The following is a 72089-nucleotide window of genomic DNA, read 5'->3' on the forward strand; positions in this document are numbered from 1 at the left end:
ACTCCTGGCCACCCCTCTGCTCATGGGTCACACTCCTGGTCTTTTAAAGAGAGAGCGCACGCTAGACCCCTGACCCAGCCAATGAGCACCAACCTTTATAAAGAGACCCTCCTCCATCACGTTCGTTCAGAGCAATAAGGTCCATTTTCTTCTGAATGTCTGTAAAGGAGTTTCATTTTTTTTATTGGCCCAGCTTGAATATTTGACCAGTTTTTTTGACCATTGCACCTACGACCACTTACAAATGAACTGTTCTTGCCTTGATCTGTGCACTGTTTAACTACAATTCTTGCCTTCAGTCTTAGTGATACATCCTTGCAAGGGCGTTGGGCTACATTCAGACAACGGACGTGAAAAATATCCATTTTTCATGGCCTTCTTGCACCCAGGAGGCGCCACTTTCATAAAATTTCAATAAATCCCTCATAAAATTTGAATGTACAGAGGAATTTGTGAAAACGAACAAAAATAGAACATGGCCTATATTTTATATGTATTTTATTACACTTGTTTTAAAATGGATGTTACACGGCCATTAACCACTGTCATGTGAATGTAGCCTTAGGCCCCGTTCACACGGAGCAAGAGGGGGAGGATTTTGGCGCGGAATCCACGTCATAATCCGCCCCTCACAATGGTGGTCTATGTAGACCGCTATTGTTCTTTTTTCCACTAGTGGCAACATGCGGAAAAAAGAAACAAGCTGCCCTTTTTTCAGGCGGCTGAATCAGCCGTGTTTTCCGCCTTGCGACAGCACCTTCTGGACTAGGCCCTTTCATTTGGGCCTAATCTGGAGCGGAAAGCCGCGATGAAGATGCCGTGTACTGCACTGGCATCCTGTCGCGGCGGTCACGACGGCATATGCACGTGCGTAATCACGTGTGAACTAGCCCTTAGTCTTTTACCCCTGGTTTAGGTCTAAGCTAAATAAGTTTAGAACCCAGTTTGTCCTCCTGTTGTCCTTATTACAACCTGTCACCCACCTCCCATTAAAGTCTCCAAGATGTTGATCCCATTCTGAGACGTTTAGTAACCAAACTATGTGACTTTCAGGAGGTCTTTTTGTCTTCAAATGTACGCACACAACACAACATAGGGCATAAAAATAGATTTTATTACATGCTCTGTTAGAGGGATTACATATTTTAACAATTCACCCATTCAGTCTTATAGAACCTTAAATACAGCAATGTGCTGAAAAACCATTCAACAGCTGCTCAACCTAAAAGAAGAATAAAAACCTAATACTTATTGAAGACCCTCATTCAAGAAGGTTGGATCCCAAACGCACATCCTCACACCACAGAAAGAGACACACAGGAATGTACGTCATTCTTTATTTTCCTTTGCCGACGTTTGTGCAGAAGTGTTAGTTAAAAACAGGATGGCTGACAGTGGAGCAGCCACGTTACGTGATGTATGATTCAGTAGGAGTGTTTCCCCTGAGGTCTACTTTGTAACAGTCTTACAGAATCTTGTAGATCACTCACTACCTGAGAGGTAGCATGAAAAAAAGGTCTGAAGATGATAGCTACATATCTCAAATTCAAAAACAAGTGTTATAAAGAGTAAAAAATAGCTCTTTAGCTATAGGCCTTGAAAATATGCGTTTAAAATAGCCAAAAAAGGCACTGCATGGTTTTCCATTCATTACCTCTTAGGAAAGTCCCTGCTCGGTGACCAAATACTGGCATAAGGAGGCGATGGCCATCTTATAGCTGGGTAGTGCCAATGGAATTATAAATAAGGACTAGAATGTTTCTCATACCCTGGCTATAATAAGACATTGCCTTTGTAGTGTATGGTCAATAACAGGTATAAGTTACCAAGCACCACTCTCCACAGGCTCGATACATACAATGATCAAACCATTAATAGAGACCAAACAGTAAAGCTATTCAGACCAATCCCCCCACCCACCATGGCAGCAGATGGACAAACATCTTTGATTCAAGTCAGTTATTAGAAAAAAAAAAATATTACATAGAATCTCAGAGTGGCTAAAAACATCAATCATAAAAAAATTCCTTTGGCTTTGATATTTTTTTGATCCATCAAATAAATGGGGAGGGGTTTGGGTTGAAGCACAGAGGCCGCTATTATGACAGTGTAACCAATGATAAGTAGCCCTATGTTTATCCTACTGCCCATCATCTGCACAGTGCTTTGCTATATAACAATACCCTGTACATCACTGGCATTTACATATAGGAGGGATATGCTCCATAGCACCTGGACATCAAGGCTTTCATTATTAATCATACATATTCCATATGGATCTGCATCTGGAGAAATGTTGGAATAGTCATGATAACAAAACATATTCCCAAAGTGAGAGACGGACTGTAGATGGCACTAAATGCCAGTGAGTGCCAGTAGTTACCAAGTCAAGTGCATTCAGCTAAAATATGCACATAACAGAGATTGGCAAGTAGAGAATTCTGGAATCCGTGAAAAAGTTATGATGGCGTTCCATTTAAGCAGCCTGATTCCTAATGTGTGCCAAGTTATTCAGCTATCTAAAGTACCTGTGTGTGCCCTTTCAGTTATCAGCATCTTGGCACTACATCCTCCTTGTTCATGTTACAGCCTGACATATTAAAGGATATGAAAGCTAAAACAGTAGTGGAGAACCGAAAACCATAGGTACACGGTACCATTATTAAAAAAGGACACTGTCTTCTACTAGTGCACCAAAGTAATGGCAATAATAGATCCCTGCATTCACTGCTAACATGCCACTGGGCATGCAAGCCATTAGGAGTGTAAGCCACAGCCTGTTTGCTTGTTAAGGGCAGAAGAATTTCCCTTGAAATTCTTATTCTGCTTATGAATATCAGTTTTTGTTCCTCTTCCTCTGAGGCCAAAGGCACAGTGAGTGAGAAATTTGAAAAGACAAAAATAAAAGAATATTTAAGATATAAAACGTCTCCTGAAAAACAAAGTCAAGACAAAGAGTCTTAAGGTGCCCTCAGTTGTCCAAGACTTGCATAAATGTCCTCAGAGTCACTGAGCTCCTCAAAGATCGGGATGAGGCTTAAGAGTTCTGTGTCTCCCATGTCATCAAACCACGATTGCACGGGTACCTGCAAACAAAGACAAACAGTATTGAATGAAGTGAGGTAGAAGTCCCATTGGATTAAGTATGGCATGCACCCCATATACTATTATCCAAAGCACAGGCAAACCCCCCCCCCCATCATCTGACATTTTTTTCAGCGCTTGCAAATGGAAACAAACACTGCAGGCAATATGATTTATCTTCACCGTACATACGGCAACACTAGACTGCAGCGCTTCAGAGCTCTGCAAAACCTCTTTTTGCTGGCTCTATGTATAACCTGTTGCGATGTATGCAACTTAGTAAGGATGCGATATCTTATGACTCCAATGTGTGTTATTCCCTAAATTACCTCCCTAATTTTGTCCAAATTTGTATGCATATCTACATATGTCAGGAAGCCAGGTGGTTGACCTACGAAAGGATGGGTAGAAAAGGCCTTAAAGGGATTCTACCATTATAAACTTTTTATTTTCTTCCTAACATGTCGGAATAGCCTTAAGAAAGGCTATTCGTCTCCTACCTTTAGATGTCTTTTGCGCCCCGCCGTTTGGTTAAAGTCCCGTTTTCTGTAGGTATGCAAATTAGTTCTCTCGCAGCACTGGTGGCAGGCGTCAGTGTTGTTTGAGCGCTGGGGCCCGCCTCCAGTGCTGCGAGAGAACTCATTTGCATACCGGTGGAAAACGAGATTTTAACCGAACGGTGGGGCGGAGAAGACATCTAAAGGTAGGAGACGAATAGCCTTTCTTAAGGCTATTCCGACGTGTAAGGGTAAGATTTTAATGGTAGAATCCCTTTAAATGAAGCAAGTTTTTTTTTTTTTTTATAGAAACACATGCAAGGCACCAGCATCCATATAGCAGGGAGAAGGTTTAATCAATGCTCTAAAGCAGCGTTAGACATCTGGTATTGTTAATGGTTTCCTAGCAACTCGGCCTTATTACCTCTCTATACAATCTGTCAGCAATATTATTGTGTGCAATAATTAAAGAGGGAGCTTAGAAAATAAGAGACTTTGCTCTAATAATCACAAGTGGAAAACCACTACATCTGCAGTTCTGTGGCCAGACAATGTTATGGGTCTATATACTGAAGGCTTAATATATAAAGACATAAAGCAGAAGGGGGAAAAAAAAAATCAATAGTCTGGATACTGAAACTGCTTACAGAGTTCTAATAGCAGCAACAAATGTAATACAAGTCTTTCAGAGGATCCAAGAATAACGCCTCTTCCAAGAACGCATTAAGATGACATTTGCTGTAACACTTACAGCATTTTCTGGATGGAAGATGTAAGATGCAGGAGAGTTGTCTAAAATGATAGTCTTCTTAAGATCTCTCCCCAAACGGCTCAAGTCTTTGACATAGCAGCCCTGGTGGAATACGCAAGCTTCCCTGAAGAGACGGGCTCGGAAGACTCCTTCCTTGTCCAAAAGGTCAGTAACTGGATCGGCATACTGGGAGTAAAAGAAAAGACAAGATTATTTGTATAATATAATACTACATTATCCATATCTGTCCAATACTAGGTCTAGAAACAAAACAGTGCTGTTGATACATAGATCAATGTTTCATAGCTGATATAGTTAAGAAATAAATAATAATAAAAAAAAAGCACAAAATCTAGCCGGGAGAAAGGAAAGGATGTGGTAGAAGTGAAGGGGTAGATCTATATTTTACAATACTCATACTAATTGTGCTTTCTGCTGTTCACCTAATTTAAGGTTACATGTACGTGAATGTGTACATGTATAAGTCCACGAGAAAATGGCTCGTTCCCATTAATTTAGGTGTATGGCGCCATAAGGAAAGGCCACTGTGCTAGCTGTTAAAAAGACAGCGAGCACACTGACAAAGCACTAAAACTCTTTAGTTTGAGGCCATTATATGGCACCATTTAGTATACAAGGGCCTGTACCTCCATATGCGACCACTTTCACAGGGAGGCAAATGGATCAGATGTAAAGCAGGCAGAAAGACCATTGTGGTATGTATGAAGCCATTTTTCCCCTTAGTGCTGTTCATTTCTCTATTATCGTAGAAGCGTCTCCTTACCTTGGCAAGACTAGCAGTAAATAGTACACATTCATAGAGCTCTCCCATTCTTTCCAGAAACTCATCCACATAAGGCCTCTTCAGAACGTACACCTAGGGAGGAATAAAATGGACACCAGAGTCAAGTAGAGTCTCTTTAGCAGTATTGCAGAGTGTCTTTCTCCCAGTAGAAAACATGGCTAATGCAGGATAATTGTAATATATATAAATAGGGATTATTATAGATGTATAAGTATAACAAATTACAGAAACTAAGTCAATTGTGGCTATATTAGACAACCCCTTCTTCAGATGTAGTTTTACTCTCAGTCTTAAGCAGAATATTAGCTGCTTCCTGAAACAAGTAATCAAGAGTAGGCCGCGCGGTGAGGAAACAGCCTATCCTGGATTACTTGAACCGGGCTACAGCCATGACTTTCTGATGTCTTCAATCTTTTCTTCTCAAAGCTGATAGGTAAATGACAATGAATAAAACAAAACCGCCTGCCCTCTCACCTGATGGGTGGTCCCCTCAATCTCCACGGGAACGATAAAATCTGCATTGCTGATCGGCTACATGAACAAACAAAAAGAGGAACCATTTAAGGCAAAAGAAAGAACAGCATTCCTTCCAAGAGCCCTCAGTACAGATACAGACAATCTCTTAATAACCAGTGGCGCAACTAAAGTCTTGTGGGCCCAGGTGCAATCTTTTGTCTGGGGGTCCCTACCTCATCCCTACAGCGAATTCTTGATAGTGATGGTTACGGGTGCTAAGGAGTTTAATCAGCCTTAGTGTGGTTAGGGTGATCTGTGGATCTCCTTGGTTTATGGGCCAGATGGAAGCTGCAATCTCAATACTGATGCCAGTCCTTATGGGCCCCCTAAGGCTCCTGGGAGCCCCAGTGCGACTGCACCCCCTCAAGTTATGCCCCTGGTCACAAAGTGATGATTGTACAAAGATGAGCGGCACTATGCAAGTTCCTATGGGAAGTTTTTCTTCTGCCTTAATCCATTTTGTTTTTTATTTTTGCATTTTATAGCAATGATGGGTAGGCAGGAATCTGCCCTTTACTCTTCAACAAGAGATTGTGGGTTCCATGTACTATAAAAACCTATTCTGCCAGCATCTTCAGGTCTTAATATCGTCACAGAACATAGATCACACCTCTGCCTTGTAAAAGTACAATACCCATTTAAAGGGGGCCTTCCAGGGTTGACAATTGATGACCTAGCCTTAGGAGATATAGGTTATAAACTGAAGATCTGTGGGGGTCCGACACCCAGGTTCCGCGGCTGATCAGCTGTTTGAAGAGGCTTTAGCGTTCAGATGAACACTGCAGCCTTTCCGCTACTTACCAGGCACAAGGGTACACATTTCTATAGCGGATGTTCTTGGGATTGCACGTCAGTCCATTTACTTGTATCAGACTGAGATGCAAACAGGACATATTATCAATAAACGTGCCACTGCTGCTTCATGTGGGTGTCAGACCCCCAGTGACCATCAATGGTAAAGTATAGGTAATCCATTAATAAGTTAGAAAAACCTTTTAATTAATCATTTTTAATATCACATAACCTATATAGAACAAAAACCTTACCTTAAAAGAGCTATGAACCAGCGTTTCATCTAAGTCTATAACCATGCATATTTTTCCCTTATCTTTCGGCGTTACCTCAGGTAGTAAAGAGGTACCTGGAATCTGAGGGTAAAAAAGATGCATTATGTTAATTCTTTAGGGCAATATAAAAATCTCTCAAGGCAATACATGAAAAACAGACCAATTTGACACCAATAATCTACAGTAAATAGGGAAGGGAAAAATCAAGACTAATAATTGTCTTGACACAACCTGCTAAAGGTCTTTGCTCCCGTCCCACCTGCAGAAACATGCATCAAAAAATTGGTCAACAATGAGTGCCTATATATATTATAGTGTAGCAATAATATAAGAAACGGAAGAAAATACTAAAAATAATATATAAATGCATATATTTTATGAAAAATACATACATTTTATTGGATTTAAATCTGCAATTTTTTCAATAATACTGCCCATTTTCATGCATGTTTCACTGAAAAGGTGCATGGTACTAAACAAACTAGTAGGACTGACAAATCCTAAGGGTTTCCCAATAGGCAACTATTAGGGTAAGCTCACTCTATCTTTCTGTCACACAGGGAAGTAAAAAAAAAAAAAAATCTATTAGGCAGTCCTAATTTATCTTTCGGGGTTAAAATAGTTTGACAAATACAGGAAGACAGCACTGCAATTATCATCGGTCTTCAATTTATCTACCTGGAAAGGATGAAAGAGTGAGCAGAGCTAGCCGGGATTAGATCCTGCGACCTGCAGGTCACACAGATGCTTCCAGGCAGGAGTCTCAGCTGGCTGAGCACCCTCTTCGGTCCCACTGGCTGAAGCATTAAAAGTGCAGGTGGAAGAAGCTTATTGGTGAAGCTGCATTTCACAAATTAATTTCTTGAGATTTTATGAACTATGCACAGAAAATGAAAAATGAGAACAAAAATCTGGGGACAGGACTGGAGGGTTAAAAGAAATGGAATAGCCTAAAATAAGTAACTTCACACTAGCATGAGACTGATTCACTGTGGTCATGTTAAGATGCAACAAAACAACTTTTAGGGCACTGTGTGACTGACTTGCCTTAAGAAGGCCTTTCCTCACCTCTAACAAGTTCAGCTCTTTAAATCATCTAATAGCTGCTGCTCTACTCATTCCAGCACAGGTGGAATTCTATTCTGTAGCCCTTACTGTACCTGAACAATCAATGCTGTTAGTTTTGGTGCCTGATATGCTATTTAGTCTCTGTACTGTCAGGTGGGCGGGGTCAGGCAGGAGCAGACAAGGGTGTGATTCTGAGCTCTGGCACTGGCTGCCTCTGATTGGAGCTCTGAGTCACACCCCCTGCCTGACACCGCCCTTCTGACATTACAGAGCTTAAATAGCACATCAGGCATCAAAACTACCTGTGCTTGTTGTTCAGGAATGGTGGACACTAGAGAGAAAATGCCATGTATGCTGGAATCAGTGGAGCAGCGACTATTAACAGATGCTAAGAACCTGAATTGGTGGAAGGTCCTTTATAAAGGAGGACATGCCTTGTGAAAAATCAGAACAAGTGTGGTGGTGGTGGAGATGTGCTGAGGACAATATGGCATCTTTTATACTGAATAAAACATGTTCATCTGCCAGCTGATCTGGTGGACATTCACGCAGATCGACCATTGACACTGAGCATTTCTACAAATGCATGTTCTCCATAATTGGCCTATGTAATAACATAGTACGTTACCTAATGATGCTTATACATATATAGATAGAAACATGGTTTGACAGGTAACTCACTAGAGAGGTAAAACTTAATTTAATATAACAAATAGCATTTCTAAGAGGCTTGCATTGCTGAAATCCTTCTTAATAGGACACGTCAGTCACTGTGCCTCATGACTACTTAAATGTTGTCCCATAAGTGAATAAGACTTTGATCTGTGAGATGACACAAAGCAATGTTTTTAATTGGACTTCGATAAAAAAAAAAAAAAAAAATGCTACTGCGCATTGCTGTAATAATAGTTATGGCACCCCCTGGTGGTTTGGGTTTTTCGTCTCTCTCTCTCAGCACCTAATGTGTTCCGTGTTGGTGAGAAGATCTCATACAGTGACTTTTAATGGCTGACCTGTGCAATAGCTATAATCATATATAACAATATAAGAGGACCCAGATGACGGGACTGAGCTTCTGAACATGTGTCCAGTGCCAGTGGTCACATGAACTAGAAGTTCTACACCAGGGAGACTGTAACATATTTGCTCCAGCAATTTCTAGATACAAGAGTGTATTTTTTTTTTATTTTTAACAATCCAATTGTGTAAAAGTGTAAAAGTAATATTCACTTGTGGACAATGCTTTTAAAGATGTATGAAAAAGATCCAAGTGCCAAAAATGATACGTACCTGGTAAAACTGATACTGAAGACACTGGAGTAACTCCGACTGAAAGAAAGGTGCAAACATCACAAGTAAGCCAACTTTATCATTACAAGATACACATAGGGCAGACATGATATTTATTCCATGAGTGTGCCATACCCTGACAATCCATCTCCTATTTCATATACATTGCCTCTTTCTGTAGTGTTACCATTTACAGCTCCATTAACCGACTGCTGGACGTACCTTTGGGGTAGTTTGTGTCTCCTCCTTTTGGGTGGGAGCTTCACCGATGCCTCCTGGTCGATTGACATTCTGTGCACTGAGGCAACAGAAAAGAGTCTTAAATATGCTCCGACTTTTAGGCTTCTTTGGTGAGGACCTGGAGACTAGCCCTGGGGGAAGAAAGAGATAAATAATTCAGCAATATTTTCAAAAAGGATTTCATTTCAAGTAACTTTATTCCTTTTTTGAACACTAGGGGGCATTTGTGTCAGGTTATGGAAAACGACCACTGTAAATTTGTTTACCATGTCCCTTTACTGACCAAATATATGGATACGCCCCATTTTTCCAACTGTAAATTGCTGGTATACAATTACAACAACCATGAGGTGGCCTAATAGGTCTAATAGGTATACTACTGATAAGTCTACAATGTTCAAGAGGAAAAGGCAGAAATGTGTCTCACATCTATAAATCTACATTAAATGCGATTTATTATCTTACCTCTAATTCCATTTAATGTGCCACACATGTAAATATAAGTCCATTATTAGTGTTTTATGGTTTCATCATAATATAAAAAGGGACAATAGTAAATACAACAAAACCATTCAGTACCAGCACATTACCACTAGAGGGCAGTCAGAGCAAGGAATAGAGAAGAGACCAAACCCATAAAGCAGACATCATTTACAAGCCTTGTTAGTGCACATGAAAGAGACTCTACCGAGCAGTAATACATGCCATTACTAGAAGAGAAAAGCATTACAAATGTGTCAAGCTTTATTGTTTATAGACACAGCAATAAGTGTTACAACTGATCCACAGGCCCACTGTCATAAAGAGAATATTGGTTACAATCACAGATAAACACCAAACATTAATATGAAGCAACCTGAGAGTAACGGGAAGTCAGTAGCAAAGTCCTGGCCATCCTATTATAATTTATAGTCAGTGGCTAGTCTTAAAGGTACCGATTCTGATGGTTTCTAAAGAGAAATGGGGCCTTCTTTTAGATCACCAAGATGTCTACCAAAACATTTTAAATGTTAAAAGAACTTAAAAAACCCCACAAGAAAACAAAAAGACCTGTCACTAAAACTTAAAATAAATAAAATAAATATAATAATAATAATATATATATATATATATATATATATATATATATATATATATATTTATTTATTTTTGAAACATGGTGCCTGCTAAAGTTTAGGCAACCATAGTAATTGGTGAATACGTGCACCAGCACATTCCAATAGATCCCTGGCATGTATATATATATATATATATATATATATATATATATATATATATATATATATATATATATACACTCACCGGCCACTTTATTAGGTACACCATGCTAGTAACGGGTTGGACCCCCTTTTGCCTTTAGAACTGCCTCAATTCTTCGTGGCATAGATTCAACAAGGTGCTGGAAGCATTCCTCAGAGATTTTGGTCCATATTGACATGATGGCATCACACAGTTGCCGCAGATTTGTCGGCTGCACATCCATGATGCGAATCTCCCGTTCCACCACATCCCAAAGATGCTCTATTGGATTGAGATCTGGTGACTGTGGAGGCCATTGGAGTACAGTGAACTCATTGTCATGTTCAAGAAACCAGTCTGAGATGATTCCAGCTTTATGACATGGCGCATTATCCTGCTGAAAGTAGCCATCAGATGTTGGGTACATTGTGGTCATAAAGGGATGGACATGGTCAGCAACAATACTCAGGTAGGCTTTGGTGTTGCAACGATGCTCAATTGGTACCAAGGGGCCCAAAGAGTGCCAAGAAAATATTCCCCACACCATGACACCACCACCACCAGCCTGAACCGTTGATACAAGGCAGGATGGATCCATGCTTTCATGTTGTTGACGCCAAATTCTGACCCTACCATCCGAATGTCGCAGCAGAAATCGAGACTCATCAGACCAGGCAACGTTTTTCCAATCTTCAATTGTCCAATTTCAATGAGCTTGTGCAAATTGTAGCCTCAGTTTCCTGTTCTTAGCTGAAAGGAGTGGCACCCGGTGTGGTCTTCTGCTGCTGTAGCCCATCTGCCTCAAAGTTCGACATACTGTGCGTTCAGAGATGCTCTTCTGGCTACCTTGGTTGTAACGGGTGGCTATTTGAGTCACTGTTGCCTTTCTATCAGCTCGAACCAGTCTGGCCATTCTCCTCTGACCTCTGGCATCAACAACGCATTTCCGCCCACAGAACTGCCGCTCACTGGATGTTTTTTCTTTTTCGGATCATTCTCTGTAAACCCTAGAGATGGTTGTGCATGAAAATCCCAGTAGATCAGCAGTTTCTGAAATACTCAGACCAGCCCTTCTGGCACCAACAACCATGCCACGTTCAAAGGCACTCAAATCACCTTTCTTCCCCATACTGATGCTCGGTTTGAACTGCAGGAGATTGTCTTGACCATGTCTACATGCCTAAATGCACTGAGTTGCCGCCATGTGATTGGCTGATTAGCAATTAAGTGTTAACGAGCAGTTGGACAGGTGTACCTAATAAAGTGGCCGGTGAGTGTGTATGTATATATATATATATATATATATATATATATATATATATTTATAGGACTGGCCAGAAACCACTTTGCTGCAGGGACCCTTTCCTGGCGTTTAGCTGAACAGAAGCTTTATAATGGAAAATACATCACACAAAGAAAATCAGAAGATCGGATTTCAGGAAATGCCTGGAGGTGAAAGCGATTTTTCGCCTTGAAAACAGTCAATCGAAAGTTCATATCACAGAATTCCAGGCATCAAAACTGTCTTAATGTGAGGAGTCAGAACTCATAAGAAAGTTACTGGAATACCTCCAAGACTGTTCATGGCTGATCCCAGATAATGTCTACCTTTTAACCTTAAAAAAAAATTGCTTCCTTGTGCTTACTTCCCTGATTAGCTTCAGGGTTTTCATGATAAAGTCCTGTATGAAGCATTAACTCCTAACCACGAGCGCTATAGTCTCAGCGCCGCCCTCCTGTATAATAATACACACACATGAAAATAAAATGATCAGAATATGCAAAAGCAGCAAGGTCTGGCCAGTGGGGTCACCCCCAGAACACTGGGGTATAGGGTTACATGGTCAATACCATCTGGGAGGAGGAGCTGCCGACCTGCCAGACAGTAAACACTTACAGCAGGTGTGAAGTTACCCAGACTGTTTCCGCTGCAGACCTATATGGACCTAAAAGGCAGCAATTACAACAGCCGTTCTATGGAAATACTTTTTATGGCTTCCATGAAACACAAGGAACAGTTCTCGGTCCTGATGAGTTCGTTTTATGTCCGGCAGATAAAATAAGTAGACATTTAGTGTAGCTGTAAACAGTTATCATATGTATTGAGCAATGCCTAGAAAACAAGAGGGGGCATTCACACGGAGTAAAGTGGCGCTGATTCTGCTGCGAGTTATCAGAATCAGCGCCACTTTACTCCGTGTGAATGCCCCATAGGGTCCATTCGCACGGAGGAAAATAGTGAGGAATTTGGTGTGGAATTTTCCACACTGAAAAAAAAGCCTCCCATTGATCTCAATGGGTTCTGCTAGCGGAATTTTCCTCTTGTTTTTTTTTTTCCTCTGCACCAAAAAACTGTACTATTGAGGCCAAAAAATGTATAAAACAGTTTATGCCAGTTTTCTGGAGTAGGGCTTCAGTTTGCATCGGCAACCATTTCAGTATAAAAACAGCGGAAACCATTATAATCTATGGGGTAGCTACAGGAACATGTCCTTAAGTGGCATAATGGGTATGCCATAGTTACAGCTAGCAGAAAAAGGAGCCCATTGAGGTCAAACCCACACCAAATATCTCACTATTTTCTTATGTGTGAATGCACCCATAATATATAACACTACACTGCCAAGAGCACTGGACACTACATAGGATATGGAGTCAGCTTCTTCTAGGCCAGTACACTGTATTGTTCCAGGACCGGAAATTGTTGAGAACACTTGTCTCAAGTGTTGGACCCCAACCGATCTGATACAGATGACTCATTCTAAGGATAAGGTATCAATATCATAAAGCTTGGGAACCTTTTTTGCAAAACCAACTTGCGTTCAACAATAACAAGAGAAGCAGGAAACGCCTCCCAGACCTTATTCTTCACACTTATGGTTTAAAACTGGAGATGACATAACAAACCCATCCAAGTAAAATGTTATAAAGAGGCTGGATACTGAGATCACTGTCATAGAAATAGATGGCCTCCATTAAATGAGTAACAAAGACAGAAAATTCTGGGAGTAGGAGCTTCAGAACTGACTCATGATGTGTGATCCTATATATATATCTCCATTGTAGTAGTCTCTAATTATAGGCCCACGGCTTCCGTCTCTGGGAGTTCCTACAAGTTCTTTTGAATTGTCTTCCTTTAGGCCAATAATGACTTCCTGCCGTGCTTCAGATATGTTCTTCACTTCATGCATATACCCATCTTATTCACCAGCGCCCGCAGGAGACATTTATTTCTACTATAATCAAGAGACCATAGTATTATAATCACTGAGAGGCAAAAGCAAAGAGCCTAAGGATGTAGCAGTGCCCATTCTGTAAAGCGCTGCGGAAGATAACGGTGCTATACAAATAAACTAAATAAATAAATTCTGCCTCTAATAATGCTGTATACTCGTATAATAAAATACATCTTACAACTTTCTATATACCTTGTCTTTCAATTCAGTGTAATTTTCAAGACAGCAGCATGCAGTCTGTAAATAGGAACTGTTTTAGTTACTGAAAACCTGCCGCACATATAGACTCACGTCATTACAATGAATCTGAGATCTCCCAATCAGCCTTCGCACTATAACAGGGTTTTTTATTTTCCAATCACTGTCAACAAGAATTTACTAGCAAATATTTAAGATTTACTAAGCTATTATGTGCCATAATCCTTGTTCATGTGTGCCCTAAACAGCACGCGCTATAAAGTTTTAGACACCTTTTTCTCCCTGTTTGACAAAGGATTGTGTTTTGGTGGGAGAGGACCGTGGCTCAAATGCAACAAAATACATCCCAATTTTAACACAAGGTGAGCCAACCAATACGTTGAGTAAAGTTAGACAAAAGTGTCTAAAAATGCACCAAATGTATCATCCAGCACCTGTATGGCGACACTGGCTGGTCTATATATTATACAGGATTAGTAAATTTGCTCCTTTACCCTCTTGTTGTTAATATAAGTAAATAGCTCAGTAGGATTACATGCAGTCCTATGTAAAATCATAGGTGTTAGTTACACTATAGTTACATAGGTGTTAGTTACACTATAACTCCTTGTGCATGTAGATACAACAGACTGACTATTGCTTAGATAATCTATAGCCAAAATTAGTCTTGATAACATCTTGGCATAGCTTACCAGCCTAGTATATAACCTGCAATAGCCATTATTAAAGGGTTTTTTTCAGCGATTTAAAAATAAAAAAAAAATAAAAAAAAATTGACCCATTGCATTTCTACCCCTTCCCCCACCAGTCTTAGTGCAACTGGCTGCAGCCATAATGTCCTCTATTTACTTACACACAACTAAGGCTGCTGCAGTCATTTAAGGGTTATTTCATGGGACCACCTCCTCCCCGTCCTGACCTATACAGCTGAAACCTATGGGAACAGCCAAGTGGTGCTGCTCTACACTGTTCCCATAACTCCATAAAGGAGAATTCTTCTCCCACCACCCTAAAAATAGATTTGCATCAGCCCCCACTTACATAAAGGACAATGGAAGCTACGGAAACAGCGTAGTACAAATAGATATGCTCCACTGTTTCTGTAGCCCTTATCCTTGTCTATGAGAGTTATGGAAATGCGATAGAGCAGCACTGCCCGGCAGTTCCCAGGAGTCAGGACCAGTCATTGCCATCTTGGCAGTGATATGATACCTTTAGTGGTTGGATTAACACAATTAAACTGCGCCCATATTATACGTCCCATGATATGTAGTATGATGCTGCTAGTCTAGCTCAGTAAACCCACAGCCTGGTACAATACGGACTTCTTAATGCCATGTGAAACCAGCCATAATGGCCACCGTGGCTACTCACATGATTATATGGAGGACACTGTCACAGTAGCCAAGTAAACAAAGACCAGCAGAGAGTATTGTCCCTGGAATGGTGGGGGATTTAAGCAAGCAAGTCTATTGTTATTTTAAGACGTTTTTAATTTTTTATTAATTTTTTTTTTACTCTAAAAAGACTCTACATAATAAGAACCATTTCCCTGCAGCAGAACAAGACTCTTCAAGCAGGTATGGAATGTTCTCGGCTAGCACGCAGGTTATACATGATACAGCCATGCGCAGAGAGCAGCTGCTACACCGTACATTATGTCCTGCTCAATTTCAATTACTGATCTACAGGGTATTGCAACAGGAGGCCGGACCCTCCGAGCGCATCTGTTTAACACTTTAGCTGACAGAAATGCTAAATGGGCCCAGCGTCTCTCCATACACACTAAGCAGCTGCACACAACAAACTTCTCGTGGTTATGTGTAAGGTGCTCAGCCACACATATACTAGAAGATTAAAAAAATGCACACAAGTTGTTTCAGCCATGTGTAAACTGCGTCTTGTAAATCTCCATTCACTTTCATTGTGCTATATTTTGATGAAGATTTGTGGTGCACACCAAAAGTCTGTAACACCCCTGTGCATCACCTACAGCTTCAAACACTTGTGTATATGGTAATGGATGTGCTTGGAATTACTGTTGTAGCTGTAGGAAAATGCAGAAAAAAAAAGAAGAAACAGATTAAGTACAAATAAAATACATCACCAGTGATAGGCAATGGATATCTTCTGCCAATATTGCATGCTGTTTGTTATATTCTATATGGACAGCAGTTTATAGCCATGCCATGGGTGGTAGTTCTCTTCACGGCACACAAAGACAAGGGACAAACCTAAAGCTGGCCATGCACATAAGATGGCTGTCAGCCAACAAACACCTTGTTTGTCTCTTAAATACATATACACACTCAGCTCGGCCGAGAGGTGCGAGTGTCCTCAACAGCAAGATGGGAAAAAAGGATTGGACATGTTAAAATCAAGCTACCCTATCCTTATATCTCTCTGCATCTGCTTTGAGGACTCCATATATATTAGATAGTTGGCTGGCCCCACTGAAATTGATGGGTGCAGCCTATACACACAATGTGTACAGCCCTCCATATGAGGCTCGCGTGGGGTCCACTGGGTTGGTGTCCATCACAAGATGGATCCAGCACTTTCATCAATCTGCCCTATGATGGAGTACAATGATTAAAATATGTCATGGAGATGTGAACAGAGCTTAAAAGCTATATGACAATTTATGTTGTGAGCTGTATCATCTGGAGCCTCAGAAATCTTGAGAATTTGATAATCTCCAGTAATGCGACATTCCTCGACAAGTCATCAATAATCACATTTTGTAAATCTTCATACAACTGAATCATAACCCTTTCCCTTCCAAATGAAGTATCTTTATACAGTTGTCGGTGCGGCCTATACTTTCGGCAAACCATCCTACACTTATTGCAGCCATTAAAAGAATCAGATTTATTTCATAAGTCCATTTATTTCCCATCTGCCCACATGCGGATCCATACTAGTGACAGGGCTTTGTTAAAGTGAAGATTATGGATGGTGATAAAATATTTTTATCTGCCAAGCCGTCTAAACCACCACGAAGCACATAAACCGGTGAGTCACTTATTTATATACCATCATAACGCTGCTTCAAATTCACGGGAATGTTCCCATCTCCCTATTTATGAGGACACACAGGTATTTATTACCATGCACTGGAATACCAATATGTGATGTTAGCATTTATTCTGGTTCCTTTCACGCTATATCGGAGCACCACATACTGTATATTAGATAATGGCTGGAGTACTCGGCTTCTTATAGCCACAACTTAATTACGCCCCCTTTGTTCTCCTAAAATTAATATTTCTTTAGCAAACAGAAATGCAGTAACTTCTTTGTCACATCATTGTTAAAAATGGCCACTGTACTGCTTCCTACAGCAACACGTATCGGCATTGAAGGCCACGTCTCCATCACTAGTAAATAACAATTTCTGCTCATTATGCTGGCATGAAACTGGGTATATCATCTCCATATAGGCTCCATCTGGAAATCTGTGTCCGTTCTTAACAAGAGTGGGCTATACCGAGGTGGTTAAGCCAGTTCAAGTCTATCACGAAAATAGTTATAAAGAAGGTGATGGAAACTCCAAACACAACAGTCTAAAAGTTAGATAGACTGTCTAGTCTAAGTTTGCACTTTAACGTATTATATAACGTTGTCAGCGGTGAGGAAGCCTCCCTTCTCCTCTCACAGTACAGCGCTATAGGCGCTGCTGTGAGGAAGGGCGTTCCTGACTGACTGTACCGGCACCGATAGTTCTTCACCCAGGGCACAGATCGTGAAAGCTGACAGTGCGCTGAATTCAACGCAGTGTCGGGCTTTCTAGCAGTATATAAAACTGCATGTGCCCCAAGTGATGAGAGGTCCTCTTTAAAATATACCAGATTTATCAAAGTGTGTAATGCGGTTTGATAAACCTGTTGCATTTTTAGGGGGAGTTCACACAGTTCACGCAATCTGGCACGTATGCGCGCTCAAAAAGATCCCATTGATTTCAATGGGCGTTACGATCGTATACAGCGCGTAATTTTGCTCCATGTGAATTCCCCTTTATACTGTCCTTGGCTTAATTATTACCAGGAAAACGCACAAAAAATGTAACACATTTTCTGGCGCATTGTGTCATACCTTACACACATCCTCCTTTACGTACAAGTCAAAATGGTCTATCCAGTGTCTATAACTCTTGATAAATGTGGTGTATTGTATGTTATACATTATTTCTGGTGCAAATTATGCCAACATTCTGGCACATATTCCTTAGTTAATGACACATAAGACATACTGATCGGGACTTTAGATTGTAAGCCCTACTTGGCACTGCGTTGACAATATCTGTAAAGTGGTGCAGAATAGGAAAAATAAAATATATAGTAATTCTCCCTTGGAATTTCTATAACCGTTCTTTAAAACTAGCACGTTCATAAAATGAAAATCAGTATATGTCTCTGCATAGTCGGTATGTAAAAAAAAATGGAAAAAGACAAAAACAGTATAAACAGCAAAGCCTCTATACTAGGTTATAGTCACCAGTGTACATATCATTTAGTATTGACCTATGGCTGGCAATGCTTTCATGTACTATGCAGGAGGCAGATGGTGCTTCAATCTGTCTTGAGGATCCTATGTCATAGAGAAAAGAGGCAGGGGGCACTTCTCAAGCTGCACTCTAGGGAGACCACCCTGAGAGAGAGGGGACCCTCAAATGACATGTGCCAAAGATCAACCCGAGGTGAAGGAATACATTTCCTGTCAGTGGCTAGGTAAAAGACTGAGTTATTTCAGGGTACTGGGAGTTGTGCTGAGGCGGTAATAACAATAAATTAGCCTCATAATAAAACAATGCCATTAGTGGGATTTTATAGCTAAAGAACAGGGACTGGAAAGCCTTTGTACAAAATGTACACAGCCCTGAGAGATCCATTACAAAGCACAAATGAACAACTATTCAAGATGAAAAAAATCCCTCATTATATGAAACGAAGACACGAGCCTGTGAAAAGGAAAAGCGCATTAGGAACAGACGGGCTAAACAAGGCAGAGCTCGGCACCGGGCACAACTTGTGGTAGAGATATTACAAGGCGACAGCACAAAATAGTCTACTGCTGTGTTAGGTAGAAAAACCTGGGAGGGTTAATATTTTTGTCTTTGACACTTTTCTTGGCTAACCTGAACCACTACATTTACAAAACTGACCCCAGATCTCTGACCCACTAAAATGTGCCCATACATTGTAGACTGCTGTCCCTGACTCCTCTTTACTACACGTACATAGCAGTGCCATGGCAAGCATGTACTACTAAATAAGGGTTGAATGGTGCAGGCTGAAGTTGGGCGCCATTGGCGGCGGCTTATCTCACCAGAGTAAAGGATGAGGCTTTGGTGTTGGTGGAATTCTGGATCCCCCCTCCCCCCAAACATGACAGATGTTCGGTTTGTTTCACAGATTTTGCTGACATTCATCTAATATGTATGGCCAACTTTAGCCACCACCTCTACTCCCCTTCATTCTGTTATAAAAACCTCATTTTTATTCCCTGGGCTCATTATAATTATGCATCACCTCAATATATAAGGCCCAGTTCATATCTGCACATGGGTTTCCGTTCAGGAAAGACTATAATGGGGTCCATGTGGTTTCTGCACAAAAAATGTGGAGAGAAAAGTGCTACTTGCAGGACTTTTCTCTCTGCATTTTTCATGCGGGGAAAACTGAAAGGCCCGAACACATTTGTGAACTGTGCCTAACATGTTGGTGCAACTTCAGGTGACCAAATACCTTCAATACCTGCCGGCTATGCCTATGTCCTCCCAATTCTCCCCTGCACATGTATTCTGGATTTGGCCGAGAGTGCGTGTTTTCAATCAAGGAAGGGGAGTAAGTCATTACTAGACACCTCTAGCGGTGTGAAGACAAATGATCAGGCATGTTCATATTCAACATGCCCTATTGTTCTTTCACGTGACCCAAGGTGTTACCTCTATAATAAGTTTTCCACACAGAAGTATTTAGCATTAGGAGGAGAACCATAGAGATCATTTAGATGAGGCAGGCAAGAGAATATTTATTATTAATTTCTTACGTCACCATTTAGGAGCTGCCGTTGCTCAGCAATACATTGTACGCATACACCTCCGTAAAACCATCCAGGCTCTGGAAAACCCCTGGTCTTGGCTTTTTCATCCTGCGCCGTGATTGAATGTGGGGAATTCCATAGAAGTAAGCAGGCATCAGCTTGATACATAAACACGCACATTTACCATGTCAGAGAGTGAGCTGCCCTTTGTGTTTTGCACAATGTAAAATCTCTTTCACTTCAAACACCTGGGACATATTTGTGAGCGTACACACAGTACAATGCTAAAGTTTTACGTAGGTGTGGAAGTAATGCTGCAAAGTAAGAATTCTTTCAAAAATAGAAGTGTCATTCAAGGAACGCAAACAAGTGAATAAACAAGAGAGGAACCTAAATCCCGTCAATATTTGGTGTGACTGCAGTTGGCCTTCCATTAATTCTTCTCAGGACACTTGTATATAGTTTTTGAAGGACGTCAGCAGGGAAGTGGCTCTAAACATCTTGTATATCCAAGCTACGATCTCATGTGGATATAGACTTGCCAAAATCCTTCTCTCTCTAATAAAATAAAATACACCCTTATGTTACGCGACCATTTGGTAAATATAAGTTTTATTTCCTTCCATATGGTACAACACACTTCTGACTTCATTGGAGTCCAGGGTTCAAATCCTGCCAGGACATATCAAAAATCAAACATGCCCTAGTTGAAGCTATAGATTTATCTAGTTTATGGCACCAGGACACCAAATTTGATAGCTCTTATTTCTCCCCTTAGATAGAATTTTATGCTATTATTATTTCCTCCATAGGTTGATGGAGGAAAACAAAACACCATCTACCTGTATACCTTTATTCACATCTAGAGATTGCTAGAAAGTAAAGAACTTTTTACAGGCAGCCATAGTTAGGTCTTCTAGCCTGCAAACTTCTTCACTGAAAACAGAGCAGCTGAAACTTCCACCAGCAGAGGACACTGTCTACAACGTACAAGTATCGCCGCACTCTCCGATAACACTGTACAAGTATATAGTCACATAGACTGATGGCAGACATAGAAAACCTTTATACAATAACTACTGCATTTCAGATTACACACTGAATCTATAGAGAGTAAATATGGCACCAGACAGCAAGAGAGAGTCTTCTCATCTGCACGGCTACATATATACCTCCAGGTCAACCAAAAATTATGAAATAAAACCCAAACTGTAATAGGTGAAGACTATTCATACTGTTAAAGGCATAAAGACCAATGAAGACAGAAGAGACTGTATTGTCAACATAATGGGGACTAAATGACTCTTCAGAGGAAGGTGGAAAGAGGAACCTTATAATCTGTGTAGCATTAAGTGCAGAAAGTATGGCATAGACAGACAATAGCTGGTAATAAAGCGTTTCTGGCAGTCATATTGGTACATTTTAGCATCAATGGTCTCTTTACAATTGTTAAATGTGGAATTCAGAAGCTAGTCAATTTAGTTAATCTATATCTTCATGAAGGAAAATTGAAGGTGTATTCCAGGTCTGATTCAATATTAAATTCAGAACTACTCAGTTTTTGCCCTCTGCGGTCCAGATTTACTATTGTGGTTATGACAAGACATGGACGTAAGAGTAACATCTCTTGGGCTCTTTCTAGGAAAAAGTAAGCCATAATTGTATCAAAGTAAGCAAACTAAAAATTGGTATAAACATAGACTAGACAGTCTACAGATGCACCAGATTTATTGTCCAGCATCAGTCACTGTGATAAATCTGGCACATGTTCAGACTGTCTAAGGCTACGTGCACATCTGTGTTGGAGTCTCTGTCGCGTTGTGCGTTAAAAACTGGCAGGTGAAAAAGTGCTGCAAGTCCAAGTTTTTTATCCAGTGGTTTCCGTATAAAAGGACACTCACTCAAGGGATCCCATTGTAGTTAATGGGATCCATTGGACTCTGTATGTGACCACTTTTGTAGCAGTCTGCCTATCAGTTGTTCTGGTCCTCCAATGGATAGGCTGATGCTAGTATGAACATAGCAGAAGTTTAAACTGTCTAAGGCCTGGTTCACATCTGTGCATTGGTTTCTGTTCAGGGAATCCTCTCATGGAAACCTAATCCACATAAAAAAGCGGTTACCTTAGGAAAACCGTGGACCCCATAGACTGTAATGGAGTTTGTGTTGGTTTCCATCCGGTTTCTGCACGAAAAATGCGGAGAGAAAAGTGCGGCTTGCAGATGTAAACCGAGCCTAAATATTAGTAAATGTGGCCCTCTCTCTTTATGAGCAGTCTCTTCATCATGAAAGTGTGTTGCCAAAGGAGATGATGTCTTTATGTGGTCAAATCTGCTCACAAGGCAAGGGGTTGTGGTCTACAGTCAGCAGAAGCCCCTAAATTGGTTAGAGAGTGGATTATAAAGATTTGATCTGAGTATGGATGTTTATGTGAGTGACAGCTAGTGTATGGCCAGCAAGTACTGCATCTGACAGCTTGCAGCAAGCACTGCTATCCTGGGTTTGAATCCAGCCAAGGACAACATCTGCAAGGAGTTTGTATGTTTTCCCCGTGTTGGTGTGGGTTTTCTCTGCATATTCCGATTTCCTCCCACACTCCAGACATACTGATAGAAGATTTAGATTGTGAGCCCAATATGGAACTGTGCTGACAATATCTGTAAAGCGCCGTGGAATAGGATGGCGCTATAGAGGTAAAAAAAAAACAAAACAAAACAAAACACACTGGGCAGACTGGAGTGTGGTCTTAGTTTCATTGGCGACTGAAGAGGAGCCAGTTTGCGGTGGGACAATGTGCTCTTACATGGACACTATGAAGAGTTTCATACAACTAGGTCCCGCTCTATAGTGCAGGCAAAATGAAGAGCAGCTGCCATAGAAACCGGATTCCAGCTTTTATATCTCCAGAGCAGTTTAGGAAATTAAAGAATTGCTGCATTCTTTACATATTCTAGACAGATTGTTCGGCATTTCTAACAAGTCATATGGAAATAATAATGATGGGCTGTATCTTCATTGCTACCAGCCAGACATACACGTTTACCTCATAAAACATGGAACAAAAGACAACTTCAGACTTTAGATGCCAAGCTTCAGAGTGGTAAGAAGCAGGTGCCCACTGTAGATGCCATTGGGGGCTGGTTCTCTCATTTTGGCACAGCTGGTATTTTTTCTCTAGCCCCGACTGTCCCCGAGCAATCCTTGCTGTTAGATTCAGCACAAGTGTTCTCGGTACATAACACATAACAGTAAACCTATGGCAAACTCCTTACAGCTATACCCCACATGGGATAATCGTTGTAAAACTCCACTTCCTGTTTTTCACATCAAGAATTAAGTGAAACTGAACGTGAATGTCACATGATAAATCCCAACAGGAATGAATAGGAACGCAGCAGTTACAAGACTGACCCAGTATATCAATATGTATACACTCTTATGGCTTTACCTGTCTCACAAATGGTATGCCGTGGCTTTAAGGTGGTGGCTTGTTAGCCCCTAGTAACAAAAGCCTTATACACACCCTACTGTTAGGACTGTCAACAGTGCTGTGTGTGATGTAAACAGTCCTTTATACTCTTGTATAGGACTATGCTAACCCGCTACTGGAGCCTCTGACAGCACTTCAGTCACATTTGATGGCAAAGTCACGGCAGAGCCCTGGCAGACTGCTTATAAGTCAATGAGGTCTACTGGGCACTGTTGGGATCCATGATGCACATGAAACAGGGCCCAAAAATAATCTCCCCAAGCATTTTTTCTTTATTAGGCTGCATTCACACTGAGTAAACGCTAGCTTATTCTGAACATAAAACACGTTCAGAATAAGCGGCGTCTAAAGCAGCTCCATTCATCTCTATGGGAGCCGGCATACGAGCGCTCCCCATAGAAATAAATGGGCTGCTTCTTTCACTCCGAGCAGTCCCATTGAAGTGAATGGGAAGTGCCGGCGTATACGGCAAGCTCTGCTCATGCCGGAGCGTACACGCTGGCACTCCCCATTCACTTCAATGGGACTGCTCGGAGTGAAAGAAGCAGCCCATTCATTTCTATGGGGAGCGCTCGTATGCCGGCTCCCATAGAGATGAATGGAGCTGCTTTAGACGCCGCTTATTCTGAACGTGTTTTACGTTCAGAATAAGCTAGCGTTTACTCAGTGTGAATGCAGCCTTAGATAAATATGTAGCATATTTTCACCTTTGGTGGTATTAGTCTCATTATTCTATATGGGCATGCGCATATGGTGGAAGTAACAAACAGAACGATTCTATTCAGAGTAGGATACAACAATGAGGACACGCACAGCTACTGGCCTTAGGCTCCATTTATATCCTCCAGTCAACAGATATTGTCAACTTATGATAAGAGACAATATCTATTGACCACACATATATGTCAAGAGAGCATTTTTTTGTCCCAGTTTTCAATACAAGTGGACCCCACATACTTTTGTCAGCGTGCTTTAAATGTGCATACTAGCATAGTGTCTGTATGTAATGTGTATGTAATGTAATTCAGCATAACCTGAGCGGTACAGTTCCACCAGTATGAATCATCTCTATAAAAGCTATATCTGACGTACACTACCTGTGAAAGAATGGCTCATTCTAAAGTGCTCAGGTTGGTACTTTAATAGGAGGCCAACGTAGTTTGTAGAATTATGTTCCACTACTGGCATTGAGTGGCAATATTGAAAAGTGGAGACATCTAAATACCACAGCAATTGAGCCAAAAAGTGTCACTATGTAGTGTTACCGAGTGGGGTTTTGGAGTGCTGAGGCGCACAACGCATAAAAGTCGCCACCGCTCTGCTCACTACCAAACCACCTCTGGTTTAACAGCAGCACAAAAACCGTGCCCCGGAAGCTTCATGGTATGGGTTTCCATGGCCGAGCAGCTGTATACAAGCCTTATATCACCAAGCACTCAGGCGGAGAGGTATAAAGCACGTTATCGCAGGACTCTGGTATGGAAGAGCTTTCCTAGAAGCGCAGAAGCCGTTTCAGTTACATATTAATGCCTAGGAATTTGGACTGGGATGTCATAAAAGCACTTGTAGGTGTAAAAACATTAGAATATACCTTTGTATAGATAAAAGTAGGTGAAAATAAATAATACCTTTGTCTATGTAGTGCATAGGATATACATATAGTAAAACTTTTAGGGCAGGAAACCAACAAAAATTTTTGCATCTTTCCTTTATTTGTAAATTTTGTCAGAACCAAGCAGAAGGATAACAGAATCTCTAGACTTTTGTATCCATATAGAGAATCCCTTCAAGTAGATTTATCTAGTAGTAAATACCTTCTCCGCAGACACACATAAAAGGGTGCAAAGGCTAAACTTTCTAATGCAATTGAAAACCCAAGGAAAAAAAAATTAACAACTAAAGATAACACATTGATAACTAAAATACTAGAACGACTGACAAGAAGCTGCTTTCTAGAAACAGTTCTCAGGCACAGCCAGAACATAGACGCCAGTGAGCCTTGCACAGAGCGTCAAATGTCTCCGGTTACTAGATCACGATGTTAACCCATTACATAACAGCAGAGGATGTTGTGTGTCTAAAGCAAGTAGAAATCCTCAAGTAAAGAAAAAAAATTGTGAAAATAAAGCAAAATACTTGTTATGCTGTATAACTGTGTCCTTATTCTACAGATAAATGTCATAGATATGAAGCACACAACTGTATAAAGAACTGTGTTGTGCCATATTCAATCTAGAGTTTTAGGGTAAGGCGCTATATATAACAGAGACCTATAGGGTTAAAATTGTCGTGGGCATGGACCCTAAGACCCCGCAGAATCTGCTGTTTTTGGCATTCTAGGCATCATAACTTTTATTTTTATGCTGACGTAGGTGTTCACTGTATTCTATCTAGAAGATCAGTTGCATAGACCCGCTATATACGGACACTAAACAAAAGGGTATACAGTATGTTTATATAGGGTAGGATATCATTTTTTTATTGAGAAAAAAATGACAGAAAACAGCCCCTGAACCCTATGTAAGCAGATGGTTCTTGCATGTTTTTTTTTAACTTTTCCTGATTGTTTTCTATTTTGAAGGAAAAGAAAATTCCATCCGTTCCATTCCGTTTTCAGCTGAACATCTAAAAACTCCACATAACAGATTTAGTGTGCATGTTGTTACCATGTGCATATTATGATCATATGTAAGAATAACTGGTGGCCCACATTTACTATTGTTGCTGGCCTGTATACTAAAAGTGGGCACATTTTTAGTGCAAAATGTTGCATCTTGTTTTAGACAATTATCAAACCAATGGCAAAAGTCTCTAACACACTAAAATCCTTTGAAATATGTGGCAAGTGGGCGTGGCTTAGCAGACAATTTGCGCAAGATTGTATGAAAATAAGCCAATCTGAAGGTGGTTATAACACAAGACAGAAGACTCTAAAGCAGTGTCAGATTTTTATGCAGGAGCCCCCGTTACGTTTGGCTCAATTTTTAGGCTGGCTAAAGTTAGTTACACAGTGGGAGGATTAAACAAGATAAATAAACCTGCCCCATTGTGTTCTACTGATTGTTTATATTTCCATCACTACCAGTAGATTAGCCATTGTAGTCACAATCACACAAGTGTTTGGATACATGTATACCCAAGTATGACCTAATAATAGGCTGTATACCTCTTCATTGGGCACTGGCTGCCCATACAACAGGAGTATCAATCACATCACAGGGGTGCCCTTTCAGGCTACCAAAAACTCCCATTTGTCCAAGTCTTTAGCCAATATCACCAATAGGCTAGCAATAGATGATAGGTTTCCCTGATCCTCGCTGTTAGAGGAGCACAGTTGTGTGTCACCGCCGTTCTCCCAATCCTAAATGTGTGCACAGTAGCTGTAGCTATGTACAACATAACTCTATGGCATTAGTTTGGCAGAATAGGGTAGCTGGGATCAAAAGATGAAAAAGAATACACTACTTTTAAGGTTATTTCCATTAAGTCTCCTAAGTGGCTTGCAATATATTCATGTCTATTGGTAGATCTCAGATTTTCAAATGCACAGTGAAATATATGGTAAATTGTTCAGGGGCACTGTGGAAATCCAATGATATATGACCTTTAGACCTATATGTACTTGGTGACAGGTCCTCTTTAAATTTGATATACACTTGAGGTTTTAGTTCAACCCAGAACTATCTCAGCCAACTTCCCTATACACCTACAAACTCAACTTGGCCAAGTAGCGCATGTGTACTGAATAGGAGAGGGAAGAACGTCCCAGGAAAATCTGGTAGTGGGTTATCTCCCTGTGAATAAGAGGATCTCTCCCAGCTTTAGGCCCGGTTTACACCGGCATTCAGGTTTCTAAACCTATCTGCATACAACATTGGTTACCTTAGGAAACCAGCAGACTCCATAGACTATAATGGCGTCTGTGTGGTTGGCATGAAAAATGCGGAGAGAAAAGTGCTGCTTGCAGGACTTTTTTCTGTGCATATTTCATATGGATAGGGGAACAGAATGGCCCGAACGCAGATGTGAACCAGGCCTTAGATGGTTAGCAGAATCTGCCATAAGTGGAGGGTATAAACCAACATACATTTCATATTTGTGATATTTTTTTTTAGGCTAGACCAGGGGTTGGGAACGTACGGCTCTCCAGCTGTTGCAAAACTACAACTCCCAGCATGCATACTTCTTGGAACAGCCATGGAAGTGAATAGAGCATGCTGGGAGTTGTAGTTTCACAGCAGCTGGAGAGCCGAAGGTTCCCTACCCCTGGGCTAGACAGTCTATAGATGTGGATTTGTCATACACAATCGCCACCGTGATAATTCAGGCACATTTTTAAACCTTAGGCAGTCTTAGTAAATCTGCCCCAATGTATAGCATACTTGTATCTGTCTTTCTCATTTTGGGATTATAATACAGGTATGGTAAAACACTAGGTGTAGTGGTGAATACATGTGCGGACATGAATTACACTATGTGAGGATTGCGGAGTATCTTCACACAGTGAATAGCTCATTCCTTTGCTAATAGTTGGCCTATCCTGACTTATAAGACACTTTTCCGGCTGATGCTATGACATGATCATTATTATTAGTACTAGATGTTTTTTGACTTGACAAGGCTACCATCTTGTGGATGTCAAACTTCTATTAAAACTACAAGTTCTGGCATTGCAAGCCAGTCTGGACATCCACAGGATGCAGAACATTTTTCCAGATGTTCCTCAAATTCAGTATATTTTCTTAAATCCGTCCACCCCTTAAAAAGACACGGCCCCTCTAGGCTTATGTGTAAACTAGCTATAGTTATCCAAGTGGGTGGGATCTTTTTTTTTTTTTTTTTTGTATTTACTCTGAGAAATACATAAGGTTCCCACCCACTTGGAGAAGAGCTAGTTTACATATAAGTTTCCAGGGGCTGTATATTTTGAACGGGCGGACGGACAAAAATGTATAAGTAAATGCCAAATTATAGAGAGGCACAGCGGTAATCCAATGACATACGACATTTAGCATTTTGTATTTGGTGACAGGTTCACTTTAAATACAGGGCTGTGGAGTAACCAGAGTCCAACTCCGACATAAGTGACAGGAATAACAAAAAACTGAAGATTAGTAATCTGTCCCATTGTTATTTTCCAGTGACTATCAGCAATATTTGCTATTTGGGGCTGTGTTATCTTAAAGCTGGAATCACACATGCAGTTTTGGGGCAGTTTTTAATGTTTTCTCAGCCAAAGGCAGGACTGGAATCAAATGGAGTTGGGTATAAAAGGAAGGACTTCCATTTCTTTCTGCTGGATCCACTCCTGGAACTGCACCAAAAATTGTAAATGTATTCTCAGTTTCTGGGATCAGTATATGTTCTCTTCTGCCAACAGTCTGTGCTATAGAGGAGGATATAAAACTGAATATTATTCTTTTAAATGTAGTTTTTTGTTCTGCGTAGGTTTTTCTTCACAGGCAAATATATACGACATCATGGAACGGTGTATGTGTGTGTGTGTGTGTGTGTGTGTGTGTGGGGGGGATAGAGATCTTACAAAAAATAAAAACCCAAAAAACAGCTTCCATACCTATAAATACAATAAGTAATGATGATCCGTTGATAAGTATATAAATGTGAGACTACCTATAATGAAAGTACACCTATTGATTTGTAAAGTACTACAGAATATGTTGGCGCTATATAAATAAGGTTAATTATTATTAGCCTACAATTAATTAAAATAATTTTATATCATTTCACTTAAAGTGGTCATTTACTTTCAAAGGCTGTAGACTGAATGTGCTTTCAGCTATTCTTAACAAATTCCTCATAAACATGAATGTTTGGTTCGGCCAAGCATGCAGGTTTCCAATACGAAGAGGGTAATAAGACAGTTCTGGTGGCAGCTTATCTTTCCTGTGAATAAATGGATGGGAAACTCTACAATCCTTCTTCCCCATGGTGTGTGAATGGTCCCAGCTAAGGAGTCCAGAGGGCAATGAATGACCGAGGCTGCTGCTGTAGGAGTACATACAATGATAGCTCCCTGCCATTGTGCAGGACTGCCCACTGGAGTTATACACCCAGAGGGTGACCAATACATTTTAAAGTAGTAGTTGTTTTTACACAACACTATATATATCAATCTACTCTGCTCTTCCTTCTCTATACCATCCTGCCCTCCACACCAGAAAGCAAGTACGAGACAGATCTCCTTCAAACTAGTCCCATAAATTTATATCAAATGCTGGGCAGAGCTAATAGTTTCCGCTAAGGCCCAAGTAGACTCCCCGAACGGAAATCCAGGTTAGATTTCCATTCAGGGAGTCTACTTGGGGATGCTCTGAACAGAAAACTATTCACATAAAAAAGCGGGTCCGTGTGGTTTCCGCACGAAAAATGCGGAGAGAAAAGTGCTGCTTGTAGGACTTATCGCTCCACATACTTCACATGAATAGGGGAACGGAATGGCCCGAACGCAGATGTGAATCGGGCCTAAGAGTCCATATGGATGAGCTACACCGCTATTTTGCCACAATTTTTGAACAATGTGGCATATGCTGAATAAACAAACTAGCTGCCATCATGCCATAAATCACACAAAAGTTTCTCAGTTCCACTTAAGCAGGAACACACCTGAGCGAAAAGAGAATGGAAATGTGCAATCTATTCTGTAGTTATTTCCTCTGAAACACAAGTACCCATTACTGATTATTATTTTCTTCTACATCAGTAAGATAGGTCTAGAGATATTTGACGGCTTAAAGAAAGAGGAAGTTAATTATATATATATATATATATATATATATATATATATATATATATATACACATATACACACACACAAAAACATCATGTCATACAGGAAGTTAAGAACGTGAAAAGATTGTTCTATGGTTGGATTAAACATGTGAACAGATTGATAGGTATCCAGATAGATATGGAATGTGGATCTAAGCCTTTCCTGCCAAAGTTAGTTTTTATACACGTCCCCTGCATTACCAAGAAATTTGGGATTATAGGCTCCGCCTCTGCCCCAGCTCTTTTCCAATAGGAATTGAGAAGAGGGAAACACCGTAACAGGTGCCCCCCCCCCATCATATGGTGCTAGGTGTACATTTGGGGTGATCGATCAATGTGATGCCTGGCTCTAGCCCCCACCCCAAATATGACATCCATGATTGTCTGTTATTCTATCTATTACGACAGGAAGAAAAATAGCTGCAGCTCCAATGTCAGGTCTAAAAGAATAAAACTAATTTAGAAAATTTACAAAGTATTTAAAGCATAAAAATATTTCCTGAGCAGCTAAAGCAGCAAGTTACTATAAACTGCTATACGTTACAGAAGCCCGGATAGGGGTCCTACAATATTCACATGCTTTTCAATAAGATTTAGTAAAACTCCCGCTCTAGAAGGGGAACTTTCTGGCTGTTGTGCCACCTGTCAGAGCCTGTTGTCACCCATGTCTAAAGTCTGCAAGTTCATTTACACATAAAAACAACACATTTGTAAAAACAACAACAATCAATGGCAAGCAAATGGGACAAAGTGCGGAACCTGTTGTCTCAGATGGTTAATGGCCCTGCATTAGACAAGCTGCACCTGATAAGTGCACATCAAAGGGACAGCGCAAGCATCAATCTGTCCACAACACTGCCTCCTTGGCTCACATAGGTTACTCATTTACACAGTAACCCTTTCACTGCCAGGCAAGGTCCAGTTCACCGCCATACACATCCTGCAGCTGTATAACCAACATATGACTGGGATGTGCTCTGCGACTAGTGCTTGTATATAGACAGCCATCACATGGCACTGACAAACTAAACAGATGCAAGGAATCCATTTTGAGTTTAGCGCAGACCCCTTTTTCCTCCATTGCAACTACATCTGGACAAATCTGATCAGATCACCAAGGGCACCGATAAAGTGATTGATCATGGATCCCATTCCGTACAGGTTATAGCTAAGCAGCGGGATCACAACATGACCACAAAAGAGGCGTGGGACGCAGATACCTGTACGATTCTGGGAAATGGCTGTTTGTTTTGGTTAAAATAGAACAGAGATGACTTCTTCTTTGTATAAAAACACAGGAGGAGCGAAGTTATTACCTCCATACCCACGAAAACACGACTACATAGGAGCTGTTGTTATGACAGAAGCCATCAAGTGCTATCGGTCTCCACAGAATAGCGTTACTCCTGCGTGTCCTATGTTATGCTTGTGTATATGGGTTAAACATAAATATGTTTTAATAGAAGTCTTGAATATTCGGGATAAACATAAAAAACCCATAAATAATAATAATAAATAAATAAATAAACTCACGTTATCAAAACATGAGTAAAAGGGATCAACACACGAACCACACCAGGTACACAACGCAACCATCTCTAGTAATCCAATGTTATAATACCTGTCAATGGACCAATTACCAGAAGTGGCAACGTAAACAGTCGACGCTAAAACTATAGGAAAACCCCAAATAATACCTGCAAAAAGCGTCAATCCCCAGCAGCAGATAGAACAAGGGTGAAAATGCAACTAAATGGCAGCAATGACAGGTTAGTAATAAATGATCAGCAGGCTGCAAGAGGAAAAGCATTATTTAAAATGTGCACAGATCACACCCCTACATTTAGGGAGGGGTCTCCACTTGTTTTCCTCTTGTATAAAATCAGACCTGGGCACAGTCATGACACATACAATGTAGCAAAATAATAATAATAAGACTATAAAAGATATGGCTACAAGATGAGAGACGAGCAGGAAGAACATAACAGGAGGCTACAGCCATGTCACATAAACAAGTGGTCATCGATCCAGATCGCTCTAGATCGCCTGCAATGCTTGGCCAGACAGCATTACCTTGTTTTGGATGCACCAGAGGCTCTTCTCTCTGCACTTGGGTGATGATACAGCTGCTTTCCATCTAATACTTGCACGGATCCAGTGCTGATCTTGTCTTCCCAGATCTGATCTGCAGATCTCCACCCCAGCGATCTCCCCCTGCAAATCCCTGACTCTCTCACTCTCACTATACAATCCTATCCTGCTTAAGGAGCTCTCGGCTAGGACTGGCAGCGCAGAATAAAGCCCTATACATAACCTATAGCGGCACATACATACACAGGCAGGTCCCAGCCCAAATATCAGAATTGGTTCAACATGGAGAATCCAGACTAAGAGAAGCAAAACAACAGAGGAAATAGGACATGCTGTTTCAAGGTCCCCCCAATACTATAGATAAACAACCTCCCCCGATCTGCCTCTTCTGCGACGCAATCGTCTTTGGAGCTGCACCCCGGGAACGTAACTTGGCTTACAATTAAAAGCTAAGCTCGTCAGAGCGGGCAAAATAAAAGATTTCGTGGAAATTAAGCTTTGTTTTCCTAGAGCAGGGCAGTGTGATCGGGGAGACTTGAAACTGCCGGCGTCTACCATTGGCTGCCTGCTCTGTGGGCAGTATTAAAAGGGCGGGCTTTTACTATGCAGTGTTTATCTAACTACATTCCAGTGCATAAGCCCTGTGCAGCTAATGGCTGAGGGACTAAATCAGCTCCAACCTGCTCGCAGTGCACTCCACGCCTATTCCTCATGGTGCTTGGAGTGAACTGCACTGGATAGAGCTAAAGGATGCATATGGATGAGATCCAGCCCTAGTAGTAGTGGGAGCAGCCTGAGGAGAATGGCACCTCAGTATAAGAGCAGCCTGAGGAGAATGGCACCTCAGCATAGGAGCAGCCTGAGGAGAATGGCACCTCAGCATAGGAGCAGCCTGAGGAGAATGGCACCTCAGCATAGGTGCAGCCTGAGGAGAATGGCACCTCAGCATAGGAGCAGTCTGAGGAGAATGGCACCTCAGTATAAGAGCAGCCTGAGGAGAATGGCACCTCAGCATAGGTGCAGCCTGAGGAGAATGGCACCTCAGCATAGGAGCAGCCTGAGGAGAATGGCACCTCAGTATAAGAGCAGCCTGAGGAGAATGGCACCTCAGCATAGGAGCAGCCTGAGGAGAATGGCACCTCAGCATAGGAGCAACCTGAGGAGAATGGCACCTCAGTATAAGAGCAGCCTGAGGAGAATGGCACCTCAGCATAGGAGCAGCCTGAGGAGAATGGCAACTCAGCATAGGAGCAACCTGAGGAGAATGGCACCTCAGCATAGGTGCAGCCTGAGGAGAATGGCGCCTCAGTATAAGAGCAGCCTGAGGAGAATGGCACCTCAGTATAAGAGCAGCCTGAGGAGAATGGCACCTCAGTATAGGAGCAACCTGAGGAGAATGGCACCTCAGCATAGGAGCAGCCTGAGGAGAATGGCGCCTCAGTATAAGAGCAGCCTGAGGAGAATGGCACCTCAGTATAAGAGCAGCCTGAGGAGAATGGCACCTCAGTATAGGAGCAACCTGAGGAGAATGGCACCTCAGCATAGGAGCAGCCTGAGGAGAATGGCACCTCAGTATAAGAGCAGCCTGAGGAGAATGGCACCTCAGCATAGGTGCAGCCTGAGGAGAATGGCACCTCAGTATAAGAGCAGCCTGAGGAGAATGGCACCTCAGTATAAGAGCAGCCTGAGGAGCATGGCACCTCAGCATAGGGGCAGCCTGAGGAGAATGGCACCTCAGTATAGGAGCAGCCTCAGGAGAATGGCACCTCAGCATAGGAGCAGCCTGAGGAGAATGGCACCTCAGCATAGGTGCAGCCTGAGGAGAATGGCACCTCAGTATAAGAGCAGCCTGAGGAGAATGGCACCTCAGTATAAGAGCAGCCTGAGGAGAATGGCACCTCAATATAGGAGCAGCCTGAGGAGAATGGCACCTCAGTATAGGAGCAGGCTGAGGAGAACGGCACCTCAGCATAGGAGCAGCCTGAGGAGAATGGCACCTCAGTATAGGTACAGCCTGAGGAGAATGGCACCTCAGTATAGGAGCAGCCTGAGGAGAATGGCACCTCAGTATAAGAGCAGCCTGAGGAGAATGGCACCTCAGCATAGGAGCAGCCTGAGGAGAATGGCGCCTCAGTATAAGAGCAGCCTGAGGAGAATGGCACCTCAGCATAGGAGCAGTCTGAGGAGAATGGCGCCTCAGTATAAGAGCAGGCTGAGGAGAATGGCACCTCAGTATAGGAGCAGCCTGAGGAGAATGGCACCTCAGCATAGGAGCAGCCTGAGGAGAATGGCGCCTCAGTATAAGAGCAGGCTGAGGAGAATGGCACCTCAGTATAAGAGCAGCCTGAGGAGCATGGCACCTCAGCATAGGAGCAGCCTGAGGAGAATGGCGCCTCAGTATAAGAGCAGCCTGAGGAGCATGGCACCTCAGCATAGGAGCAGCCTGAGGAGAATGGCGCCTCAGTATAAGAGCAGGCTGAGGAGAATGGCACCTCAGTATAGGAGCAGCCTGAGGAGAATGGCACCTCAGCATAGGAGCAGCCTGAGGAGAATGGCACCTCAGCATAGGAGCAGCCTGAGGAGAATGGCACCTCAGTATAGGAGCAGCCTGAGGAGAATGGCACCACATAGCTTCTCAGTCAACAATGAAAGGCTATGGTGACCAGTAATGTAAAAACACTCCCACATCAGTGTGTACATGGCGCAGAAATACAATAGAATATGGACCAGTATCAGTGGTTGATATGTGCCAGTTTATCAAATATTCTGGACTATCGGAAAACATAACACAGTGATACAATTTTACAGTATATTTTCTGGAAAACTGCAGCAGAAAGGAAACGCGTCAGATGGTGTGTTTTTTTTTTTCTACCACAGATGTTAGGTTTACACCTGCTTTTGGGTGTCAAGCGGAACCCCCAAATGGAAACCTAATCCACTTAAAAAAGCGATTACTGTCAGAAACCTGCGGGCCACGTAGGCTATAATTGGGTCCACTGGGTTTATTCCAAAAAGGGGAGAAAGAGAGAAAAGCGTGGCTTGTATGATTTTTCTCTCCGCTTTTTTAAAATGTAATGGAGAATGGAATCCCCCAGCGGAGACCGGGCGCAGGTTGACTCTCTAAAATGCAAAGATTGCCGAGTCTCATTGTGAATCATAGTGAGCTACTACCGTCACTTACCATTGTCAAACACTGACCACAATGTAAGTCACAAAGTCACAGTGTAGCCCTAGCCTCATCATTGGATACATTTTTTTATGACTAACACGTAGGAATAGCCTTAAGAAAGGCAATTCTTTTCCTACATTTAGATGTCTTCTCCACGCCACCGTTTGGTAGAAATCCGGGTTTTCTTCGGTATGCAAATGAGTTCTCTCGCAGCACTGAGGGCGGTCCGCAGCGTTCAAACAGCACTGGGGTGTCCCCAATGCTGCGAGAGAAGTCTTCAGCGACGCCTCTATCTTCTTCTGAAATGCCCTCTCCGTGTCTTCTTCCATCCTGGGTTTCAATCTTCTAGGCATGCGCAGTTAGCTCTGCCATTGGACAGAGGCGACTGCGCATGCTCATGGCCAAAAGAAAATGGCCTCTTACACAGTAAGCTCTGTAAGCGGCCATTTTCTTGTGGCATGCGCAGTCGGCTTGGCCATCAGGCTTCTGGCAGAGCCGACTGCGTATGCCTGCGGCCACAAGAAAATGTCCGCTTACACAAAATGGCTGCTTACACAGCTTACTGTGTAAGCGGCCATTTTCTTGTGGCCACGGGCATTCCCATGCGAATCCCATGCCCACTTTCTGGAAAAAAATCGCAGCATGGACATGCTGCAATTTCCAAAACCGCTGGGGTTTTGAAAATCACAGCATGTCAATTATATCTACGGAAATGCCGGCGGCTTTCCCATAGATATAATTGTAACAGAAAGTCAGTGGAGGAAAACTCCATGAACTTCCTGTTCCCCAAAGTGCTGTGGGAACAACCGCAATGCATTCATGCCACGGTTGTTCCCACAGTGGTTTAGCGCAGCGGTTCCAGTCCGTGGGGCCTTAGCCTAAAGGGGTTTTAGAATGGAGGCCAGGGAAGGTGGAAAATAACATACCTATTCCCGGTGCTCTGGTGTCTGCCACCGTGGTTCGGCTCTCCTGCTCTGGGGTCTTGTTTTGGCAGAAAGCCACGCTGCATGTCGGCTGAGATTGTCACAGATGACGTTGCAAGTGACATCCTGGTTCCTTTATGTAGTCCACTATGGCTACAGATTGGCCTCAGTGGCCACGTGTGACGGTGTCTTCCTCTAATGCAATACCCTGGATCAGCCAAACTGGACTGTGGTGGGAGGCACTGGGAACAGGTGAGTATGTTTTTTTTGATTTTTCACTTTCCCCAGCTTCTGGCCAAAAAAATGGGTTGTCCTGGACTAACCATTTAAATTTAGGATGGCGTTAGCCATCCCTCTTCAATGCACTGTTGCATCATGGTGGATTGCATTTCTCCAAATCTCATCCACATTCTGTGAAAATAACCTGTAGCACAAATTTCCTTGATCTGTGAGTCTTTAACCCACAGTACGTCAATTGCAGCTGCAGGTTTTACCAGTGCCTTTCAACCTATGGAGTGAAACACTGTGCCAGATAGGGCTCAGAATCTACATTCCTTATATCAATATGTCTTTGGAGTGTGGAAGGAAACCAGAGTACCTGGTGGAAATCTACACAAAATGGGGAGAACATACAAACTCCTTGCAGATGTCCTTGCCTGGATTCAAACCCTGGACTCTGGGGCTGCAAGGCATTAAAGGGATTCTACCACTAATCCAACATTTTTTCTAATTACCACGGCTGAATAGCCTTAAGAAAGGCTATTCGTCTCTTACCTTTAGACGTGGTCTCCGCGGTGCCGTTCCTTAGAAATACTGGTTTTAACCGGTATGCAAATGAGTTTTCCGCAGCAATGAGGGCGGGCCCCAGCGCTCAAACGGCAATGGGGTGTCCCCACTGCTGCCCAAGAGATCACTCCAGCGACGCCTCCATCTTCAGCTGCAACCCCGCCTCTTCTGTCTCGGTCCAACCTCCTACGCCTGTGCAGTACGCTCCTGTATTGAACTACAAGAGCAAGAGCGGCCTCCCAAAAATGCTAAAGACTGAGTACAAATCCCTGTACTAGTGAACTGTGGTGGTTGAAGCTGTCTGACCCCATCAGTAAAACACATATCCTCTATCACAGGGCTAGGGAACCTTTGGCTCTCCAGCTGCTGTGAAACTACAACTCCCATCATGCTCCATTCACTTCCATGGGAGTTCCCAGAACAGCAGAGCCAGTATGCATGCTGGGAGTTGTAGTTTTGCAACAGCTGGAGAGCCGTACGTTCCCTACCCCTGCTCTATCATGTGTACAGGAGATAAGTGTTTTAAGTGTTCCTGGTGGGAAAACCCTTCTTATGGTTAGAGATGAGTGAACACTATTCGAAACAGCCGTTTCGAATAGCACGCTCCCATAGAAATGAATGGACGTAGCCGCTTCCATTCATTCCTATGGGAGCGTGCTATTCGAAACGGCTGTTTCGAATAGTGTTCGCTCATCTCTACTTATGATATGTACATACAGGGGCCCAGACATACAATTATTGTTACAACTAGTCAATGATGTAAATGGAGCACATCTTTGGTGCAATTTGGGCCATCCTGGCACATCTAGTTTGTGCTAAATTTTTTTGATTTGCTAGACATATCGGTGAGGATTTACAGAATGTGTAAGATTCTTTCGTATTTTCAGACAGTCTGTCTAAGTTTGTACTGTCTATTAGTAAATCTGGGCCAGTGTGTCTAAAACTGCATCAAACCATATTGGAAAAATGCTTGTGGTGTTAATAGTTTTTTAGGTTTTTGAGTTTACTGTACACATGAAACATGTTGAATAAATGTGTTTTACAATGAAAAAAAATAAATAAAAAATGCAGCCGCCCAGTGTCAGACTGATGTGCCTATGGGCAACCATTAAAATTTGTTCTTGGGGACCACTGTACAACTATAACATACAAATATTATCTAGCACGTTTGCAAATTTCTAAACTGTCACCAACATAAATGTATTGTATGATTGTTTCTTTCCTGAGGTCCTGTCATCTCTTGCTGACTGGCTCTTTTCTTGGATTAGGGCCCTCTTTGCATCGTGAGCTGGCACAGCAGCAGACCTCATGCAGAAGCAAGACACTGTAAGATGGTTTGTCACTGGGGCCCCTGAAGTGTGTTTGAGAAGATGGGGCCCAGAGAAGAAGAATACTGTTTGGCCTGACACCTAGTTGTCATCTACAGCATATAAAAACAAACTGGGTTGTCCATTAAATAATGTACCCAGCATATTATACAGTCATACGGCCTGACTGAGATGCTGTGCAATGAGTATCTCTATAAAATACAGTGAATGCACTGTGCCATGCCAGGGTGAGCTGATGGGCCCAACTAGCCCAGGGACCCACCTGGGAATTCACCTGATCATCTGTCGACCTGTCAGAGTCTGCATGTGCACCCAATTTATCTATGAAGCGGTTTAGATTAAGTTTTAATTGTACAGTGGCTTGTGAAAGTATTCATACCCCTTGAAGTTTTGCACATTTTGTCTCCTTACAACCACAATCTTAAATGTATTTTATTGAGATTTTAAGTGATAGACAACACAAAGTAGCAAATAATTGTGACGTGGAAGGAAAATGATGCATGGCTTTCAAAATTTTTATCAAATAAAAATTCGAAAAGTGTGAGAGCAAAAGTATTCATCCCTCTATATCAACACTTTATAGAGCCAGGTTTCGCTGCAATTACCGTTGCAAGACTTTTGGGGTCTGTCTCTACCAGTTTTGCACATCTACAAACTGAGATTTTTGCCCATTTTTCTTCGTAAAATAGCTCAAGCTCAGCCAGATTGGATGGAGAGCGTCTGTGAACAGCAATTTTTATGTCTTGTCACAGATACTCAATGGGATTTAGAACAATTTTAACACATGAATATTCTTTGATCTGAACCATTCCACTGTAGCTCTGGCTGTAAGTTTAGGATCATTGTCTTGCTGGAAGGTGAATCCCCTTCCCAGTCTCATGTCCTTTGCTGCTTTCAACAGGTTTTCTTCCAGGATTGCTCTGTATTTAGATCCATCCATTAACTCCTACCAGCCTCCTTGTCCCTGCTGAAGAAAAGCATCCCCACAGCATGATGTTGCCACCACTATGTTTCACAGTGAGGATGGTGTATTCAGGGTGATTCAGTGTTACTTTTCTGCCACACAGTTTGCATTTAGGCAAAAAATTCTCCTTTGGTCTCATCTGACCAGAGCACATTCTTCCACGTTTGCTGTGTCCCCTACATGGCTTGTGGCAAACTAGACAGCACTTCTTATGTCTTTCTTTCAACAATGATTTTCTTCTTGCCACTCTTCCATAAAGGCCAGATTTGTGGAGTGCACGACTTATAGTTGTCCTTTGGATTGTGGATTTCTGCAGCTCCTTCAGAGTGACCATGGGCCTCTTTGGCTGCTTCTCTGACCAGTGCTCTCCTTGCTTTGTTAGTTTAGGTGGATGCCATGTCTTTTTAGGTTTGCAATTGTACAATACTTTTTCCATTTTTGGATGATGGAATGAACAGTGCTCCTTGGGATGCTCAAAGCTTGGGATATGTTTTTCTAACCTAACTTTGCTTTAAACTTCTCCACAACTTTTTCTCTGACCGATCTGGTGAGTTTCTTGGTCACCATGATGCGCTTTGTTCACTAGTGTTCTCTAACAAACCACTGAGGCCTTCACAGGACAGGTGTATTTATACTGAAACTAAATTACACACAGCTGGACTCTATTAACTCATTAACCCCTTCCCGACATGCGCCGTAATAGTACGGCGCACGTCGGGTCTGTAACTATGGTGACCGCCCGGGAGCCGGGCGACCGCCATAGCCGCCGCGTATCTACTGCTTTAAGCAGTAGACAACCGGCTCTGATGCCTCCGATCGGTCCCCGGACCGATCAGAGGCATTAACCCCTCCGGCGCCACGGTCAAATCGCATGGGCGCCGCCATTTTGCCGGTGATCGCCGGCTCCTGGAGCATGCTCCAGGGCCGACGTCATGTTGGCATGACAACCGGGAGCCTTTACAAGGCTCCCAGGCCTGTCTGCAAATTCTCTCTTTTGCAGGCTGGTCTATGCAGCCTGCAAAAGAAAGGATGATTTTTTTGCAATGCATTAGCATTGTAATGCATTGCATTAGTGATCAGACCCCCTGGGGTTCAACAACCCTAGGGGGTCTAATAAATGCAAAAAAAAAAAAAAAAAGTATTAAAAGTTCAAATCACCCCCCTTTCCCTAGAACACATATAAAAGTAGTTAAAAACTGTGAAACACATACATGTTAGGTATCCCCGCGTCCGAAATCGCCCGCTCTACAAATCTATAAAAATATTTTTCCTGTTCGGTAAATGCCGTAGCGGGAAAAATAGTCAAAAGTGCCAAACCGCCGTTTTTTCACTGTTTTGATTCTGATAAAAATTTGAATAAAAAGTGATCAAAGCAATAACATTTCCCGAAAATGGTAGAACTAAAAAGTACACGCGGCCCCGCAAATAAAGACGCCCTATGCATCCCCGTACACTTACGTATAAAAAAGTTACGGCCGTCGGCATATGGCGACTTTTAGAAAAAAAATTTTAAACACATTTTTGGATTTTTTTTAAGGGGTCAAAATGTAAATAAAACCATATAAATTTGGTATCCCTGGAACCGTACCGAAACACAAAATACAGGGAACATGTCATTTTGGCTGCACAGTGAACGCCGTAAAACCAAAGCCCGTAAGAAAGTCGCAGAAATGCATTTTTTCTTCAAATCCACCATTCTGAAATTTTTACCTGCTTCCCAGTACATTATATAGAATAAATAATGGTGGCATCATGAAGAAAAATTTGTCCCGCAAAAATTAAGACCTCATATGGCTCTGAGAGCGGAGAAATAAAAAAGTTATAGGGTTTAGAAGGAGGGGAGTCAAAAACGAAAATCAAAAATTGCCATCGGCGGGAAAGGGTTAAGTGACTTCTGAAGACAGTTGTGTGCACTGGATTTTATTTAGGGGGATCAGAGTACAGGGGGGCTGAATACTTTTTCATGTCACACTTTTCAGATTTTTATTTGATTACAATTTTAAAAATTATGTGTCATTTTCGTTCCACTTCACCATTATGTGCTACTTTATGTTCATTATCCCTTAAAGAGGACCTTTGACCATTTTTCCCAAAGGCAGTGTTATATACTGCCGGAAAGCTGACAGTGCGCTGAGTTCAGCGCACTGTCGGCTTTCCCGATCTGTGCCCGGTGTGAAGAGCTTACGGTCCGGTACCGTAGCTCTTCTATGGTCAGAAGGGCGTTTCTGACCATTACCCAGGAACGTCCTTATGCCTCGCGGCGCCTATCGCGCTGTGCTGTGGAGCCGGGAGGAACACCCCCTCCCTCTCCTGATAATACTCGTCTATAGACGAGCTGTGTGAGCAGAGGGAGGGGGCGTTCCTCCCGGCTCCACAGTACAGCGCGATTGGTGCCGCGAGGCAGAAGGATGTTCCTGGCTAATAGTCAGAAACGCCCTTCTGACCATAGAAGGAGCTACAGTACCGGACCGTAAGCTCTTCACACCGGGCACAGATAGGGAAAGCCGACAGTGCGCTGAACTCAGCGCACTGTCAGCTTTCCGGCAGTATATAACACTGCCTTTGGGAAAAATGGTGAAAGGTCCTCTTTAAAATCTCAAGAAAATATATTTAAGTTCCTGGTTGTAAGGTGACAAAATGTGAAAAAGTTCAACCGGTATGATTATTTTTGCAAGCCATTGTAACGTGCATGTACCCTAGGTCAAAAACTGTTGCTGTCTTCTAATATTTTAATCTGAGGCATGTCCTCATTGGTTCACTATGCTCAATTTTCTGCTTCTTGGGAAATCAGGCCATGTTTGCCCCATATGGCGAATGTATCCATAGCCTGGAAGGGACCCACTGTATGCCAAAAGAGTGTCCTTTTGGCTTACTGTTTTTCAATATTGAAAAGCTTAGTTGTCTATGTTTTTGAATGTAAAAGAATTCCACAAATAAGTAGTGCTACACAGTGACTTGTGGTCATATGGCATAAGGGTGCAATATCTCGCTGCCACTTCGTAGCTGATAATAGTAAAAATGGTTGTGTTGTGATCCTTAAGTTACTACCACACAACAATTACCAGAAATCCAAACCTGCTGGATTCAGCGCACTACATTCACCATTACGAAATGCTATTTTGGCAGTAGGACTTTATGATCTTAACTTATGTTGCCACAAATTATTGTGCAGCACTGTCCTAAAGAGTAGGTTGCTTATGTCAAGGCTGTACATGTGAGATATACAGTAGTAGATTTTTATCATATACACCCCGAATGTAATCAAAAGTACGTATTATATGACTACATGTTGCATTCTGTTTCAACAACTGGACCCCGTACAGTTCATGAGAAGTAAACCTAAGTCACCATAGGAGTCTGTGGCAAAGTAAAGTTCACTTCATTGAAACCATATGAATAGACACATTGCAATAAATATGTTCTCAAAACGGCTGTATGACTAATAATGCAAAATGGCATGTGTGAATAAGCCCTAAAATGTGACCTTATTACAGCAGTCTTAATGAGGACTTACGGTATACACTAAAGCCTGTCCTAAATTGAAGTGATGGATTGTCAGACATTTTTTGAGTGATGCCTGCAAAGGTTTACAGTCTGCAAGGGGAAGATAAAGAGGATGAGGGCAGAAGCTGCAAATATAATTCTGTAACAGAGATAGGTTATTTTAGGTTGTGCACTTTTTTGAACACCAAAGTATTCAAGTTACTTTTATATAAAAGAGGAGAGCCTTTTGTGTTACGGTAGTGAGTTCTTGAGTATGGGGGATGCACAGGAGAAATCTTGAAGACCATAATGGGAAAAGCAATTAAGAAGAGAGCAAGATGAAGTGCAAAGAATGGTCTTGTGAGGACTTGAGATTACATGAGAGAAAGTATCAGGCAGTTAGAGTAGAGATGTGTGGAGAGGACTGCTTGTAGACTTGTTTTTGTCCATTTTGTAGATGATTCCTGTATAAACATATGGAATTCTGGCCAATGAATGATGCAGATAAGAACAGTTATCACATCTTGTGCATTCAATGTATGGTTTTACACTTAAAGGGGTTGTTCAGGATAATATATATTTTTTTTAATTAGGCCGGGCGAGGTGGAAAAAAATAAATAGAAAAACCATACTTGCTTGTCCCTAGTGCTCTGGTGCCTCCTAGCACGGTCCCGTCCTGTTGTTCAGATGTTTTCTTTTGACGGAACTCCCCGCCACATGTGACCACTGAGGCCACTACCTGTGACGTTCTTGGGGCCTTTCCTTAGGTCCTTCCTTTAATAAACTATCACTTTATCATGATTATACAATTTAAAAAAAAAAATATCTACATATCTAAAAGGGATTTTAGTTCTTTAGTTGTCAGTTCAGCCAATCCTTTTACTGGCTACCCGTTGTCCAGCGAATACAGTTCAAGTTATTAACGTTGATATTCAAAACTATCCACAACCTGTCCCCTTCATATATCTCTGACCTAATCTCCCCGCTATCTGCCCACACGTAACCTCAGATCCTCCAAAGACGACTTACTCTACTCTGCTCTTATCTGCTCCTCACACAACCATCTCCAAGATTTCTCCCGTGCATCCCTCATAGTCTGGAACTCCTTACCAAGACAAATAAGACTGACCCCTACAGTCACAGGCTTCAAGAAGACCCTGAAGACTCACCTATGCAGGAAGGCCTACCACCCCCAATAACACTACTGTCACCACACCACCATCTGAACAGTCTCTCCCCTCACCTTCTGTCTCTACCCCCCCTTCCCTCATAGATTGTAAGCCCTTGCGGGCAGGGCCCTCTATCCCACTATGCCAGTTGATCACTGTTAGTATTATATCTGTTTGGAATATTTTGTGGACCATATGTAAAACTTCAAATGTAAAGCACCACGGAAATAATGGTGCCATATAAATAAATAATAATAATGATAGTTTCATTGTGGGTCACTTTTAAGAGTACATAGAAATTCGCTCGACCAGGCTGTCATTTTAACATCTTAATTCTGCTAACATGATAATTTAAAAAAAAAAAATGATGTCCTTGTCATAAAAACAACAAAAATGTCACTGAACTCGGCACCCAGTTCCTACATTTAGAAATAGACTCTGTTTTATTTCCTATAAAAAAGTTAAACAAAGAGGGAAGTAACAAAAATACAAAAACAAAATTTCACGTTTCCCATTTTTATTCATCTTGCATATAATTAATGACCTATCTTGAATTCCAATTTTATTGCCATAGCATGTAGAATGGGAGATTGAAACAAAAAAATAAAAATAATTCTTGTTCTCCATTTCTGTCTAGGCAGTCCTGTCTCATCTGCTGTTTTATGTAAACACAGAGTATTTGTACCTAGTCACTCTTCACCTATGTACAGATGCCACATACAGATGTTGCCAAGTTTAACTTGACTGCTAACACAGTAAGTAAATAATTGCTAATCACTTTAAGGCTAAACGAGCCTCAATGAAAAAGCACTGCTGAAAAGACTGCAGGGCAAACTCATGGCATATTTTTTTTGCACCACTTTTCACAGAAAGTCCACAGAGTTTTCTTCCACAGACTTTCTGGCCCTATTATACCTGTATGGAAAACACCAGCGTTTCCATAGGTATAATTAATATGCTGCAGTTTTACAAAAATGCTAGCATTTCTGAAATTGCAGCATTTTCGTTGCAAATATTTTTCTGCTATGTGTGGATGGGATTAGCCAGTAACTCATCCACAGTACCCCTGGGTGCTGTAAATTGCTGCATTAGATAGAAGTAGGTTGATGGTTGAACGGCTGCTGAACAAATTGTGTGGTAAACAATAACTATATAGATGCACCGGTTGGGTTCCTGCTGTTGTACAGTGCCTGTGATCTGATGCAACCATGGTGTTTGAGGGTTCACTTTGTTACGCAGACTCCGAACAGCTACCATGATCTCATTGCTTTGGCAGCTATGGAGCCTTTAGAAAGCTCCCAGATTTCCTATAGGAATATTAGCATTTTATACAACATACAATCTAACGATTATAGGTTGGAGAGCTAAAGAAACTAACAAAAAAAACCAAAAAAAACATCACATGTAAAAAAATAAACAAAAATAAACACAACACCTAAGATATCCCTGTATCTTTTTTTTAACTGTTTTTTTTTTTTTAACTATTTATAGGTATCCCTGTATCTGATATTGCCCAAACTATAAAAATATAAATCTCATACATTGAATGGCAATGTTTTTTTTTTAAGGTTCCCTTTCCCCAAAAAATAAATAAAAAGTGATCAAAATATCACACACTCCCAATGTTATTTTATGTATGAAAACATAACTTGACCCACAAAACAGATACTTTATACAGATGCATGTGGAAATGTAAAACTTTTTTTTACTGTCTCTGTCTCTGTGTGGCAAACGAATTTTGAACTTTTGTACTGGTATTAAAAGATTAAATAGATTCCATTATGAATTTTTTACATTATGAAGTACAATTTGTCCCTTAAAAAATAAGCCCACATATGTGAATGGAAAGCTGAAAAAATTACAGCTTTTGGAACATGTGGAGTAAAAAATAGGGATGCAAAATCTAAAACTTTTTATGGTAGAAAAGGGTTAATGACCATTGGTTCTGAGGGGTCAAGTTGTGGACTTCCTAGTACAGGGGCAAACAACCTTCGGGACTTCAGCTGTTGTGAGACTACTACTACTTCCAGTATGCATATTTGCTTTGCTTTCTGGAACATGCTGGGACTTGTAGTGTTACAGCAACTGGAGTACTGAACATTACTGACCCCAGTCCTAAAAAATGTCAGCATTTTTAAATTTATTTGGTGGGCATGGGATTTCAGGGTGGATTGTGCAAGAGTGTTAGATGGGGGGTCACAGAGAGGGATGTTGTAGTAGTCTAGGTGGTGTATCATAAGGAAATGTACAAGCAATTTGTTGATTCGAGGAAGATTCAAGAAATGTTTGAGAAGTGGAAGGAGATGGTAAAGGTATGGATGTGTAGCCTGAAGGAGAGGGCAGTTTATACTGTGGTGGTGTACTTGAAAAATTAGGTTCTGATAAGGATTGGTTGAATGAAATTACATAAAGATATCTTCTTCTTTAGAGTTGGAAGGGACCACAAAGGGCCATCGAGTCCAATCCTGCAATACAGGTTTCTCTAAATCATCCCAGCTAAATGTTTGTCCATCTTCCGCTTGAAGGTTTCCATTGATGGAGAGCGCACCACTTCTCGTGGCAGCCTATTCCACTCATTCACCACCCTCACTGTCAACATTTTGTTTCCTAATATGTAATCTAAATCTGCTTCCTATTAATTTCATCCCAATACTTCTCGTGTTTCCCTTCTAAAGAAAATAGGGTAGATCCCTCTGCACTATGACTACCTTTCAAATATTTATAGACCGCTATTAGATCCCATCTCAACCTTCTTTTCTGCAAACCAAAAAATCCTAATTCTTTTTACCGCTTCTCATAGGACATGGTTTGCAGACCTTCCACCATCATAGTTGCTCTTCTCTGGACTTGCTCCAATAAAGCAATGTCCTTCTTAAACTGAGGCGCCAAAAACTGAACACAGTACTCCAGGTGGGGTGTAACCATGGCAGAGTACAGTGGAATAATTACCTCTTTTGATCTAGATTCAATGTTTGCTTTAATACAACCCAGAATTTTATTAGCCTTCTTGGCCACAGCACCACATTGTTGACTCATATTAAATTTATTATCCACCAATATGCTCAAGTCCTTTTCCCCTGCGCTATCACCTAGTTCAAGTCCATGAAAATGGTAAAATTGAGATAGGCTTTATTATCCAAAAAAACTTATAATTCCATGTACTTTTTATTAGAGAAAATCTGTCCACACATATTAGAACAGAGATTCTCAACCTTTTGTAAATCATGAGCCAGTGTCCAAGATGTGTACTGTATGTATTATTCTGACATTATAAATAATTTTAATGGACAAAAAAGTGTTTTATTTCATTGTTTTAAACAGAACCTTATATGCCAGACCTGTAGGCCATTATTAGCCCCCAGATGCCAAAGAAATTCCTCTCTGCTCCTTGATGGACCATCCAACAGGAGTGGAAGTTTCTCAGGCTACCAAAGCACATTATGTATAGAGTAGGCTGAGAAACTAGTGACCATATGGCAAAAATAAATGGGGGAGGGGGGATCGGAGGAAATGCACCACAAAGAACAAAAGCCACCAGGTATTGTAATCAAGTTATATATTGTAACCAAGTGGAAGGTTATATGTAAACTAGCTCTGTATCTCCAGGTGGACGATAACCTTTTTTATTACTTTAAGTCACTTGAAAAATCAAGGCTGGTTTGCATATAAGTTTCCAGAGGCCATATTTGGGGAACATAGGATATCAAATGTTGTATGGCATGCAGCATTTTGTAGTTGGTAACAAGTGCTCTTTAAATATATGAACAAACTAGCCTCTGCCCGCGACTTCGTCTGCGGGTTGTTGGAATGGATGATCCGCCTATATTCAGCAAATTGCTGCCGTCGATGTTTTGCCTGCTCTAGCGTTTTGCCAGCTTTCAAGCTGTCCTGCTGCTGAACTTGTTCCTCGCATCGTGCCTGTGATTGTTCCAGCATCTCAGCAGCTCGCTGGGACACCATATAATGAGCGTGTTGTTGGTGTTGATGATCCACCTGCTTCAGCGTTTCAACAGCTGTCAAGCTGGCCTGTCGCTGAACGCGTTCCTTGCGCTTTGCCCGGATTGTTCCAGCATCTCAGCAGATCGCTGGGACGCCATATAATGAGCGTGTTGTTGGTGTTGATGATCCACATGCTCCGGCGTTTCGGCAACTCTCGAGCTGGCCTGCAGCTGAACTCGTTCCTCGCGCTGTGCCCATGATTGTTGCAGCATCTCAGCAGCTCGCTGGGAAGCCATATAATGAGCGTGTTGTCATTGATGATCCACCTGCTTAAGCGTTTCGGCAGCTCTCAAGTTGGTCTGGCACTGAAGTTGTTCTTCACACCGTGCCTGTAATTGTTCCGGTATCTCAGCAGCTCGCTGCGACGCCATATAATGCATGTGTTGTTGGCATCGATGATCCCCCTCAGCTCCGCTTGAGGATAACTCTGTTGACTTCTGGCTATATTCATAGCTCTCATTGTTTGCGACAAATTAGATTTTCTTTTTCCCGGCATATTTAAAATTGACAAACTGCCAATTTGGATTAAAGTTGTTTCCCCATGTCAGTTTGTCTGCACTGCCTGGAGCAGATCAGATAATATGCAAATGCAGGTACACAAACCACTGAGGGTTAGTGTGTGTTTACACAAAAAGATAACAGACCTGGTTGAGATAAGCTGCTGCAGGAGCAGTGTAATATAGTATGTGAACATAAATTCATAACAGTCGTGAAGCCATGTCATTTACTGGGATAAAAAGTAGCCTATATTTTAATCAAGGTTACAATCTATCTATGTGCCGAATTTCATTCAAATCCGTTCTGCCGTTTTTGAGTAACAAACATCCAAACACACAAACTTTAATTTATAATATTAGTAGGATTAGTAGGACGTGACTTTTAGCCTCATGTCATCTGGCAATTAAATGGTTAAAAGTCTGGTATCAAATTCTAGTAATGCTATGACCTCCTTGGTCTCACTTATCTTAATATCAGCTAGGAATCAACAAGCGGGCATGAGATCCACGTGTGGCTCCAGAGCCAATGGTTGGGGAGCACTGTGTTAGAATAAGAAGGACCTGTGATGCTTATATCCTTATATCTTGGTGACTAATCAGTGGTCCGATTGGAAGTATAATTAGCGAGTCTACTGGAATAATATGGGAGAGATTCTTTTCTTGACTTATATGTACTTTTCTATTTCCCAAGCACTCTTACTCACACCCTTACCCCCTTCACAAATGAAGGGGGTAAGAGTTATTATGATTATTGGATTTTTATTGCACTTTTTTATTTAACTTCTTCTGCCTCTGATGGTCATGAGAACTTTGTTATATTTATTCCTATTCCCCTCGCTTTGTTTTCTTGAAAATTAAAATTAAAACATTGAATTATAGAATAAGGAGCTCCCACATTGTACTGTCCTCTTTTATTCCCTTTCTAAATGTATGAATATATTAAAACATGGAATACCTTGGAAGAATGTAATAATACGCTCGGAAGATTCATAAGTTTGAACATTCCGATCTCAGAGAATTCAATAGGCATGCCAGTTGTCACACCCCACCGATCTGAAATTTATGGGCTACCCTTATAAGAGGACATCAATGTGCTTTGTTCAGAAAATCCCTATTTGTGAATCACTACACAACCTTGGGCGCAAATAGCAACAATCAATAGGTGGAATGTAACTGAAGAGTGTGTGCTTTTCAATCCTCTAGTGGTATCTTTCTGCAGTACAGTATATTGCTTTGTTGCAATCAACCCATGTCAAGAAGTTCTTCTCCTTTGATCACGATCTGAAGGTAGCTTCATGTTTGCTTTTCTTCTATCAAGTCATTCTCTGACTGCAACCCCAGCCACGTGATGTTGACTTCTACCCATAAAGTCATCAAGACCTCTATCTAAACCTGGCTGGTTAGGCTAAAGGGGTTTTCCCACCAAAACCAATGGGGGCCTGACTGCTGTGATCCTCACTGATCAGAACAGGGAACTCATTCCCCATTCTGAATAGAGGTAAGGTTGGGCAATGTGTGTACCATTTCATTGATTTCAATGGAAGTTTCAGAGATAATAGAAGTACAGCCCTCGTCTATCTCTGGTGCTCTCATTGAATAAAGCATTGCACCTACTGCCCAACCACTGCTTCATTAAGATCAGGGGATAAAGGTCATCCAGTCTCCCACTTATCTGCAACTTATCACCTATCCTATAGATAGGGGATCACCTGCTTTGGTGGAAAAAAAAACATATAATGTTACTAAGTGTAAATCTTAGTTCCTTTGCTACCTATAACTATTAATCTTTCGCCATTATACCGGCTTTCCTGATTTCTGTCTTCCACGGGCTATGTAGGGAAGGTGAAAACACTCACCAACTATATAACACATCAGTCAGCACTCATTTTCATCAGCTTTTACATAGGCAGATGCACATTACACAGGAGAAGAGAGATCTTTAGAAAGACAGCAGGTTTGTGGCTGAAGAGTTGACAGAAGTACATGTGGAAATAAAAATATCAAATATATTTACCTCTGAAGATGCAGGAAAGATATGTTCAGTTTTGGAAACGCTGAGGTATAGGAAAGACAAGAGAGAACAGACAGTTGACAGACATTCAATAGAACAGGAGTCCCTTTAGGGCATGTTCACACGCAGCATATTCTTTGCAAAATTTTCTGAAACCTAAAAATCTGTTTCATGTGACCGAATTTTTCCCGCAGGATATATCTTTTACTTTTTACGAATCTTGTTTGGTAATATGGGACAGATTTTCTTTTTGTCGGCATCATTTCTGCTACAAATCTTCCACTTCATACCCTTGAAGCGTCCATGTCAGGGTGCTCATGCTGACCTAACTGTGTGCCCTGTCTCTATTAAACTGTTTTACATTGAAGTACTGCACTAAACATGATTGACAGCTCTTTCTACATGCAGATAAGGAGGGACCTGCCTATCGAGCTACAACGGGAGGCGAGAATCGGGACAGGAGCTGCCCAGTGGACACATTTACCAAAGCCTGGCACTTCTCATTTTAATATAATTGGGGGACACCATTAAGTCATGCTGTGTAGTTAGAGCAACCTTAACATATTGATAGGCTTACTTCAAGTGAACTGATCTGCAGTAACCTGGTATGACTACTGCACAGAGAATGTAGGTTTGCTCCCTATTATATTCTCTGTATCAGGTACTGAGAGCAGTTCATCTATGGGGGTGCTGGGTATTGGGCTCCACCAATCTGAAATCTTTCTAAGTCCTATATGTCTATATACAGTTGTCTTCCCCCATCCTGGTACTATTCAGTGGTAATGTGACTGGTTTCATTCTGTGAGAGCATTGATTGAATAATACAGTAAACAGACAAATCACATTGACTCCCTTCAGCCACAAGTTCACTGTCTTGGGGCAAAGCATGGTCTTAGTACATTAGATGTTGAAAAGTGGAAAAGATAAGGCATTTAAAAGAAAAAAAAAACTATAGCTATAACTAAAACTATATAGAAACTTCTGAAACACTAACAGTGGATGGGATTTATTAATACTATTGTAAAATGGATAGTTTTATGAGACGTTGCAGATTATGGCAGATTTGTCAAAAGGGTGTATGTGACATTTGGCAGAACAGACTAGCTTCCTACCAAAAGTATAACTTGAAGCTCCTGGGGTCCAGTGGAGGTAATGGGGCCCCATTTGTACCTTTTATCATTTAGGATAGTGATATAATTTATGTGGCAGATGCATCTTTAGGGGGGTGTCCAGGGCCTGGTAGTGACTGATACCGCTACACCCTGTTTCCTACTTCTTACGCTCCATCATGGATAGTATACATCTAAGCCAATAATTTGTGGCAACAAATGGTACATGCCTTTAAAATGAATGTCAGCAAAATTTAGCGCACAAAACTGCTGACAGAAATAGACAGCTCCTGTGAAATGTAGTTCAAACATACAGTATGTATTACTAATCACACATAAAATGTTAAAAAGTTTTTCTACCTTGCTCACAACATGCAAAATGGCAGGCAAGTGTACACTATGCATGTCTGAAACAATGAAGTACCCTGCTGAAAACCCACCCTCATTCCTCCTGTGCAGTGTCATAAATTTGGTTGCACATGACTTGTCAATCGGTAGAGGACATTTGCCTAATGTGGATGTAGTGTACAAGTTGTTAAACCTCTATATTCTCTTCTTCTAGTGCACTTAGATCAATATAGCAATGCAATGCACAGATTGCTCACAGGTCTGCTAGTCGAGCCTATACACAAACAATTACATCTGACAGATGGGAAAAAAATTCAACACAACCTATTTTGGTTGTGATCAATTTTAGATCATGGTCAGCTATTTGGGATGAATATTCGCAGATTTATGCATGAACGATCGTTCACCAAATGTTCAAAATCTGCCACTTCAGCAGTGTAAAGTCTAATGTGTATGGACGACTTCAACTACACTACACAGGACCTTTGAGTCTCTCTGTCAGGAGTTTGATGGGCTCAGATTAGGCGCAGTTTATGACTTCACTTAGACACATTGAGGGGAATTTATTAATACTGGTGCCTCCTGTATGACTCATGCCAGTTTTCAGGTCTGAGTTATAATACATTTGTTCGGCTGAGGCTCGCCCCGCTCTGCCCGCTGGTCCACCAAGTGAGAACAAAGCACAGAATGAGAGATGTACTGCATTTTTTGCATACAAAAGGGCAATGCCCAAAGTTACATCACAATTACACCCAACCACACCAGAAAACCAGCGTAGATGGGTAATGAATTCTCTCGATTATTTGTATCTTTTTTTTGTTCTTACTCATGTCATTTATATGTTAAGAGCTTTATTGAATTTTGTACTTAAATGTTTTAAAGCTAAACACACTCACTAGTTCTTGTCAGGATGTTCCCTTGGGTATTGGTTTGGGCATATTTATGTGATTGTAGTTTCTTTCAAATGTACCATGTCTGTTTGTTCGCTGTATATGTAAATAAAACATCTTTAAATATAAGTGCATACGTTTCTTTATATTCTGATGTTTCTTTTCCTTGGTGGTTTAGCCCCTTTTTCTTGACATTTAGAGAACTTTAAAGGTAGGTATGTCAAAAACACAATAGACAATTTGATGCATACAATGTATTCTATATTTCCTTTGTGTTTTTTGTGGTGTGAATCAGATTTTTGAGCTATTTTACAAGTTTGTTTGCCAATAAAATGATTGACTATTTTTATGTGTATTTCACAATTCAACATAAATTATAATCATTTCCAATAGCTGGTGATTTAATTTAATCTTCTTTCCTCAACAAACTCAGTATTTTAGCTTTTCCATGGTATTTTTAATTTATTTTGTAATGTCTGTGTCTAGGTAAGTATAAAGATATATTAGTACATCTACTGTACATGTGCATATACAGCTCAGTATATATAGCTACTAGGAACAGTTGGCAAGCTTGTCAACAAACACAACCGTAACTTCCAGAAGAGTTCCTATGTTCCATGACAGTTTTATTGTATACTGTAGCGTGCCTGACATAAAAAGTACATTTCCAGAATGAAAATGATCAGAACAAGTTTTGTTCAGACATTAGAGTCAGCAAGGACTGTTGGGACATTTGAGCTCTGAAATCTGCAGAATTGTAAGAACAGCTGAGGCCTATAATATGGGACCAGTATAACAAAAAATGATACGATTTATTTTGTTTGGTTAAGTAAATTAACTTAATTTGTATACTAGAAGGTGAATAATCATTTTAAAAAGCTATTCCAATAAATGGGTTTTTATACATGGACCTCCTTACTAAGGGCCCTTCATGTCTGCACGTAAGGAACTACCTCGAGCATTACAAAATGTTGCTCACTGCTGCTGTCTTCTCCCATAGTTACTATTTTATCGGACCCAGGTAGCATTCCCATGGCAGTATCTGCTCCTTGGGTCTAGTAGCATTTACTTTTATAGGCTGTAGGATAGGAATAAGATTGATGTAGACTGGGAACATTAAATAAAAGTACACTGAAAAAAAATAAATGAAGGATAAGCATACGTTTTATGTTATCTTGAAAAAATCTTATGCATGTGATATGTTTACTTTTTTAATCAGGAAATTAAATCCTGCTCCACATTATGTATTTTCCCAACCTACTTCATGAGAAATCTGTCAATCTGACCACGTCAATGTAGTTTACACTAAACCTGGAGTAAGACGTACCCAGTGTCTATCACACACAAGCTCACCAGTGATTTCAAAGGAAAACATATTTTCCTTCATGATCCATATATCCCTTGAGACTTATGCAGTTTCAAGAGAGGCTTGTTATTCATGGTTGGTCTGTAGGAAAGTGAAGGAGATTGAACAAGGTATGGTATGTTTCAGATTTAAGAAAGTGGTAAGGTATGGTATGTGTAGAGGAGGTTACACACTTAGAAAGAAAATGACTTTAATATTTCATTTATTTTTGTAACAACATATCTCTGTTTTGTCTAAGATTTAGAATTGTTAAATCTGTTATAAAGATTTATATGTGGATCTATAACATGCCTATAAGTCTAATTACCAATGAATTAGAAGTCTAAGTATAGCCTTTAAAGCTACAATAAAATGTATGTTGTTCTGAGCATATATATAGTTTATTAGATGAGTTAGTAAAAGACTCCCCATCCCCACTTCACCCATAAGAATAGAACTGTCAGTAACTCTTGGCATCTGTTTTAAACAACAGTGGACTCCAGATCAGAAACTTTTGTTTTTCACTGGTCTAGACACTATAGACAGGAAGGAAAAGAACTGATTCTGACTCCATCATCTAGAATAGTTGCTTTCCTGACGACAAACAGTAATGACAAATAGGTTTTCACATAAAGTTATAATAATTTTTTTCTATTTTTAAAGCAACAATACTCTTTTTGATCAGTGTTAAATTTTATTTCACAGGTTCCTTTAAGTCATTAGTTACTATGTCCACATGGCTGAAACATTTCTTACAAATGAAATACATTTTAATAGCTACATAATACATCAGGCAAGGCTAAGTAGCTGAAAATCCATTGAAGAGAGTTAATATACAATAAGAAATTAGAATTATTTCCTTGGCAGCCCCTACAAACTGCAGAATATGTATCTCCTGGTAGTTCATTCATTCATTCATTATGACAATAATTCTTTAAATAATACTTTAGTATTATGGTTTGGGCAAATTGAGCTATTATTGTATTTTCCAGTATAAATCAGGTGTTAATTCCTATAATTTGTCAAAATATTTGCTTGCAGCCATTCAACTGAAATTTTTTCGGTTCTATTGGAATATAGCAAGTAGAAAACCTGTGTGTGTTTCAAATGACCAGAACAGTTTTCTGTCCACTGGAAGTAAACACTAAGGCCAAAGCCCCACAGCAAAACGCATCACGTTTTTTTCCATTGAATTTTTCATTACGTAGTCATGGATTTTCCCCTCGCTGTTCCTGCCCTTATTACAGCGATTCGGAAAACGCCAGCATTTCTGGGGGTATAATTGACATATTGTGATTTTCTGCTGCAGATTTTTTTCTGCAATATGTGAATGGGATTAGCAAGTACTGGTAAAATGCAGCAATAACGCTGGCTTTAGGGTACATTCACACGGAGGAAAATGGTGAGGAATTTGCTGTGGAATTTCAGCGCTGAAAAAAAAAGCCTCCAATTGACTTCAATGGGTTCCTGTTTCTGCTTCAGACTAAAGGTTTCTTTAGAATGAAAGCAAGCAACAGTCTTTAAACATCAGGAATTGATACAGAAAATATATTGGTATAAACTTGCACATGATTATTAGGTTTCTTTTGTTCTAACTCCAAAACACCTTCTATATATTACTGAGCAGATTTGTAACTTATATTTCTTAGTGTAGTTTATTGCATGTCATCAAATTTACCTTTCCTATATAGATATTTCATTCCCCACTTAGTAAACTAAATAGTATATTGGAAAAAAGTAGCATCAAATTTTGATTTGGTCATCAATATTATATATTGATATCAATGTGAACATCTCAGTTTCTGCAGATTGGATACCGCTGTCTTGACCTGTGGGAAGAAGAAAATGGAATTTACTTTGATTAATTTTTAACTGCGATAAGAAAATAGATTAAATATGTTATTGTACAGATTGTTACTTACAGGGCAGTTTATGTTCTGCTGGAATCACAGAATCAGGGTGTGACCGGTGCTTGGTCAAGAATATGACAACATGTACAGCCTTTCATTTTCTTCATGATTTACTGACTGTCAAGAGCAAAACCAAGACAGACAGAGCTTTGAATTTTATCTACAACTAAAAATAGAGTAAAGAAAAAGTTACATTTCCTTTAGCAATAAACTACAATGATTGTACTATGCCAGCTTGGTATCAAAGATTGTACTACACCAGGTCAGTATTTTGGTTATGCAAACTCATTGCGGCAAATTTTACAGTTTGATTCACTTTGCTGAAAATTTCAGGTTTTTTTTTAAACTTGTATTTTCCATTTTATTTCCTTTATTAATTTTTACCAGTTCTGAAAGCTACATAGGAAAACATTAAACAATTTTCTTTTTCTCAAACATCTTTGTATTTCTATTGATTTTGATTCCTGCACTGTGTATTTGTATTAAAATGTAAAACATACAATCCTCCCAATTGGTACAAATAGCGAAACATCTGTTTTATACCAACTTTAATGACCTCAACGGAAATGAACAAAAAAAATACAATATGTGTTATTGAAAATGCAATACATAGCTTTATGAAATGAACTTCAATTTTGTGAAGAAACAAATAGCATACAAAAATGTGTTCAGAAAGGACTGACATTTCTTATGAAAATTCTAGTTCCTGCGCTTGTTTCTGTGAAGTTGTTTTTAGTCATTTTAGATATCATGAAAAATTACTTTTTATATGTGTTTTGCAATGGCATCAAATTTGTTTGAACAATCACTTAAAGAATGGATGTGTAATTGACAGAAGTAAAACTGACCAAAAACTGATAATATTTACCACCATTTCCATGGATACATTCAATAATTTTTACTTTTGAACTTTTTGAATTCTCTCTTTTAGAAAAAAACAATGTTAGCATCTCCTCTTAAACATGTTTGAGCTTAAATAGCAGAAAGAAAAAAATTACTTTAACTTTTAAGTTCTCCTTTTTGAGGGTAGAGCGCCCTAACTTTTTGCCATGTAGCACAGGATCTTTATTGACTATTCATCTACATGATCAATATTAATCACCTAATTTACACAAACTCTTTGACAATGTCTATATTATTTGCTTCTATCTTAGGATAGTCATGTCTTTCTCACAGACATGTAGAAACTCTCTTACTGTAGATTTCCCAACCCCTTCTGCTGGAAGTTTGCTCCAAGCCTCAACTACCCTTTCAGTGAAATATTTCCTGACATTGCTTCTGATCTTTGCCCATAATTGATTTTCGATTATGCCCTCTTGTACTTGAGTTTAGTATTTTTTTTTAAACCACGTCCCTCGTGAACATCATTTAACACTTTAACATATATAATTGGTTTGATCATGCCCCCTTTGTTTTTCTTATTTTTTTCATATCAAGGCTATACAGATTAAGTTCTTTAAGTCTATCCTGATATGTTTATGGTTAAGACTCTGCACCTGTCTTTTTTTTGATCTATTGGTTGTATTTGTAAATATCCATCCTGCTGGGGGCTATATTTGTATTATTTGGTCCCTACTGGTCCTTGGCTATGTCATGTGACTACCAATAAGACTAAAACTGACACAGCATATTATGTGTGGACAAGGAGTAGACTTCTCTATTCATTACAATGTGAACCTTGATATGAATGCTTGGAGAAACTGACTTCTTGCACATAAGATGCTGTGTCAGTTGGAGAGTTTATTTTTTGTAATCCTCATTATCATGATTCTGTAAAGTTTGCTGAGTGATGACTTTTTAGTGTATGGGGGTTCCAAAGTTGATCACAGTGAAGATACAATGGTGAAGTCAAGATAAAACAGCCAGATCGCTAGTTGTGTAATTACATAGACTTACATGGTTAGCACAGTTGAAAAAAGACTTATGCCCGTCAAGTTCAACTAATGGAGGGGAAACGGTATGGTACGGTTTTATTTATCTAATTACATTTATCTAATTACATATGTCTGATATGGTGGTATGTATATACATCTGAAAGGCAAACTCCTTCATAGTAGTGTGGATACAGAGGACGCAGGGCATCTGGTTTCTGGGGTCTTTTTACAATTGAAGGGATATTTTTCTATTCACTGCAATAACAAACACTTTCTTAATAAACTGTGACTGTATACACTTATGGTATGTCTTTGAACATTTAAAGTTTCTACTGAATAGATTCATAATTCCACATCACCACAGATTATGTGTTTTCACTTTGTTTTTTGACTAATGTTCATGTGAGTTGTTTCAAGAAGCTTATCTTGTCTGCACTCCCCCTACATCACATAAGAATTTCACCCTCTGTGCACACAAGTTCATAGTCATAAGTCATGATAGAGGATCCTAGCATAGATGTTAATATATATGACAAATGTTTTGAGCTCTGAGTAACTTTCATTGTATGATTAGTGAGATCTGTACTGTACCCCAAAAAGCAGCGTATAAAATAAAGAGGTAACTTATAGTATTGTTTAGGCAGTGCTATACTACCCTATGTTTATTCCAGAGGACAAAGTAATGACAAGTTATCTTTTTGAACTACCTGTAGCCTTTATCAATGAAATGCAAATATTATTCATAGACTGCTCAGCTTCTTGGTTACACATCAGTAAGTCAAGTAGAGGTGCATATAACAATACACAAACCATAATTACAATATAAAGCCATCTTAGATATTATAATTTCCACATAGGAAGATAATTCAACAGCCCACAAATAAGTATAATTAGAAGGAAAGAAATTAATAAAAAAAAAGGTTGCAAATGTATTAGAAAGATAAATTTTACATTCACTGACTGTAGAAATATATAAATGAGGCTTGAAGAGAAAAACTTGCATACATACTTATGCAGGTGTAAGCTGACCTATTTTATTTCTGAAATCTTCATGGAAAAAGTTATAATTCTAACTCTGGTAATCATCTTTGTAATATCTGACCATTGTAATAGTTTCATTCCGAAATTCTATGCTAAACTGGGCAATAGTTATCCCAGTACCTACCATAAAATAGGGCATGAAAGAGGAAAGCCTGGGAGATGCTACAATTAGATTCTCAACAGTTCTAAATTAGTTCAAGAGATAATTTGTTCTTGCCACATATGGATCTGTAAAGTTATTATGCATAGTTTGACTAAAGGTATTTCAAGATAGTGCATACATTGCATATGTTTACATATGATAGTTGTTTAAGGTAGATCTACTAAGTCATTATAGTAAAGATTATGTGATATGAAACTAATTCTATGCATATTAATATTCCTATTCTAGAGCTATTTATTATACCTTCTCAAAGTTGCATTTATTATGGTCCCACCCATAGAATGTGTATTTCATTATTACCGGTGCTAGTCTGTTTTTAAATGATAGTGATCATGGGTATCAGATATGTTGTGTAAAAGAACCATGAGTTCGAAATGCATAGAAATCTGATGTAGATATTTAGCAACCTTGGATTTGTATTTTGTCTGGATAATGAACAAATAAAGCATTTGGATTTTATCTCAGCATGCCAACATAATTTGTGTTTTTGTATATCACAAAATAGTCTTGTTTAGACTTAAGGTCAAAGCACTTTAACCGGTTAAGGACCGCCGTACGTAAATTTACGGCCTGCGGTCCAGGTACCTAAAGACCGGACTATTGTAAAAATACGTCCTGTCTTTAGGTACCTATTTCGCGGGGGGAGGGGTGCGGGGAGGACGGGGGTTAGGTGTTACTAACACCTAACCCCTTCCTCAATAACGTCCAGTCGGAACTGAGTCCGACTGGACGTTTTAACCCTTTCGATCGCGCCGTGAAACATCACGGCGCGATCGAAAGGCATCCGCCGACAATTGAAGTTGATCGGCACCCCCCGCGGCGAGATCGGAGGGTGCCGATAGCAGTAAAAGGTAGTCTGGGGTCTGGCCAGTGACCCCAGACTGCCCGGAGCCCCCACATACCTGGTGATCCTGCCAGGACCTTCTGATGTCAGGCTGTGCGTCTACACAGCCTGACATCCTGCTACGGAATGCCATGTGGGACACCTGCATGCTGTGTCTCACATGGCATTCTATATCAGCAAAGTATTGCTGATTGAAGTGTCCTAAATGGACACATGAAAAAGTAAAAAAAAATGTAAAAAAAATAAAATGAAGTGTATGAAAAAAATTAATAAAGTTATAAAGCCCAAAAATCCCTTTTTCTCAATAGAAAATGAATTATATAAAAAAAGAACTAAAAAGTAATAAAAACAATGCATATTTGGTATTGTCGCGTCCGTAACAATCTGTACAATAAAACTGAAATAATATTTAATGTACACGGCGAACGCCGGAAAAAAAAAACGGAAAAAACTCGCCGGAAGTAATGATTTTTCGCCATCTCACCATACAAAATATGCTATAAAAAGTGATCAAAAAGTCATATGCATCCGACAACAGTACCAATAAAAAGCGCAGGTTGTCCCGCAAAAAATAAGCCCTCAACCAACTCTGTCAACCGAAAAATAAAAATGTTACGCCTCTTAGAAGATGCGATGCAAAAAACATTGATTTATGTCCCCAAATGTGTTTTTCCTCTGCAGAACTAGTAACACATAAAAAAATACTATAAATGAGGTATCGCCGTAACCGTACCGACCCGCAGAATAAAGGGAACATGTTACTTATACTGTACGCTGCATGGCGCAAAATTAAAAAAGTAAAACTCAATGCCAGGATTGATTTTTTTTTTTAAATCCAGCAAAAAAGGGTTAATAAAATGTATTCAATAAGATGTAGACACCCAAAAATGGTGTCATTACGAAATGCATCTCATCCCGCAAAGAATAAGCCCTTATATGGCCGCGTCACCAGAAACATAAAGAAAATATAGCATCTCACAATGTGAAGACAAAAACCCTCAAAAATCGCCAAATTATTAGAACACAACTGGGTGCGTCATGTAGGGAATATATAAGCTGTGTGAGTGGATATCAGGGGACACCCCAGATTTACAGCTTATGAGGGAACAGACACCAGAAGTGACCCCTAAAGTGACCCCCAGAGTGACTCCCCCAATCATAGGAGCTACGGGGACATAGTAGGGAATTTGGTGTTTGCAATGTCCTCCGCACAGCTTATACATTCCCTCTTCGCCATCCGCTGTGCAGTCACGTCCGGGATACTAATACTCACTACACCCCCTGATAAATTCTTTGAGGGGTGCAGTTTTCAAAATGGGGTCACTCCTGGTACCCCATGGAATCCACTTTTCTGGTACCTTACAGGCTCTACAAACATGACATGGCGTCCAGATACCAAACATCTGAATCTGTACTCCAAAAGCCGCATAGCGCTCCTTCCCTTCTGCACCCTGCTGTACGTCCAAACTGCAGTTTATGACACATGTATGACACATGTATGACACTGGTGTACCCCCGGATAACGGACATAATGTCATATGTGGATATAAACTGATACTAGGGCACAGCCGGACACAGAAGGGAAGAAGGGTCATTTGGTTTTTGGAGCACAGACGGTTTGGTTTTTGGATGCCATGACACTTTTGTAGAGCTGAAACGCCAGTAATTTGGAATCCCCTGATAAATTACCTTATTTTGGAAACTACACCCCTGAAGGATTTATCCAGGGGTACAGACAGCATTTTTAACCCCCAAGTGTTGCTATAACTTTATATATATAACTATAACTGTAGTGGATTGTGAGAGGTGAAAATGACCATTTTTCCAGGAATACGTCCTTTCAGTGCGTAATATGTTGTGCCCACCTTGTATCAGAGATGAACGCTCTAAAAGCTATTGTGCCTGGGATACCCGTTTAACAGTTTTTGGAGTGTCTCTGCTGACATAAGTCGGGCACAACATGTTGCACACTGAAATGGCAAATCTGTAAAATTTTCATTTTTAACTTCTCTATCAGTTGCGATTTCATTTCTGGAAACTAAATAAATGCAACACTCAAGGGTTAAAAATTCTCGCTACACCACTTGATAAATCCCATCAGTGGGGTAGTGTCCAAAATAGGGTGACATGTCTGCGGATTCCACTTTATTGGCAATTCAGGGGCTTTGCAAAAGTGGCAAAAAAAACCAAACTGTGCTCCAAAAACCAAAATAGCGCTCCTTCCCTTCTGTCCCCGGTTGTGTCCAAACAGCCATTTCTACCCACATATGGCATTAAGTACGTTTTCCGGGGTACACCAGTGTCATACATGTGGGCATACACTGCTATTTGGGTACCCAGCAGGGTGCAGATGTGAAGGAGCAATATGTGCTTTTGGAGTGCAGATTTAGATTCTTCGTTTTTGGACACCATGTCACATTTGCAGAGACCCTAAAATTGCCCCTACAAAATGGGGTCACTTCTTGGTGAATTCCAGTTTACTGGAACCTCCAGGGCTCTGCAAAAACATCATGGCGCCCAGAGGGTCCCTCTAAATCTGTACCCCAAAAGCTAAAACGCACAGTGGTCCTTCCCTTCTGAGCCCTGCTGTGTGCCCAAGCAGCAGTTTACACCCACATATATAATTTTTTGACCCCCGGGATGGCCCACTTAATAGTTTTAGGAGTGCAGGTCTCTGACAACACAAAGTGGGTGCAACGTATTGGGCACCGAAATGGCATATTTTTAAAAATTTCAATTTTCATTTTGTACATTAATTTTTGGGAAGCATTTTAGGCTCAAAATGATAATACCCCTTGATACATTCCTTGACAGGTGTAGTTTCTAAAATGGGGTCACTTTTGAGGGGTTTCCATTGTATTGATACTTTAGGGGCTCTGCAAATGCGACATGGCACCTGAAAACTATTCCAGCAACATCTGCCCTCCAAAATCCAAATAGCGCTCTTTCCATTCTGAGCCCCAGCATGTACCCATACAGCAGATTTTGGCCACATATGGGGTATTGCCGTGTTCAGAAGAAATTGTGTAACAAACTGTGGGGGGCTTTTAATTCTTAAACTATTTGCAAAATTAAAACTATGGCGCTAAATGGACGATTTATTGGGAAAAAAGTAATTTTTCATTTTCACGTCCCAATGTTAATAAAATCTGTGAAACACCTGTGAGGCCAAAATACTCACTCTACCCCTAGACAAATTCTATGAGGGGTTTAGTTTCCAAAATGGGGTCACTTATAGGGGGTTTCCACTGTATTGGTACTTTAGGGGCTCTGCAAATGCGACATGGGACCTGAAAAATATTCCAGCAAAATCTGCCCTCCAAAAGCCAAATAGCCCTCTTTCCATTCTGAGCCCCGCCATGTTCCCATACAGCAGATTATGACCACATATGGGGCATTTCTGTGTTCAGCAGAATTTGTGTAACGAACTTTAGGGAGCTTTTTCTCCTTTATCCTCTTGTGAAAATTAAAAATTTGGGGCTAAATTGACAGTTTGTTGGAAAAAAAGTAATTTTTCATTTTCATGGCCCAATGTTAATAAAATCTGTGAAACAGCTGTAGGGTCAAAATGCTCACTCTACCCTTTAATATGTTCTGTGGGGGGTGTAGTTTCCCAAATGGGGTCACTGTTAGGGGGTTTCCACTGTATTGGTTCTCTAGGGGCTCTGCTAATGCGACATGGCACCTAAAATTATTCCAGCAAAATCTGCCATCCAAAAGCCAAATAGCGCTCCTTCCATTCTGAGCCCCGCCATGTTCCCATACAGCAGATTATAGCCACATATGGGGTATTGCCGTGTTCAGGAGAAATTGTTTAACAAACTGTGGGGGGCTTTTACTCCTTTAACCCCTTGTGAAAATGAAAACTTTGGAGATAAAGTGACATTTTAGTAATTTTTCATTTACACATCCCAATGTTAGTAAAATCTGTGAAACAACTGTAGGGTCTAAATGCTGACTATACCCCTTGATGAATTCTGTGAGGGGTGTGGATTCTAAAATGGGGTCACTTTTGGGGGGTTTCCATTGTTTTGGTACTCTAGGGTCTCTGCAAATGAGGCATGGTGCCTGAAAATTATTCCAGCAAAATCTGCTGTTCAAACACCCAGTGTCGCTCCTTCCCTTCCATGCACTGCCGTGTGCCCAAAAATCAGTTTACACCCACATGTGGGGTATTTCTGTGCACGGGAGAAATTGCACAATAAACTGTCAGATGCATTTTCTCCTTCAACCCTTTGTGAATGTGTTAATTTTGGGTCTAAATGAATGTATTAGTGAAAAAAAATGAAATGTCTAAATTTCACTGCCATATTATTTTTATTCTTATGAAATGCTTAAAGGGTTAACAAACATCCCAAATGCTGTTTTGAATAATTTGAGGGGTGCAGTTTTGAAAATGGGGTAATTTATGGGGGTTTCTATTATACAGGCCTTTATAATTACTTTCAGAACTGAAGTGGTCCCTAAAAAATTGGTTTGGAGAATTTTCTTGTAAATCTGGAAAATTGCTGTTACACTTGTAAGCCTTGTGACGTCCAAAATAAATTAAAAGACAATCAAAAGATGATGCCAATATAAAGCAGAGATATGGGAGATAATATTTATTCATGTATTTGGATAGTATGACTATCTGCCTGAAAAGCAGAGAATTTCACATTTTGAAAATTGCAATTTTTTTCAAATTTCCATCAAATTTCCTAGTTTTTTTTATAAATAAATGCAAAAATATTGATTAGTGTTTACCACTAACATGAAGTATAATGTGTTACGAGAAAACCATCTCAAATTCATTTGTGTAAGTTAAAGCGTCTCAAAGTTATTGCCATTTAAAGTGACACATGTCAGTTTTGAAAAAAGAGGCCTGGTCTTTAACATACTTTTGGGCCTGGTCCTTAACCGGTTAAATTTAGCTCATAAGGTATAAATATAATCAGCTGATATAACTTTAAACCTAGGAAATAGATATTTCCAGCAATGAGAATATAGTGCTTATTGTTGTTTATGTGTTTTGTTCAATTGCAGGCTGAAATTTTTTTTTAATGACTTTAGCCCTTTACTTCCTCCCTTCTGATCTCAAGCAAACAGTTAAATCACATACTTATCTTACTCCAAAAAGTAAATATGTTCTTTCTGTGTTCGGTATAGAAGAGAAATCAATGGTAATAAAGTTCTGTGATAACATCAACACTGATTAAAGCAGGTAGTCTCCAGTTTGTATGATCACGCAATAGAAAGAAATAGTGACCAGTGACTGGATTGCAGCTCCACTGTATCTATGATATGTTAATACATTTGTTAGTGAATTATGAGAAAGGAGAGGTCTTTAGCAAAGATGGCTACACTCTGACTACACAAACTTTACATAACTACTACACGTCGGTATAGATAGCACTGTAGTTTTATATATTATTGGAGATACAGTTTAATATAAATATACAGTGTATGTGGTACACAGAATGTATTTAATTATATCAGTGTTTCTATGGGGATTCACATACTTGTTTGCCTTTGGAAGACAGTACTTTTTATTATTAAGCTAAAATAATTAACCAGCACAAAAGTCCACCAAAATGACTTTCACAATACACTCTGCAATGCAGATTTTTCATTAATACAAGTAAACAAAACTGTAACAGATGAGCAGGATGGGAAGTAGCACAAACTGTCCTTTTTAATCCACTGATTCGCTGCGTTAACTTCTTCCTTACTTTGCCTGCACACTTTTGCTATACAAAAGTCTGTTCATATAATTTCAGGACATAATTTTAGACAATAAAAATACTTGGATAGTGACACAAGACAGGAGTATAGTGAACAGGATCCTTATGTATGCTTAAGGGCATAGTATTTTTTAATAGCCTTTTATATTTACTCAAAAACCACAAAGCAGTTATTCCACAGTTGTTGGATGTGTAACTGCTTCCTACCCCATGGCGCAATAATATGGTATAGCAAGTAGAAGGTTAGAGCACTATGATGTACATTATAGACATGGCGCCAGCTCACGAGATGTTAACACAGATATTTAAACCCATTAGATGCCATTGTCAGTAATGACTGTAGTATCTAAGGGGTTCCCAACTAAAATCCCATGCATCAACTCCCCGGGGTCATGATAGGGGCTATCCATGGCACTCAGCAGCCTTATCAATACAAACCAATCAGTCTGCTATGTAGAGAAGATGGTCAGCCTGACTCATGGTGCATGTGGAGAGGTGTCAGAACCTATTGAATATAATACAAGGTCTGAGCACTCGCAATATCTTAATATTCATCTTATTCACTTGTACATTTTTAGCTTATGCACTGAGTAAACTTGAATACGAACATATTTTAAGTGTTGGGACCTTGGCCTTTTGCACTTCTATCTTTAACACTGCATTACATACTGTTGGAGGTTGCTTTTATCTTGCATTTATTGGTACTGCAGTGTATTGTATGAGCATTCAGAAGATCGCATAGTCTAGTCCTTACCTGGAAAATAAATAAAAGAAAAATGAAAATGTAGAAATTATTAAAAACCAGGGATGTGGAGTTGACAGGCCAAACCACTTAATTAGACTCCTCTATTTTTCCATGACCCGACTCCTTCAGAAGTGGCTGAAACAGTTCATACAATTCATGAAAAAAAGCTTAGTACTTGAATTCCTATAAAAGTAAATTTAAAACAAACGATGCGTCTAATTAATACAATATTGATAATTATATAATATAATTTAAAGTAGTAATTTTATTTTGAAGCAGAATTGGTAACTAGAGATGAGTGAGTACTATTCGAAATGGCCATTTCAAATAGCACGCACCCATAAGAATGAATGGAAGTGGCCGCGTCCATTCATTCCTATGGGTGTGTGCTATTCGAAACGGCCGTTTCAAACAGTACTCGCTCATCTCTATTGGTAACTTTTTCTGACTCCACCCAAAATTGGCACGACTCCAACACTACAACTATACAGGTCTGTTACAAACTTTTAAAAAATAAAGGACAAAAGACAAAAATCCTTCTCTTCCCATTACAAAAATAGTTCATTAAGTAATAAAGCCTAGTTAATAACACCTCATACTATGAAACAAATTAACTATTCCCTCACTATTCCTGAAGTAAAAGTAAAATGCTTAAAATATGGTAAGAATGGTGTTTTTCAGTCACCTTGCCTACAAAAAATGGAATCAAAATGAGCAATAAGTCCAATTGACTATAGAATGGTAGCAATAAAAATGACAGCTAGTTCCACTCAAAAGAATAAACGCTCAGTGTCAAAATAACAAAATGCATCTTTTTTACAAAATTGCAAAGCAACAATTTTTTTATAAAAATATCCAAATATTAAGAATAACTACATAGATTATATATTTCTTCATCTGTAATGACACATGCTATAAAGTTAAAGTATTATTTATCCTGTGCAGTGAATGCCAAAAAAAACCCCACCAAAAATCCTAATTTTTTTTGTCACCTTGCCTCCAAAAAGAAATTGATATAAAAGTGATCGAAAATTCCAATGTAACATTGAATAATACAAAAAAAAGCACATCTTGTCACAAAAAATAAACCCTCTACTATAACTATTTAAGATTAAAATTTTATGGTATGTTAATGGTGATACAAAACAAATGATTTATTTCAAAAAAGCATTTTTAGTGTGTTACAATAACAAAACATAAAAAAACTATATAAATGGGTATTACAGTAATTGTACTTACCCACATAATAAAGGTAAAATGTTATTTATGCTGTACGGTAAATGACACTAAATTTATAATTAAAAATAATACCACAATTGGTGTTTTGTTTATTCGCCCAGAAAGAGTTAATAAAATGGAGTCAATGTTATAGTTGTTAGGGAAGTGCAGACAGCAGTTCCCCAGCGTGTAGATGACAATTCCCCAGTAGCTGCTGGAGAACCCTGGAGGAAGGGGCACAAGAAACAGTGAGCCCTAAGATGAAGCCCCCACTGTCCCTTCCTCTTGCCAGGCCCTATCCTATGTAATAGGTGGCAACTAGAAGACGATCCCTTCCTATATATGTGACACACAAAACGCAGACAAGACAAACAACAACGAAGGGAGGTCAGCTAGCCAGGGTTCAGTAACAGTAGAGCAATGCAGTGTCAAATCGAAGTCCAAAAGAGTAGTCAATAGGGAAAGCCAGAGATCAGGATTAAGAATACAAGTAACAAAACAGCAAGAGAAAACGCCAGCAAGCACGAGGCAATAGTAAGCAACAATGTGAAAGTGAGACTAGAATAAATAGGGAGGAAGAACCCACCCTGAACCTGATAGGAAGGCGGGCTGTCACTCACAGGGCAAAACATAACTTAATTCTTAGAGAAGCAGAGGGAAATGAAGGTGAAGGAGACGGGTGTGGTTTTAACAAGGTGAAGGAATAGGACAGTGTTCAGACAATGCAACCAAAAACTCTAAGCAAGTTATCAAACTGTGCACGCCTCCTGCACCGCAGCATGTGAGCAGTGGGTGGTGCAGAGACCAGAACAGGCAGAGATGTTACAGAGATGTTAGAGATGTCTCCTCAAAATAATGTAATAAAGAAATACAACTAAACCTACAAAAAAACAAGTCCCCAAACAGCTAAGGCTAGGCTCACACCTGTTTCCGGATTTCTGTTTGTGGGGTCTGCTTGGGGACTCCATGAACGGATATCTAATCCTCTTTAAAAAAGTGAATACCTGTAGAAACCTGTAGACCCCATAGACTATAATGGGGTCCGCTGGGTTTCTGCCCAAAAAAAGCAGAAATTTTTAAGCAGCACTTTTTAAGCAGATTCAGAGACGGAAACCCCGAATGTAGATGAGGCGCAGGTATGAACCTAGCCTGAGTTGATGGAAGAATAAAGAAGGTTATGACTTTCAGAACAACAATGAAAAAAGATGAAAAAATTGCTATGTCCTTAAGGCCAGTACTGATTGTGTCTTCAAAAGATATTAGATATTCTTCAGCTGCCTACAAATGATGGTAACTAGAGATGAGCGAACAGTGTTCTATCGAACTCATGTTCGATCGGATATCAGGGTGTTCGCCATGTTCGAATCGAATCGAACACCGCGTGGTAAAGTGCGCCAAAATTCGATTCCCCTCCCACCTTCCCTGGCGCCTTTTTTGCACCAATAACAGCGCAGGGGAGGTGGGACAGGAACTACGACACCGGGGGCATTGAAAAAAATTGGAAAAAGTCATTGGCTGCCGAAATCAGGTGACCTCCATTTTAGACGAATAGTGGATTTCAAATCCGGGTCATATGAGAATGTGAACTTTGTGACTATGAGACAGGGATAGCTGTACAGGCAGGGATAGCTAGGGATAACCTTTATTTAGGGGGGAATGTTATTAAAAATAACTTTTTGGGGCTCTATCGGGTGTGTAATTGTGATTTTTGTGAGATAAACTTTTTCCCATAGGGATGCATTGGCCAGCGCTGATTGGCCGAATTCCGTACTCTGGCCAATCAGTGCTGGCCAATGCATTCTATTAGCTTGATGAAGCAGAGTGTGCACAAGGGTTCAAGCGCACCCTCGGCTCTGATGTAGGAGAGCCGAGGGTGCACTTGAACCCTTGTGCACCCTCAGCTCTGCTACATCAGAGCCGAGGGTGCGCTTGAACCCTTGTGCACACTCTGCTTCATCAAGCTAATAGAATGCATTGGCCAGCGCTGATTGGCCAATGTATTCTATTAGCCTGATGAAGTAGAGCTGAATGTGTGTGCTAAGCACACACATTCAGCTCTACTTCATCGGGCTAATAGAATGCATTGGCCAGCGCTGATTGGCCAGAGTACGGAACTCGACCAATCAGCGCTGGCTCTGCTGGAGGAGGCAGAGTCTAAGATCGCTCCACACCAGTCTCCATTCAGGTCCGACCTTAGACTCCGCCTCCTCCGGCAGAGCCAGCGCTGATTGGCCGAAGGCTGGCCAATGCATTCCTATGCGAATGCAGAGACTTAGCAGTGCTGAGTCAGTTTTGCTCAACTACACATCTGATGCACACTCGGCACTGCTACATCAGATGTAGCAATCTGATGTAGCAGAGCCGAGGGTGCACTAGAACCCCTGTGCAAACTCAGTTCACGCTAATAGAATGCATTGGCCAGCGCTGATTGGCCAATGCATTCTATTAGCCCGATGAAGTAGAGCTGAATGTGTGTGCTAAGCACACACATTCAGCACTGCTTCATCACGCCAATACAATGCATTAGCCAGTGCTGATTGGCCAGAGTACGGAATTCGGCCAATCAGCGCTGGCCAATGCATTCTATTAGCCCGATGAAGTAGAGCTGAATGTGTGTGCTAAGCACACACATTCAGCACTGCTTCATCACGCCAATACAATGCATTAGCCAGTGCTGATTGGCCAGAGTACGGAATTCGGCCAATCAGCGCTGGCCAATGCATTCTATTAGCCCGATGAAGTAGAGCTGAATGTGTGTGCTAAGCACACACATTCAGCACTGCTTCATCACGCCAATACAATGCATTAGCCAGTGCTGATTGGCCAGAGTACGGAATTCGGCCAATCAGCGCTGGCTCTGCTGGAGGAGGCGGAATCTAAGATCGCTCCACACCAGTCTCCATTCAGGTCCGACCTTAGACTCCGCCTCCTCCAGCAGAGCCAGCGCTGATTGGCCGAATTCCGTACTCTGGCCAATCAGCACTGGCTAATGCATTGTATTGGCGTGATGGAGCAGTGCGGAATGTGTGTGCTTAGCACACACATTCAGCTCTACTTCATCGGGCTAATAGAATGCATTGGCCAGCGCTGATTGGCCAGAGTACGGAATTCGGCCAATCAGCGCTGGCTCTGCTGGAGGAGGCGGAGTCTAAGATCGCTCCACACCAGTCTCCATTCAGGTCCGACCTTAGACTCCGCCTCCTCCAGCAGAGCCAGCGCTGATTGGCCGAATTCCATACTCTGGCCAATCAGCACTGGCTAATGCATTGTATTGGCGTGATGAAGCAGTGCTGAATGTGTGTGCTTAACACACACATTCAGCTCTACTTCATCGGGCTAATAGAATGCATTGGCCAATCAGCGCTAGCCAATGCATTCTATTAGTGTGAACTGAGTTTGCACAGGGGTTCTAGTGCACCCTCGGCTCTGCTACATCAGATTGCTACATCTGATGTAGCAGTGCCGAGTGTGCATCAGATGTGTAGTTGAGCAAAACTGACTCAGCACTGCTAAGTCTCTGCATTCGCATAGGAATGCATTGGCCAGCCTTCGGCCAATCAGCGCTGGCTCTGCCGGAGGAGGCGGAGTCTAAGGTCGGACCTGAATGGAGACTGGTGTGGAGCGATCTTAGACTCCGCCTCCTCCAGCAGAGCCAGCGCTGATTGGTCGAGTTCCGTACTCTGGCCAATCAGCACTGGCCAATGCATTTCTATGGGGAAAAGTTAGCTTGCGAAAATCGCAAACTGACAGGGATTTCCATGAAATAAAGTGACTTTTATGCCCCCAGACATGCTTCCCCTGCTGTCCCAGTGTCATTCCAGGGTGTTGGTATCATTTCCTGGGGTGTCATAGTGGACTTGGTGACCCTCCAGACACGAATTTGGGTTTCCCCCTTAACGAGTTTATGTTCCCCATAGACTATAATGGGGTTCGAAACCCATTCGAACACTCGAACAGTGAGCGGCTGTTCGAATCGAATTTCGAACCTCGAACATTTTAGTGTTCGCTCATCTCTAATGGTAACCAAACCATAAATGAGTAAGACAACCAGGACTGTGGAGACTGTAGGCTAAACCTATGTCAGACAGAAGAAGTCACAGCTGGCAACTTCAAAAAAGGATTAGAAGCCTTTTTAGAGGAAAATAGC

At 40.7% G+C, this 72089-nt stretch overlaps 1 protein-coding gene across 1 annotated transcript; it reads right to left on the reverse strand.

The window, feature by feature from the left end:
• Nucleotides 1-1093: 1093 nt before the first annotated feature.
• On the reverse strand, nt 1094-32924 carry CTDSP2 (CTD small phosphatase 2). The gene is made up of 8 exons (XM_075265598.1): nt 32389-32924; nt 9301-9449; nt 9079-9117; nt 6700-6801; nt 5612-5668; nt 5117-5209; nt 4333-4518; nt 1094-3086 (listed from the first exon to the last, which is right to left on the reverse strand). The coding sequence occupies exons 1-8, from the start codon at nt 32450-32452 to the stop codon at nt 2961-2963; spliced, it is 816 nt and encodes a 271-aa protein (XP_075121699.1). The 5' UTR covers nt 32453-32924; the 3' UTR covers nt 1094-2960.
• Nucleotides 32925-72089: the final 39165 nt, after the last annotated feature.

The sequence above is a fragment of the Leptodactylus fuscus genome, chromosome 2 (genome assembly GCF_031893055.1).
Source record: "Leptodactylus fuscus isolate aLepFus1 chromosome 2, aLepFus1.hap2, whole genome shotgun sequence".
In the NCBI taxonomy this organism is placed as follows: domain Eukaryota; kingdom Metazoa; phylum Chordata; class Amphibia; order Anura; family Leptodactylidae; genus Leptodactylus; species Leptodactylus fuscus.

Bases quoted from the DNA above. Each gene is read 5' to 3' on its own strand.
- CTDSP2 (XM_075265598.1), bottom strand. From the start codon at position 32,452: ATGGAAAGCAGCTGTATCATCACCCAAGTGCAGAGAGAAGAGCCTCTG. The intron at 9,118-9,300 runs GTACGTCCAGCA...CCTTTCTTTCAG, and splicing joins AGACACAAACTACCCCAAAG to TCGGAGTTACTCCAGTGTCT. The intron at 5,210-5,611 runs GTGAGAGGGCAG...ATTCCTCCCTAG, and splicing joins TTGAGGGGACCACCCATCAG to GTGTACGTTCTGAAGAGGCC.